This window comes from Wolffia australiana, chromosome 14 (genome assembly GCF_029677425.1).
Source record: "Wolffia australiana isolate 7733 chromosome 14, ASM2967742v1".
Lineage (NCBI taxonomy): Eukaryota > Viridiplantae > Streptophyta > Magnoliopsida > Alismatales > Araceae > Wolffia > Wolffia australiana.
Genome location: NC_135848.1, coordinates 7,469,493 through 7,541,358, shown reverse-complemented (window position 1 = coordinate 7,541,358; position 71,866 = coordinate 7,469,493). Strand labels below are relative to the sequence as shown.

At 41.4% G+C, this 71,866-nt stretch overlaps 4 protein-coding genes and 1 pseudogene across 7 annotated transcripts; 2 read left to right on the top strand and 3 right to left on the bottom strand.

Annotated features, from left to right (window-relative positions):
- Positions 1-31,577: 31,577 nt before the first annotated feature.
- Positions 31,578-35,835, bottom strand: LOC144712187 (Protein prenylyltransferase superfamily protein). Of its 3 annotated transcripts, none has more exons than XM_078586389.1 (10): positions 35,499-35,835; positions 35,141-35,205; positions 34,797-34,845; positions 33,520-33,614; positions 33,349-33,434; positions 33,214-33,273; positions 33,057-33,138; positions 32,843-32,956; positions 32,575-32,759; positions 31,578-31,708 (listed from the first exon to the last, which is right to left on the bottom strand). In XM_078586389.1, the coding sequence occupies exons 1-9, from the start codon at positions 35,683-35,685 to the stop codon at positions 32,589-32,591; spliced, it is 909 nt and encodes a 302-aa protein (XP_078442515.1). In that variant the 5' UTR covers positions 35,686-35,835; the 3' UTR covers positions 31,578-31,708; positions 32,575-32,588. The 3 variants fall into 3 exon arrangements, with proteins under 3 accessions (XP_078442515.1, XP_078442514.1, XP_078442513.1); XM_078586388.1 differs by lacking the exon at positions 31,578-31,708 and adding an exon at positions 32,047-32,317; XM_078586387.1 differs by lacking the exon at positions 31,578-31,708 and having other exon boundaries at positions 32,494-32,759.
- Positions 33,982-34,093, bottom strand: LOC144712528 (5S ribosomal RNA; annotated as a pseudogene).
- A 3,126-nt stretch (positions 35,836-38,961) lies between the features above and the next one.
- On the bottom strand, positions 38,962-44,597 carry LOC144711646 (ubiquinol oxidase 2, mitochondrial-like). 2 transcript variants are annotated; one of them, XM_078585641.1, is made up of 5 exons: positions 44,306-44,597; positions 44,085-44,213; positions 41,164-41,652; positions 39,815-39,910; positions 38,962-39,740 (listed from the first exon to the last, which is right to left on the bottom strand). In XM_078585641.1, exons 1-4 carry the CDS (start codon positions 44,588-44,590, stop codon positions 39,851-39,853), a joined length of 963 nt encoding a protein of 320 aa, XP_078441767.1. In that variant the 5' UTR covers positions 44,591-44,597; the 3' UTR covers positions 38,962-39,740; positions 39,815-39,850. The 2 variants fall into 2 exon arrangements, with proteins under 2 accessions (XP_078441767.1, XP_078441766.1); XM_078585640.1 differs by lacking the exon at positions 38,962-39,740 and having other exon boundaries at positions 39,751-39,910.
- LOC144711647 (uncharacterized) lies at positions 39,086-39,840 on the top strand. Its single transcript, XM_078585642.1, has 2 exons — positions 39,086-39,277; positions 39,349-39,840. Exons 1-2 carry the CDS (start codon positions 39,086-39,088, stop codon positions 39,751-39,753), a joined length of 597 nt encoding a protein of 198 aa, XP_078441768.1. The 3' UTR covers positions 39,754-39,840.
- Positions 44,598-58,378: 13,781 nt separating the features above from the next.
- Positions 58,379-60,250, top strand: LOC144712304 (Ankyrin repeat family protein). The gene is made up of 2 exons (XM_078586539.1): positions 58,379-58,619; positions 59,641-60,250. Exons 1-2 carry the CDS (start codon positions 58,459-58,461, stop codon positions 60,146-60,148), a joined length of 669 nt encoding a protein of 222 aa, XP_078442665.1. The 5' UTR covers positions 58,379-58,458; the 3' UTR covers positions 60,149-60,250.
- The last annotated feature ends 11,616 nt before the right edge of the window (positions 60,251-71,866 follow it).

Sequence of the window (71,866 nt, the reverse complement as noted above, 5' to 3'; positions counted from 1 at the left end):
TCTGTACAGTTTAATAAAGGATGTTTCAATGGCAAAATGACTATGCATGTAAATGAAAGAAATATCTTCAAAAGTCAAAACTATATTTCAATTAGTTTTTATATAACCCATGGACGTTATATTAAAGCAGATACATAACACAATGATTAAAATCTAAAATAAATTATCCTACATTTATTTAGTATCATTGCTGAAAAATCATTTTTTGAATTTTATAGGGTTCTCCAGTGAATACAATAAATACCTTCAAAAGTCAAATCTATATTTCAATTAGTTTTTATATATCCCATGGACGTTATATTAAAGCAGATACTTATCACAATGATTAAAATATAATATAAATTATCCTACATTTATTTAGTATCATTGCTGAAAAATCATTTTTTGAATTTTATAGGGTTCTCCAGTGAATACAATAAATACCTTCAAAAGTCAAATCTATATTTCAATTAGTTTTTATATATCCCATGGACGTTATATTAAAGCAGATACTTATCACAATGATTAAAATATAATATAAATTATCCTACATTTATTTAGTATCATTGCAGAAAAATCATTTCTTGAATTTTACAGGGTTTTCCTATGATTAACAGAAATAAAAATTGGTTGAAAGTGATAATAAAATTTTATTTGAAACTTCAATCAATTAAAATTAATAAAACTGATTTTAATATATTTATATTAAAACTTGGATACTCAAACATTCATCAATTACCCTTCCATAAATTGCTGGCCCTCAGTTAAGGATTGTCCAGCATAAATGGGTCTCCCAAACTTAACAAGGGGTCATTCAAATAAAAAAAAGGTTGTTCAGGAAATTAGTCTATAATAGAAAAATAGACTAATTTCCTGAACAGGACGGGGTGTAGTATTTCAACTTTGTATGTAATGATACATGCAACATATCGACCTAGCTGTCTCAAAATTCCTCTTGACTTACATGACTCATCTGTACATACTTGAAAATGTTATAAATTTATTCTTGTTCTATTATATGAGGAATTATTTGTGTTATGACCTGGAGTTTTGTTCTAATATTAATTTATTCCCACTATATTTTTGTAGAAGATATTCATCCTCTTTAGAACAAGAAATATTCTCTTGAGGGAGGTAAAAGTCCTAACCTTGTGTTTCATATGGATATCCCACAAAACTACATAGCTCAGTGCATGGTTCAAGCTTCCCTGATTCATGCCTCTTAACATGAGCCAAAAATCCCCATACTTTAACGGACATAAAGTTAGGTTTCCTTGCGTTCTATATCTCATATTTAAATATTTCCTAATTTTAACATCTAAAAAGTTCCAAAACAAAATCTCTAACTCCCATTTTTAATATTTCTAGTGGTTTTGGGTTTAAATTAAATTCCAACACATTCTAAAAATATTTATTTTCGATTTCTCTTGTTAAGAAAAATTAGGAAAATTAGTGTAAATATTTTTAGTGTTTTTCTTTGTATTTTTGCTTCAATTTAAATCATAGGAAATTATATAAACTAACTAAAAATCCGTAAAAATCCCAGAATTTGTAATTTCATTTTTAGAATCATTTTCTTCATTCCAAGCTTGAGAAAATTTCTGAATTGAATTTATGTCTCTCTATGGATCGACCCCTTACATACCCTATATTAATTATAGAGTATTATAGTGGAAATTTTCAAAAATATTGTTTGTTAAGCCTGAATCAAAAAAATTACATAAATGCCTGAATTTGGACTTATCAATGACCTTTTCAGCCCATTGGGATCTCAAAAGCCATATAAAGAAAGAAGCTAGATTACAAGGGGAAGCTCTCAACCCATGGAGAAAAAGAGACAAAATGGAAAGAAAATAGAATAGAAAATGCCCAAATGTGTATTTAGTAATTCTTCCTTTGTATAAATACTCTTTTTCCCTCATTTTGCTTCATTCTGAAGTGCTCTAGCAAGTGGCTGGCCAGTAGGACATGGCATTTCAGAATCCAGGTTGTTCAACCTACTTAATGTAAGTTTGTTGAAGTTTTCATTCGATCTCTTCTCTTATTTGCTTCGAAAAAATGCCAGATCCTGCCAAAATATTAGGATCTAGACTTGAGAGGAAGCATTGAGGCCTCACCAGACTTACATTGAGGTTTTAGGAACCTAGCTTTACATTTTCCCATCCATTTCCCCTTTAAAACCATCACTTTCTCACTCTAAACACTTGTAATTCCTACTTCCTCTCTCTATAATCAACTATTTATCTTCTTAGACCTTCCTCCAAATCCCTAGTTTATCCCCTAAGAATTTCATAAAAAATCTCCTTCATTTGCACCTTCAAATTCCCTCTCAAACACTTTCTACACCCCTTCTTCATTTCTCTCTCTCTATCTCATCATTTCAACATTTTCTCTCTCTAGATTATTTCTTTTATCTCTCTAAAATCCATTTATATCTCTCTCTAGATCCTCCATTCTTCATTTCAAATTCCAAAAAAATCGCATTTTAATTCCATCATTTAGCGCAAAAAAGGAAGGATTTTTGCTCATGTTGCCGCCATGCACTATCGCGCGCTGCCGTGCGGCGCATGGGTGGCAGGATCACTCTTTTGCCCACCGGTCTACACACGGGCAGTGCGCACACCCACCGGGCAAAAGAGTCCCTGTGCAGGACTTAGCCAAATCGGGCTCACCCATTAAGGCCAGCCTAAATGGGCCAAGACTAGGCCCGTCGACCCAAAAAGCCCAAACCGCTCCACCGCCGCTCCACCGCAGCCATCTCCGGCGATCACCGGAGAAGGTAATTATATGTATTTAAAAATTGTAAAAAAATTAGGAAATATCAGGAAAAATTAGGAAAATTTATTTTCTGCATATAAAAATTCTAAGCAAATCAGAAAAATCCCTTTCATATAATCAATTTCTAGTGATTTTAACATCTAAACAAATTTTTAAAAAATATCCAACTCTCGTTTTTAATAGTTCTAGTGGGTTTTGTGTAAATTAAATTCCATAAAATTCTAAAAGTATTTATTTTTTATTTATGGTGTTAATTAAAATTAGGAAAACCGACAATTGGATTCCTGTTAACACTGAAAAGAGGCTAAATGTCTTGGAAGGGTTCCTTCCAAGCAGAGCACTACAATGGACCCGACAGTACATAAGCTGAATATATTGCAGCACATGAATCCACCAAACAAGCAATCTGGTCAAAGAAATTGATTACTGAGCTTTGCATTGTTATTTCGATCTGATAACCTATTCCATTTCTATGGGACAACAATGGTGCAATAGCACAAGCGAAAGATCCACGATCTCATCAGAAGTTGAACCACTTATTTTTGGAATAGAGTTTATAAAACTTGAAAGAGGATGCATTTTATCCCATAAAAGTATATTACTTCAACTTTTCGCCATTCAAACATGAAAAATTATAACCTTCATCTACTCCATGTACTTTGTCCAAATCTATGATTAGGAACAATACTTTAATAGATTCTACATTGTACCAACAACTCGTTGGTTCTCTTTAATATCTCACACTAACTCAACTGGATACCACTTTTGCATTAAACAAGACATGAAGTGTGATGCGAGCTCAGCGCGCGGTCATTTTAACATGACACCGTGGCACACAATCAAAAATCACAAGGAGACACATTCCAGATGTGCTATTTATGACTCAAGACTATAAATCTAAACACGAGTATAGTAGGAGTACGGGTCAAATCCACAGGGAATTATGGTTGACTTTAGGTGGGTTGACTTTTCTGAGTTGACTCAGACAACTATCCTTAAATTTAAATTTTCTAGGGGGAACTCAAAGAGAGCTAATTTTTGTCAAAGTTTGGCTCAAGAAGTTGACCGGTCAAAGTCAAAATCATTGACTTTGACCTATAAACAGTGAAAAATCAATGCATGGTTGAGGGGTCAAATCTTGTCCAAATTTTACAAAATACCATTGGAAATCTCTTAAAAATCGAGAACAAGTGAGGTTTTACCATGAAAATATGACCAATCAAAGTCAAGGTTCTGAATTCACTTCGCATAGAAGGATGTCTTGATCTAGTGGTGATTTCAGGGGCTTACCATATCTATACATCCGGATCATCCCGGACGAGGACGCTGGACGGGACGGGATGATCTTCGTCCCGGCGAACGTCCAGCAATTCCCCCGGGAAGAAGGACGGGATGATATGTCGTCCGGAGCCGTCCCGTCCTACATATCGTGGACGAAATTTTGGCCCGTCCAAAGGTGCTGCTGGGACGAAATTTCGTCCCCTAGGGACGAAATTAAAGAGAGAAAGACGGCGCCAGCCCTAGTCCTTTGAAAGCGAATCGGCGGGAGCCGGGAGCCAGGGAGCACGATTCTTCCCTAGGAGAGTTGGAGTATCATCGGAACTTCGGAACGCTGGACTCTTGGTCTTCTTTCTTTCTTCCAAATCGGTGTCATCGTCTTCAACCTCGAGCGAGCTAGTGAGTCATGACAGAGAAGCGAAAGCGCGCCGCCGGCAAGGTACGTATCTGTCGATCTTTCGGGCGGATTTTTCTATCGATCTTTCTATCTAATGTTCTATCCATCTATGTATCTATCTGAAGATCTTTCTATATATCTGTCGATGTAGCCATCTATCGAACTTTCGATGTAGCTTTCTATCTACCTATCTATCTATCTATGTATCTATGTATCTATCGGTATTTCTATCGGATTTTCCATAGATCTTTCTATCTAATATTCGTTCAATCTATGTATCTATCTGTCGATCTTTCTTTCTATATATCTAGCTATGTATCTATCTAACAGTCGATCTTGGTAGCTATCTATCTATCTGATTTTCTATCTATCTATCTATCTACGTATGTACGTATCTCTCAATCTTTCTGGCAGATTATTTAGCGATCTTTCTATCTGATATCGTACCTATCTATGTACATATTTACCGGTCTTTCTATCGATCTATGTAGCTATCTATCTATGTAACAGTCGATCTATGTAGCTAGCTATCTATCTATCTATCTATCTATGTATGTATCTCTCAATCTTTCTGGCAGATTAAAATAGTAAATAGAGGATGTTTATGTTAATAGTAAAAATAGGATGTTGAATTATTTCAACGTCAGTCTAACAATTTAAAAAAAAAAAAACGTCGTCCAGGTCGGTCGTCCTCCGTCCGAACACTCCGGACGGACGAATTTTCCGTCCTACGGGACGAAAAATCGTCTCGTCCGGGATGCCCCGGACGAAACTTCGTCCGGGATTTCGTCCGGACCGTTGGACGGGACGAAAATTTTGTCCCGGGACGAAGTCCGCGTCCCGGATGTATGGTCCATATCAGAATCGAGTAAAATTGGTGGCAATGGAAATTTAACTTAAATATGCTTCTGATGATTACCTAAACCACAAGGATTAGAGCTAAAATCACAGAGAACGTGCATTCGCAACTTGACTCTGGCAAATAGCGACTCGCATGAGGATACGGTGGTCAAAGCAGGATTCTGGAGTCAAATGGAAACCAATTTAAGCGGTTAAGCGGTCCATGGATAGATATCAAAGAGGAGCATCTGTTGCCACAAGAATTATCTCGAATAATAAAGAAACGAGGGAGAAAACCATGCTGTAATCTACCATCCATAAATCGCGACTCGCATCAACATGGCGATGGTCAAAAGTCAATTTCCGGTGTAAAATCTTAGCCAATTCAAGTGAAAAAAAAATGTGGGAAAAAACGAAGTCAAGAGAGGTTGAATAAAACTGGAATCAATTGAAACCATTGATGTTTGAGTGAGAAATCTTTGAAGTACTTTCACTATGGAAATTGCGACCAAGAGAGGTAAGTTACGGTAAGTTTTCATCTAAATTTGCATCTAAATCTAAATCTTAAGTAAAATAAAAATCGAAACTAATGGGGTCAAAGGCGAGAGGAATCCCATGTTTCCTACCCAAATTCGTCGAAACGGAAGCCCTAATTCACGATTAAGGAATGATCTTTACACGGATTACAGTTTCTCGATATCTTGGCTTGAGGGAGACAGAGTTTGCTCATCCGTTGACCAATTTGTGAAATTTTGATGCCACAACAGACGTCACTCAGCTCTCAACACATCCAGCTCTAGATTTTTTATCAAAGAACATGACTTCAAGCTCATTTTTCAGAGGATTCAACGGTAATTTTTCCATTCGAGGAGAGAGAATATATGAGGGGCGAGATAAAAACTCAAAAGATCTCAGACATCCGATTAGTTTAAGTGAAATCGGATGGCTGAGAGAGGACTGAAACATGGTGGGTCCCACCACTCCTCCTTCAGATCTCCAACGTCCACTGTCGATCTAACGGTCCTTTGCCCGCCGTGTCGCGCTATGCCTCACCCGTTGGAGCCCACCGCAATGATGACTGTGATTTGTCGCCGCGGCAGCCGACGCCTAGGATCGTGCCATGTCGCCCCCTCCAGTTAAAAAACAGGACTTCAGTCCCACATCAGATATTTCTGGGATCCAGAGATGATTGTATTAAGCACTCCAGATTCAGGTTAGATTAATACTTCCTCTCTCTCCCAGGCGCCCGTTTGAGCCAGCTCTGTGCCATGGGAAAGAGAGAAAGTCTTAAACTAACTGGCCACATGGCAGCATGGCCAGGTTAGTGTGGTGCCTGGCCAGGTTAGTGTGGGCCCTTTTTTATCTTTTCCTGCATTTTTTAAGTAGCATTAATGCATTTAATCTTCAAAAAATTATAACAATTAAAATATAAATCTATTTTTGCTGAGATTTTCTCCATCGGATCCCAATTTAAATGCAACTAAAACTAAGATAAGGAAAATTTAATGTGTAAAATAACCATTTTGCCATTATGAAGAACTTGGTCAACCACAAGAGTTGATTCCAAATTCTTATTCTCATCTCCTTATCCTCTTCTTAGATTGCACCTCACTCAAATTCTGCATCATTTAACTGATGAAAAATAATTATTCTCACAAGGAGTTGACCGTAAGAAAGGTCAACTCTCATTAAATCACATAATTATCAAAAATTATGTAAAAATTCATAATTTGGTGGAATGACATTTCCATGGAGAAAATTACCTAAATCATTGATTACATGCATCATTTCATATGAATTTAAGCCTTAAAAGCATGAATACGATGTGTATATGCATGTACATCATGTGTATAGGCATCATCCTATGTGGTGTGTTCATTCATTAAGACTCTTGTCTAACCATTAATGCATTTATTGACAAAGATTGGGAAGAATATAGTACTGATTGAGCATCAAGAGGGGACTTGCTGGTGTATACTTTTTAAAATGTTGTCTCCTCCAGCTGTAAAAAGCAATCAACCATTGCTAGATCAAATGCAGAAGCAGAATACAAGGTGTCGGCCAACGGTGCTTCAGCACTTCTTTGGGTAGAATCTCTCTTCAAAAAAATTAATGTCAGCGCTGAGATTTTACCTATCATATGATTCGACAACATCAAAGCAACATAGCTTGTTGCAAATCCATTGTTTCATGGCAGGAAGAAACACGCTGAGGTAAACTTTCACTTTGTCAGGGAAAAAGGAGCGATTAAAAATATTCTGATGTGTGTAGTTAAGAAAAGCTAGGAGATTCACTAATGGAGCTGCTCTCCAAATTTTGCTTTAGTCCACTCAATGCAAGCTCAATGTCCTCGAGTCACCATTGTGCTTGATGGGGGATATTAAGGAGTCAGCAATTTGGACTATGTTCAGCAGTCAAATCAACAACTAAAAGTATAACCTGGACCCATAGTCTTATAAAAAATAAATATGAGAGAGTAAAATTGAACACATACCGCTATACATACATATTATGTGAATTAGTGATAATATTCAGTAAAAGTTTAAAGATAGCTTGGAAGAAAGATAGATGGTGAGGAGTAAAATAGGAAGGAATTAAATCACTTGGATTGCATCTTGATATTGCTGTTGTATTCAGTTACAATGGTTAGGATTAAGCATTAGAAACATTTCCAATACACAGACAACCATATAATAAAATGCATACAAAGAAATGTTATTAATAAATCTGTGAGAAATTACAAGTTCCTTCTAATCCTCTCTTCTTCTGTCTCTCTTTCTCTATCCATCTCCTATATCCTGTTTTTCTCCCTCCCTAACTATTGTTTTTCTAAATACACATTTATTTTCTCTCAAATTCACCCTCTTCTCTCTCTTTCTTCCTCTATAACTCATTCTTCTTTGAATTAAGATTTTTTCTAAATATGTAAATAAATTATGTATTCTGATTTGTTGAAAGAGAGAGATATGAGCAACATAATAGAGAAAAACATAAAGAGAAATAAACAACCCAAGAGGTATATAGAGTGAGACATTACCGATGAGAGAGAGTAAAATAGAAAAATATGAGTAATGAGAGAGTGTGAAAGAGAGAGATGAGCAATGAGAGAGAGTCAAAGAGAGAGAGAGAGAGAGAAAGTAAACAGAATAGATAAGAAATGAGAGAGAGTGAAAGAGAGATACACAACCTAAGAGGTCCAAAAGAGTGTGAGATGAAAAACAAGAGAGTGAAAGAGAGAGAGAGATGAGCAACAGAAGAGACCAAAAATAATAGATATGGATAAGAAAATTTGAGGAATGCAAGAGATAAACAGAATGAGAGAGATGAGAGATGAGAGTGAGGATGAGATAGATGAGCAATGAAGGAGAGAGAGATATGGAGGGAGAAAGAGAGGACATGGTCCGCATCATAAAGAGAAATATACAACAGAAATTTCAGTGGGCAGTCCACAATGATGCCTTGTGCCCTCTTGAAATGAAGCAATCAATCACGAAAATTACCCAACAATTATTGTGTTATGCGAAGAAGAAAAAGAAAAGTAATAAATTTTAATATTCTTTCCTCTTTATTATTACTAATCATTTAGTGAAAGTTTCAATTGGCTAAAGTAAAAACCGTTACACATATGAGGTAAAATTGTCATCGTTATTCTCATCACCTCAACTAGCCACCTTCCATATCATAATTATCATTACCATTATTTTCTTCATTTCAAATAATATGTACAAACGATGAGGACATTTGACGCTATAAAAGTAAGTAATCTAACCAGGGAAAATAACCTTCAAGCATAATGAAAACTCCTAACAATTCTGAGATGTCCCACAGACTATTATTGAGATTCAGCATCATTCAATGTGATAAAAAGGATGAGAAAGATGGAGAGGAGGAAGAGAATACATCGAGAAAACAGAGAGAGAGAGAGTACTTAGCAAATATTTTCCTATCTATGTTTAATGATATTCCTCTATCTGTGATCCTATATTTATTCCTAACCTTATATTCTCATTACGACTATATGATACATGTCAAATTATTACTAGTCTATTGTTATATTAAGTCCTATTGGTCAACAATGAGCCTGATGTATCCAGTGGTCTGAGTAAGACTCCTCAATAATTATGACACACCTGTTCTTTCACTCCCAAAGGTCTCAAGGCCGCCAAAATTATTTCACTCTATACAACCTGATTGATGGTATAAGTCAAAAACATACGGATCAATAGAATATTTAGAAGATATTCCTAAAGATCACCCACACTAATGATCATAGGATCAGCCATAATTATCTTATAACTAGGATCTGATAGTGCTATTCTTGCCAGATAATCCGAAGTCACTCGACTAAATTACAAATAGGAATATTTAGAATATGTGGTAAAGAAGTAGTGATCACTGTATTACGATCTCCTCATAATTGATTAGGCCATCTGATATACTCATGGACTTCATTATAAACATCGCCTGCGAATAATAATGAATAATCATTGCTTTGAATGAACTTTAATCAAGTTAAATTAAAATTTCCATAGGTTATTTTACAAATTTTGAATTAATTGGGTAATTAGGAAAACTGTTCTATAATCCTTATAGTATATTTTAAAAAAAAATCACTATATTTATTTTATTCAGTTAGATTTTAATTATGAACAATAAAAAAATTAGAAAGAATATAAATTAAAGTTAAAAATTTTATTTTTCAATACCTGCTCCTTGTGGATTAAACCCTTACTCGCTCTATTCACAAAAATAAAATTAGAAGTATTTTTGCATAAACTAGAAGCCTCAACTGACATAATTAACCCTCATTTCTGTTTGATCAATGCATACAAGCAGAATAAAAACAACATTATAAAGAAAGTAAAGTGAGAAACAGAAGTGGTGAGTCTTACATTTGGTGTACACAATGATAAGTCCAAATTTAAGGGTTACTACCAATATTTTCATTTAGACTTAAACAAAAATGTTCTATATAAAATTCCACTTGACTATTCTGTAATGTGTATAGGGAAAGCAAAGGGGTCAATCCACAAGGATGCAGCACTTCAAATTTCAGAATTTTATTGTCGTTTGAAATAAAATAAATTCATTCAGAGGTCAAGTAAACCCTTTTTGGATTTGTATAGACTTTTAAATTTAATTTATCACCAAAAATGACAAATATGGCCCTTAGATAATTTTATAGAATTTAATTAGATGTTGGAATGGCCATAATTAAGTAGTAATATATTTGTGATGTTTCTGATTTTTTAAAAATTCAAATCAATAAAACACCCTATTTTACATTTTTTGGTGATCACCGATGGTGGTAGACACAGTGGGCAGTGGTGGCCGGCAATGGGCAGTCAGACATGGGCCTTTGGGCTGGCTAGCCCGATCTAGGCCAATTCAAACCAATTAATACTGGTCTAGACCCAGTTCAGGGTGCACCACCGCTCGCCGCACATACTGGTGGGTAGCTGGGTGCGTCGGTGGCTGGTGATGTAACACGAAGGACACCAGGATCGAAGGGCTCGTGTTACACCACAAGGAGGGTGGGGGCAGTCATGTTAGGCAGTGGAGATGATAATGCGACAATGAAATCGATGATAAGTATAAACCCGGCATTGACAGATATCAATGACCACTAGGTTACGGTAAGTGTGACATGGGAATGCCACTGGCTCCCAAATGACCCAGACGGCGGTTTGAGGGCCAACAGTGCAGGCACGGCTACTGCCGCTTGTGCGTGCACCTTTGATGTGCCAAACAAGGTCATACCGATAGAAACCTATCCCAGTGTACGTTACTCCTATCTATCACCACTCTAACCCCGGCGGTGGAAAACATTTGGAGGCACTGAAAGAAATAATGTAACGCCGAAAGGGTAAATTATGAGTGTACATGTAGCAGCAAGGCGCAATCGATGCATGACTCGGTGGTAAGGGTAGGCGCGCAGCGCGAGTAGGTGTGATTGTGGTGCGAGTAGGCGCCGCGGCGTGGTTAGGCGCGGCGACGTGGGTTGGCGCAATGGCATGAGGAGATGAAGCAGCGTGGCTGCGGGCACAACGTCAAGCGCGGTGGGGGCTGTGGCAGCATACGTGGCTATGGACGCGATGTTAGGTGCGGCAACGGGTGCGGCGGCGAGTGCGACGGCACACACAACGGCGGGCACGGTGGCACGCATACGACGGGCACGGTGGCGTGCACGGCGTTGGGCACGGTAACAAACGTGGTGACGCACATGATGGTGGGCATGATGACGGGTGTGACAACGGGCCCGAGGGCAGGCGTAGGAGCGAGCACTGTGGCAGCATGCAGGCAGGCCCGACGGTGGCGTGGAGGCTGGCATGACGACGACGCGGTAGTGGCACGGCGGCAGCGCAATGGTGGCGCAAGTGGCGGCGCAGGTGGCCAGACCGCAGGCAAGGCGGTCATCAGTCGTGTGGGCAGCGAGGGCGGCAGCCGCCCACGGGGCTGCAACAGGCGATCGCGAGGGCAGCGGCCATGGGCGAGGCCACGGCTGGAAGTCGTGAGCGCGGTAGCCACGACGGGAGTGCAATAGGTGGTTGGGAAAGCGGCGGCCATGGGGAGGGGAAATGGTGGGCCGTGGCGAGGGCAGCGGCCATGGGTGAGGCTGTGGCTGGCAGCCGCAGGCGGCGTCACGGTGAGCGGCCGCGAGGGCGGCAGCAGTGAGTAGGAGCACTAATGGTGGCCGCGAGGGCAGCCACCATGGACGAGAGCGCCGGCAACGGTTGGTGACCGCAAGGGCAGCAGTTGCGGGCGGGGGTGCCGACAACGGTGGGCAGCCGAAGCTCCAGCGAAGGCGGTGGCGGCTACAAGGGCTCAAAGTTAGGGTTTTCAGATTTCAAATTCATGATGGCATTTTGTTAAACAAGTTTAAAAACCAGAAAATACTCAATATTCTTCTAAATCTTCAAGAAAATATGCCAAAAGGGGTCACATTATTCTCAAAATTCTTCTTCTCCTTCTGATGGGTACACCCCCCCCCCCCCTTATAGGGGGTACATATGGGCCTTCCCCCTTAGAAATAAAGGGGAGAATGCCCAAAGAAATGGTCCTAGGGGCCCCTAGTAGGAGAGAGGTCCACAAACATGCCCACACACGGGCTCACACACGCACAACATGTAGGTCCATACAGTGGCCCAAACACGTGAGAACAAAAACACACGAACACATACGCGGCCCACATACAAGGCCTACAAAGCAAGGAAAAATAAGCAAAAGATAACATCAAACCTCTAGGGCTTGTTGACTAGGCCAAGTACTTTGAAGGCCAGATCTTGCGTGTCAGCCCTCGCTCGACGAGCTGGTTGAAAACAGGTCTTCGAAGCTAGATGGTCCCCCATCAGCAGGCTTACTACAAGACAAGCCTAGAGGAGTGGCGGTAGGCAGAAAGTCCTAAATCATGATGACTAAATGGTGGGCAGATGGATTTATTGGACTTTAGATGTAGGAGGGTCTTTAAAGAGAATGGGATGGATTCTAGAGAGATAAGTTCATCAAATTGAAGAGATAGAGAGAGAAAGTGAAGGAATGGTGTGGGAGGTGTTGGGAATGGAGTTTGAAGTTGTAAAATGTTGAGATTTTTTGTGAAACTTTATAGAAACATGGATGAAAATTTATAAAGAGAAAGAGTCAATCTAGAGAGAGAAAGGATAACAGGTGCTTAGAGTGAGAAAATGGGAGAATGAAGGGGAAAATGGATAGGGAGTGGTATGAAAATAGAAATCTAAGTTTTACCAACCTCAATGGATGCCTCATGAGCCTCAATGCTTCCTCTCACATTTGGATCCTGAAATGTTTCCAGGATCAGGCATTTTACAATGCAAACAAGAGAAGAGATTGAATCAAAACTTTAAAAAACTTACATTAAGCGAGTTTAACAACCTGGACCCTAAAAAGAATGCCTTGCCCTGTTGGTTAGCCACTTGTTAAAGCACGTCCAGAATGAGTCAAATGAGTGAGAAAAAAGAGTATTTATACATTAGGGATAATTACTAAAATATCTCTCCATGAATTTATATTCTCTTTCCTTACCATTTTTTACATCATTTTTTGCATTGGTTGAATGCTTCTCCTTCTAATTTCATTTTTTCCTCTTTTAATCAGTGATATCAAGATAAATCAACAATTCCTTTGATTTTCCTTTGAAATCCCAAAACAATGTTTTACCTCTTTAGGCTTGTTTGCCCACTAAATTAGATCAATAATGATCCAGCCCAATAGTAATTATGTCATTTAGTCCCTGAACATTTATACTCACATGGAGCTAGAAACTAGCCATTAGTAACAAATTCCTTCACTTCAAATAAATCAAGAATAAATAGCTAAAAGTGTCCATAATGAAGGATTATGTGGTCGTCTAGCCAATCACACCACCATGTTTACTTAAGTTCATTGAATAAAATAGTATGTTCATTATTATTCCAGTGTGATGAAAATATTTAAGTCCATGAATACTCCTGCAATGACCTAGTGAATTATGATGAGATCATAATACAGTGATCACTAGTCTTTAAACATGTATTCTTAATATTCCTACTCGATGGATAGTTGAGATGGAAATCAAATAATCTGGATAGAATAGCACTAACTGATCCTTCTTATTCAATATGTATAGTTGATCTTGTGGCTATTAGTGGCCACACTAAGGATAGGTAGTGGGTGCTCTTTGGAGAAAGAGTTCACTGAATTGATCCGTATTAATCCCTGAATAATATTATACTAGACATGGTCCAAACCGTGCAAGCGAATCCCGCTCGTGCGGTTGGGCGCATGTGCGGTGCGTTTGTGCGGTAATTTGCACGAGATTTTTGCACACCGCACCGCACAGGGGCTGGTGCAGTGCGAAAATTCAACGTGGTGCAAATTTTCTAGCCCCCCCTCCACCTCCTGCCCCCTCTCCGCTGTTGCCACCCTCTCCGCTGCAGTCCGCCCCCTCCCCCTGGCCCGCCCCACGTCCAAGGTCGAGATGGTCCGCGTCGGCGCCCTCGATGGCGCCTGCCGCCTCCTCCCCGCCGCCGCCACCACCGAGCTCCTCTGCATCCTCACTAACAATGCCAGCATCGCCAAGTCCCCCGCGGCCGACGCCTTGGTCCGCCCCCTCCTCGCCGCGCTCTCCCGCCTAGACCAGACCCCGAACGGCCTCCGCAGTTCCCTCCAGGCCCTCGCCAACCTCCTCGAGCACCCCCCGGCCCGCACCGACCACGCTGCCCTCGAGCCCATCATCGCCCCCTTAACTCCCCCGCGCCGGTGGTCCAGCTGCTAGTCGCGCACCTCGCCGACGACGATGCCCTCCAGCGTGACCCCGCCATCGCCGACGCCATCCCACCCCTGGTCCGAGCCCTTGGCTCGAGCCTGCCTTCCACCCAGCACCGCGTCATCCGCGCCCTCGCCGGGCTCGCCCCGGCCTGGCCTAGCGCCATCGCCAAACAATGCGGCAACCACGAGCTCTGCAAGCTGATCCTCCAGGCTGACCCGCCGCTCCCGTAGACCTCTGGGAGGCCGCCTCGGCGGTCCTCTCCGTCGTGCTCCAGTTCAGCCCTGAGTTCTTCCTACAGGTCCCTGTGGCAGCTCTGGTCTGGCTGCTCTGGTCCAGTAATGAGGGGACGGTGGTGGGCACGTTGAATGCGTTGCTTGTGCTGGACAGCGATGACTCGACGAGCGCAGAGGCGATGGCGGAGAGCGGGGCAGTGGAGGCGCTGCAGGAGCTGCTGCGCGGGCATTTTTGCGAGGAGGGGGCGGGGAGGCTGTTGGAGGCGCTGCTGAACAACACGAGGATAAGGGACGGGAGGGCGGCACGGGGGGCGGTGGCACCGTTGGTGCTGTAATTGCTGGACCCGCAGACGCAGTCGGCGAAGGGGCGGCTGCTGGCGGCACTGGCACTGGGGGACTTGGTGCAGAACGAGGGGCTGGCGAGGGGGGCGGACGCAGTGGCGCCGTGCAGGGTGCTGGTGAACTTTCTGGAGTAAGGGGCGAGCGAGGAGATGAAGGTGGTGGCGATATACGTGCTGCAGAACTTGGTGATGGCGAGCAGGGGGAACAAGAGGACGGTGGCAGAGGCAGGGGGGAGGGGGGGTGGTGTCGACAATCCAGCTCAGGCAGCTCCCCAATCTCTCCTACACTGCAGCCAATGCCTCTCAGAGCTTGTTGCGTCAACGACTAACCAATTATGGAGCCAAAACCCCCGCCCCGCCGCCGCTCTCTCTCCGGCCCCCCGCCGCCTTCTCTCCACCCCTCCTCCGCCCGCGGCCCCCCTTCCACCTCCAGCGCCTGCGCCCCCTTCCCGCCGCTCCCCACACCCCCTCCCCCCTCCCCGCAGCTCTCCCCACCCCCTCCGGCGCCTGCGGCCCCTCCCCGCCGCTCCCCCCACCCCCTCCCCTCCGCCGCCCTCCTCTGCCCGCACCCCCTCCCCCCTTCCCACCGCCCTTCTCTGCCCGCGGCCCCTCCCCCCTCCCCTTCCCGCCGCCCTCCTCTGCCCGCGGCCCCTCCCCCCCCCCCTCCCCGCCGCCCTCCCCCTGCCCGCGCCCCCCCCCCTTCCGCCCCGCCGCCTGCTCCCCTCCCTTCCGCCCTCCACCCCCTCCCCTCCTCCCCCAGTACCAACTTCTCTGGCGCCGTCGCGTCACTGTAATTTTAATTATTAATTAATACATATATTAATAATTAAACATACTAATTTACCACTTATATTAAGAGTTAAATATACTTATTTATTTTCCAAATCACATTTCACAAAGTCTTAAAAATATTGAAAAATGTGTGAATTGATTGCGCTGTGCGGTGCTCTTTTTTGCACAAAAGCGCACCGCACATCGCACGGGCCATTTTGTGCGTGCAAAAATTCACACACTCGGTGCGAATTTTTGCACCGCACCGCACGACCATGTCTAATTATACCTAAACGTCAATCAGGTCGATTCATGTCACAGTTGTATAAGTGATCCACTGACATGAGACACCGAGGACATCTCGTGAATAGAAAACTAGATTTTGACTACGACTTACGAGCCTCTAATCATGGGATTCAAACAAGTCATAGCTTGGATGTAGTGAGAAGCTCAAGGAGATGATTAAGTAATCATGAGAGGACCATCCGCCCCGGTTGTAAGAGGAGATTGACTCAAGGAAGACAATACAGAAAATCCCTTGCCAGGGTAGTGAGTATATTAGAGAAGGCATTCTCCAGTGTTCCCCGTTACGCATATGTACTAATCGAATGATGGATTAGGGTTACACTGATCAACCAAACCCTAAGTCATTCGGGAGTCTTAGTGGATGGCAGATTATACATATACGATAACTGATGACGGTAAAGGTTCCATGAGAGAGTTAAAACACTACTCGATATCCTATAGAGCACAAGGTGTAGCTTGGCACCCCACGGGCTGGAAACTTAACCTATCGATTGGGTTAAATCAATCCTTAGTTAATTAATCTATATGTTGATATAATTAATTAATAAGGTTTGTCAATAATTATTATTGGGCCACTGAAGTTATTAACTAGAATGATATATGGGCCTAGAGCGTTACACGCATAAGATCATAGGGGTATTGGCGAATATATTTTACTTTATGGGTTTTTGAGAAAAAATTAAGTAAAATATAAATAGGGAAGGGGCACTCATTTCAAGCCCCCAGGCTAGCTAGATTTGAGAGCCCCCCTCTTTCCCCACTCTACTCTCTTCTCCATTCAACCAAGGAGAGTGTCTTCATGGTGAGAAGATCTTCAAGATTTTCAACGAGAATTGAAGAAGAAGAGGTGGAGATCCAAGTGCTAAGTGATCACGTGGATACTTCTAGAAGCCAAACACATGAACGGCTTCAGAACAATCTCAACGAGAGCAGGTCAAGGGTGGAACAAGTTCCCCAAAAGGTACATTTGATGTATGTTTTTAAAGATCGATTTTGAATCAATTAACACGCTTTCACATCATGGAATCATGTTTTCCATGGTTGAACCAAGGCACAGAACCCAACACAAAATGCACAGAAAACAAAAATTGAAAATGATGTATGAATATTCAATTAATTCAGGTAATAACCTGATAAACTGACAATGAATGAGTATATAATGATATAAAATGCACACAATTAACAATTCATTTATCGTGTTATCACACAACCTTCTTATTAATCAAGAATTGACCTGCATGAGCCACAATATTGTCTGGAATCTGCCTATGGGGAATTTTGGCTGCACCAACTCCTACTGAAGTCTGGAGTTTGCTTCACAGAGGAGCTTCGCCTGCTCTTGCATGGCATCCACGTTGGCACAATGGATATCACACTTTATCTACATGAGCTCCATATCCACTTCCATCAAAGCAAGTATACTTTCCTCATCGTCTTTCATAACTGATACTCCAATTGAAAAACATGCTGAAATTTAATGAATGTTTTGTGAATTCGAGAATCAATGGACACAAATATATAATTTGATATTTTCCAAAAGGTGTACTTTAACAGAGGAAAGTGAACATAAATTATTGATGAGTAGTACATACTTAAAATGCCTAGGAAAATGAAACATGTTGCCGCTCCAACAATCTTGTTGATTTGTTACACGTTATTTGTAGTTCTCAGATTCTGGATCTTTTCACCTCTTCTTCTTCTTCCTCCAACTCCATAGCCGCTAGTGACTCGAAGAGAGACAAAGAGAGAGGGAGTTAGATAGATAGAGAGAAAGAGAGATAGTGGCAGAGGAAAAGAACAAGTGATAGAGAGAAAAAGAATAAGAGGTAGAGAGAGGTATTGAACAACAAAAAGAGAAAAAGATAGAGATATAGAGGACAAAAAGAGAAATGAGAACAGAGAATGAAGATGTGGAAGAGTGAGGAAGAAAAATGAGAACCCATAGCAAGAGATTGAAAGAATGAGAGAGAGAAATCGAGCAAGACAAGAGAATGACCATCAAGGATGCGTACGACTACTACCCCAAAGACCATGCATGAAGATATTACAATCTTCAACGACGGGCACTGAGACCATGGACAATAGCAACGATGACTGCAACGACGGATGACGGTGATGATGACCGCTACCATGGATGATGCCGATGGGGATAGTTGATGATGTGGTTGATGATCATAGCTGACGTACACAATATTTTTTTCTCAATGACAAGGATGATGGTCACCAACAGCAACAAGTCAACCATGGATGGGGATGATCATCGTCATCCATAAGAATGGTAATTTTTCTTCACTTAGACCAGGACCTTCATCCTCATAGATGATGACACCCATGAACAAAAATGCCATTGGTTGTTGACCAAGATAGTGACTGTTACCAGTGTCGACATCTCTCCCTCTATATCTTTCTCTCTCTATGCCTCTCTCTATGTCTCTGTCTCTATCTCTATCTCTGTCCCTCTCTCTCTCTCAATCTCTATCTCTCTCTGTCTTTCTCTCAGTCTCTCTGTCTTTCTCTATCTCTGTCTCTGTCGGTGTCTTTATCTCTGTCTCTGTCTCTGTCTTTGTCTTTGTCTCTGACTCTGTCTCTGTCTCTGTCTCTGTCTTTGTCTTTGTCTCTGACTCTGTCTCTGTCTCTGTCTCTGTCTTTGTCTTTGTCTCTGTCTCTGTCTCCATCTCTCTCTGTGTCTGTCTCTATCTCTCTCTCTTTGACTCTGTCTCTCTGTGTCTCTCTCCGTCTCAATCTCTGTCTCTCTTTCTCCCTCTCTCTCTATCTATATATCTAATTATTTGTCTCGTCTGCTCGCTCTCTCCTTTTCCTCTCTCTGTTATAATTGCTAACTCTATCTCTGTCTGTCGTAAGCAGGAAATACATGAATTTAAATAGGGTAGGGGGAATTATGTTGTTCATACTTATTCATTACAAAATAAAACACAAATTAGCTTTGATCAGATGGATAACTTCATGATTGACATGAAATTTCTGCCAAAATAACATGAATTTGATCAACACATAGTAAATTATGCCCAATCAATGCTCAACTTGATTTTCTTATTATTACTGTATTTGATTAACACTGACTTTTAGACCCAAAAAAATCAGCTACGAAGCATCCTATTTCTAGTAAAAAATAACATGAAACGGGAGTGTCAAATGACTAGCATTCATAAATACTTTTAATATGCAAAATTCTAGCTCTTCCCTTCATTATTCTTATGGCCATCTTTTGTTGCAACTTCCATGACTAAGATGAAAACATTATAAATGCGGTGTAGCCTGCCTCACCATGGCACACAATTGCATCAACATCCAAATAAATTCTTATATTGGCAGCAGCCTCAGGAAGCTCAAGAGATATGGTTTCCCTTTTTGAGAAAAACATGGAGGGCCACCGTGGGGGCTATGTGAAGGAAGTGGCATGGCTTTACGTTTCTCGAAGTGATGGGTCCCACCTGAAAATTTTCTGATGATGGCTGGAGAAGAATGTGGCTCTCCGCAAATTCATGGACTTTATGGAAACCCTACGAGAAACCTCTCCTTGGGCAGCATCATAGAAGTAGTATTAGAAGAACAAAAACAATGAGAGGAAGAATAAGATTCCTGACTTAACTAAGAAATTATGTTCAACCCTAAGAAAAGGAGTCCTTCGTGGGTGCCCAAAACAAAACACAATCAATGATAAAGTGGAAGGATTTTCCACTTGCCTGCGATGGCCTTCTTCAATGGGACAGCTCTACTCACCATCATGGTAATGTTTGGTGATCGTTGGGATGCTTCAAAAGGATGGTGCTTCCTCCACAGATGTTGCAACTGCAGATGGGCATGTTTGCCCCCTGTAGTGTTGGGTTTTATGACCTTTACTTGGATGAAACAAAAATGATTCATGCAGCAAAAGAGTCCAAACAAAATCATAACAACATTCAAAATTTACTAATCAAATCACATGTGCACAGATCAGATCCCCGATTTCTCAATTCCTCGAGCGAGATTTGTTGAGGCACTCAAGTGTGCAGCCTCGAGATGCATCCATGTGATCTACGACATATTGAGTATCCTCCTTCATCTTGAGTGATGGCGCACACCATCAAGGATCACCAACGACATCGTCTGCGCCGCTGGCCATCATCATTGAAAGCCGAGTGAAAGATGGTCGATTATGGCATTTTGTTTTTCATCATTCTTTTTCTCTTTTTTTGTGTTTTTCCCATTCTCGTCGTTGTGTTTTTGTCGCGTTTGCGACGTGTCCCGTACGTCCGTCATTTTATCATCATGGGAAAGGGGCCTCCCTTTTCCCCCTTATGTTATCTTAAATTCCCCTCCCCTTCTGTGTGTAATGGGGGGCCCAATTTATAAGGGCCCCCTAATGGACCCTCTTTTGTTCTTTTGTTGACCCACTAGGGGGGAGGGCCCATTGACCTCTTCCCCGTTATAATGGAAGAGGGGGGCGCCCTAGCCCCCTTAGACCAGAAAGAATTTGAAGAGAAGGAATCGCGTTCTTTGTCTGGTCTCACCCCCTCCATCGAGAGAGATCCAAAGAGGGGGAGGAGGGAGGACGGTGAGACACCAGGGAGGAGGTAATTGGAGGGAACAAACCGGGAACTTCTGGCAATTTTACCCAACCCCCTCTCTTCTCCTCAAGCTCCAAGCAGCTCCGTCCACTGTGGGAGAAAGGGAACCCGAGAAGAACCATGCCGTCTACGGGAATTGGCCACAGAAGAAAGCCAAGAGGGGAACCACGCCGCAGCGCAATTCCACCATAACTCCCGATTCCATCTTCCCCTGCACCGAGCCGGTCAATGGCCATTTTTCTCTCGTCGGGTCTCCCCTAAGCAAGGCACTCGAGAAACTGTGAACCTGCGTGGTGCTGAAGGGTCGAATCCAAGTAAATTCCCTTGGGGTTGACGACCCCAATGGGACTTGAATCCTTCCCCCCCCCCCTCACCGCCGTCCGCCCAGGACATTGGTCGTTCAAAGAAACAAGACTGGCATCCAGCGCTGCTGCTTACGCCAAACTCCAACGGGAAGGGAGTCTTCCCCTCTGTGAATTCCTTGACAATCAAATCTGCTCACCCGGGATCTAGGCCTGACGCTGGGAAGGTCTCGCCGTCGCCAATATCTCCAGGCCTGCTCGTGGGAAGCCCTTGAATGTCATCTAGCCCTTTGAGACCTACGGGAACTCCTTCGTCCGTGGCTGGCTTTCTCTGAGTGGCAATTAGGGTTAACCGTCGCCACCACGCCACCTCAGACTGGGGATTGTGGTCCCTTGCTGACGGTCAGCAGACGCGTAACGCGGTGATCATTGATTGGAACCTAACTTGGACGTGGCGGCGGAATCCTTGGGCGTCCGAACTTTCGCCACTGCTCGCACTTGCTGAATGACCGCTCAGGCCGCCTACCGCAAGATTAACCCAACGGATCTGGCATAGTCGCTCGAGCCCATGACGCTGCCATTAGTCACCCACCATCCTCTCTCCTCCGGCCTTTATCAGTAGGTCCGACACCTACATCGCTCATTGAGCCACCGTCTGCTCTCTGGCACCTCTCCGCCCCACCCACTTTGATCGCCACTGACTGTCGACGAATTCTGCACTACCAGCCACGCCGACGAGGTATGTTGTCCTCTCTCGTTGCTCATTTGATTATCACTTACAGTATTCTTTTGTCTCGACTCCACCGCGCTCGGGCTAGGTATTTGAGAGAGGTATTGAGAGAAACTACAACATTTGAGTGTCTTACCGGTACGAACAAGACTGTTTGTTATGTGCGAGCCCTACAGACTAAGTCCGTTCGGCCATAGACGCCTACGTCGCTCCGACGAGGTTCAAGAGGTCACCGTCGCCGTCCCCGGTGACCCCATCTAAGCTCCGAGTTTGGCGCCTCCCTCAAGTCAGATCCTGCACGTACAACATGTAGGACACTCACCTTGCATCATAGTTACATCGACCTGTTAGGGTTTATCTGTTTGACGATGACACCGTCGATGTTCGATACCACTACCTCTTATCGATACCGAGCCATCACACTCGGTGCCGAGCGAACAACATCCCCGATGACATCCAACAACGTCCGACATCATTGAGAAGCCTCATTACCAACCCACCACCATCATTACACCATCCAATCGCATCGGAAGTTGAGAGCAACTACGAAGAGAAAGGAGAATAAGGGCAACTTGAATCTCCTCCTTTGCCTTAACGAGCTCTGTTCATCCTCTGTCAGCATCATTACATCGTCCCAAGCACAATAGGAATGGTGATGTGCTAAGGGGAGAAGGGAGAAGAAGGAGAGGAGCCCTGAACAATTCTCACCTGGGTGAATTTTGTTCATAAACTTCCTCTATTTATCCTAAGTGGGTATTTTTTTATCAAAACCCCCAAACTTTAAGTATATCTTTGATGGAGGACAATCCTGGAGACGGCTCGCCAGGACGACAACAGCCACGTCGAGCAGCCCGCGCCGATGCTCTCCACCCGGGGTTCAAGTACCCCGTAAGAACTCCTATCTTTACTTATGTTCATTTCATGTTTGTTTGTATTTTCGGATTAGTGGACTGGGCCAATGTTGCTGGGCCTCGTCCTCGTCATTTCCTTTTACTTTTATATTTGTATTTTTGAATTTGTAAGGAGAGGCCGAACCACATCTTGCGATGGTTCGTCCTCTCCCACGTTCTCTTGGCACCCATCCTCCCTATATAAGGGGATGGCATGCCCAAGGAACACTTGGAGTCATTGTTGAAAAGTTTATTCACAATTCGTCTCCCCCCTATCATAGAGAGTAGTGTAGGGGGTTTGGCTAGCCCCACCCCACGTCGAGATCACTTCATGGGTAGAGCCCACGTCCCTCCCGTGGAGATCACTCCGAGGGAGATGTGTTAAAGCGCGTCGTTGAGGTCACTCCAGTGCGAGGAAAGAGTTTCAAGAAGCCGCCGCCATCAAGAATCGAAAGAGGCCTTCGTCGAGATTACTCCGGGGGTCTTGGGAGATTCAAGAAGCGTCGCCGACACACCATCAACCGGGGGAAATCTGCTCCGCCGAGGGAGCACACCCCAGATCCATCAAGAACTCCTCTTTCTTGGAGGATTCTTGGTTGTTACAGTTCAAGAAAGCCATTTCTTGGTACCTTTTCCCACCCTTCCACCATTCCTGATCCATACCCCCCCTTCTCTTCGTTCTTGATCCATCCCTTCACGTTCTTGAACCCCCCCATCTCGTTCTTGATCCTTCCCATCTCGTTCTTGACCCTTCCCATCTCGTTCTTGATCCTTCCCATCTCGTTCCTGATCCGTCCCATCTCGTTCTTGGTCCCTTCCCCATCACGTTCTTGACCCTTCCCCATACCATTCTTGAACCCTCAATTCTCCCACACTTCTTTCCTCTCGATTCTTGGCCCCTCGCCCTCGCCTCCCGCTCGACCACCCTTCCACCGTTCATTGCCCGACGCCCGCGCGAGAGGGTACCCCTCCCGCGCGCCTCTCTGCCCGCCACTGCAGGCGTCCGCGCGCCCTCGCTTGCGACCACCGTGCGGTGCGTCCGCTCGCCAGTGCGAGCGTCGTGCTCCTCGCGCCGGCCCGTGCGCGCGCGCACCAAACACCTCCGCGCATGCCCCTCTGCTGCCACATCCTTTGCCGTGATCCCAAGGTCGGTTGACTTGATCACCTCCTGCACTCATCGGTCCGACGTCCGAGCGATCTCGCCAGGGTCGTCGACCGACACGTCACCATCTACACCACATCACCTGCCAGAACGAGATTTGACGCCATGGATTAGCGGGACTTAAGGTTAGTCTCGTCTCCCCTCCGTTTACCAGCATTATTATCTTTTCCAGTCTCCTCTTCCGCTATCGCGTCCTCTGCCATTATTTTCATTACACTTCACGGATAGGATAGCCACCGTCGTCGAGTGTAGGAATTCTTGAGGCTGACGGATATTCTTTGGCCTATACGCCGAACACTCCAGGGCCGTCATACGCCCCTCATTGTCTAGACGTCTAGTTGATTTTGCGGGTCATTGGGAGTTCGATCTAGGGATCATTCTTCTCTCGTCGACCAACACGACCGACACCGTTATCCGCCGATTCCCTCTACTGCTCATCCGCTATTTTCCCGTGCATTGAATTACATCTCACGTCATCGCATCATAATTCCTGTAACGTAATACGAGCCGATCGATCCCGGCCGACGTCGTATTACATCAATTTTCCATCATCTAAAAGACCACGTAGGTGTGACCCTCGAGACTCCTATCAGTCTAGTTAACGACTCTAGTGGCCCAATAACCTTTATTGGCCTTTTAAATTAATTAATTATATCATCATATAGATTAATTAATGTTGAATCGATTTAACCCAATTGATACATCGAGTTTCCAGACCATGGGATGCTACACCTCGTGCGCTAGAATATACAAAGGAGTGTGTAATGACGCACTCATGGAACCTGTCCATCATCAGTTACCTTGTGTGTATAGTCCCTCATCCACTTGACACTCCGAGGACAACTAAGGGTATGGTCAACTATCAAACACTAATCAGTTATCCGAGCTAGTACTGATGTGCTTGTAAATCATCGGAGAACCCTTCTCTTATATTTCACTCCCTTGGCAAAGGACTTCATCGCATCATCTTCCTTGAGCAGTCTCCTCTTATACGGAGGACAAACAGTCCCATCTTGACCACTCAATCATCTTTGTAAACTTCTTGATCCACCCAAACTAAAATTGTTTAGAATCCCATGATTAGGAACTCGTAGGTCATAGTCAAAGTACAAATGTCCATCCACAAGACCACTTACCACTCAGGGATTCATACAGTTCTATACAGTAAACCCTTTCCACTAAATAGCACCCACTATGTATCCTTAGTGTCTCCAAACTAGTGACTATGGGACCGGCCATACTCATTTTATGAGTGAGGCTAGATAGTGTTATTCTATCCGAGTATTTCAATATCCTTCTCGAGTATCCTTTGAACATGAATATTTAGAACACATGCTTAAAGACTAATGATCTCTATATTACGATCTCATCATTATTCACCAAGTCCAGCCATGTATTCATGGACTTCATTATAAACATCACATGTCCACTATAATGATTACATTGCATTATGAACATGGAACAAGATATGGAATGTTGGATTGGCTTGCCACCAAAAATATTTTTTTTCATCACTTTATCATATCATCTTCCTTTAGTTGTCTCTTCTTACATCGAAGGCAAACGATCCCATCTCAACAACTCAATCATCTTTTTCAACTTCTTGCTACACACGAACTAAGACTGTTAGAAATTCCATGATTCCTAAACTCTTTTGCGTCTCCGGTGTAAGGATCACTTACACAATCGTGAAGTGAATCAACCATATTGACATTTGGTATAATGTCGTTCACTGATTCAGAAGGATCAAGTTAGTGAACCTTTTTCCGCTACAGATCACCCACTATCTATCATTAGTGTCTCCATACTAATGGCTAAATAATTGGATATACTCATCATATGCGTGGGACTAGATAGTATTATTTTATCCAAATATGTCAATGTTCTACTCAATTAGGCTTTGAATATGAATATTTAGAACCCATGCTTCAAGAATAGTGATTTATGTATTATGATCTCATCCTAATTCATTGAACCAGTTCATGTATTCATGGACTTCATCATGAGCATTATATGTACATTATTATGAATAGATTGTATGAAATGAACAATGAATGAGATGTGGAATGTGATGTAACATGACAGACGCCGGGATTGAAAAACTCGTGTTACACCACAGGAAGGGTGGGGATAGTCATGTTAGGCCATGGAGAGGATAATGCGGGTGAAAGCCAAATGATTATACAACGATGAAATCAATGAGAAGTATAAATCCAACGTCGACACACACCAATGACCACTAGGCTATGGTAAGTGTGACTTGGGAATGCCACTAGGCTCCCAATGACCCGGACGACAAGTTGAGGGCCGACGGTGCGAGTATAGCTATTGCCACTAGTGCATGCACCTTCGACATGCCAACCAAGGACATACCAATAGAAACCTATCCCACTCTACGTTATTCATATCTATCACTAACCTAACCCCGGCGGTGAAGACATGCACGGGAGGTACTAAAAGAAATAATTGAACACGTAAAAGGGAAGAAGTGTGTGCGTATCAGATTCGATACAAGCTTAACATCTATAACAGCGATAACAGGGCTGGGGGGCGACCAGGCATGTGACCGGGCGATGACGATTGGCGGCAGCGGGTGCTAAAGAGCGGCGGCAGCAGGCAATGACGAGTGGTGGCAGTGAGCGGCGGGGGGCGGGTGCGGCAGCGGCAGTGGGCACGGCGATAGCGGACGCGGTAGCAAGGCACGGTGGAAGACGTGGCAGTGGGAACGGCGGTAGGCGCGACGGTGCAGCCGTGAGGTCGGTTGCGGCTCGCGAAGGGCCAAAGGGCCAGGGGAGCTGCGGCCGGCTTACGGTCGGCGGCTGCGGCCACAATTGGCAGCTGGGCCGACTGGCGACTGCGGCCGCGGTTGGGGCTACGAATGCGGCTGGCGGCTGAGTGGCTTGCAACCGCAGCTAGCGATCGGGTGGGCTGGTGGCCAAGCGACGGCGACGACGGTGTCAACCAGATTTGGGTTTCACATTTTTTTTCAAAATATAAGTGGCATTCTCATAAATACTTAGAAAACCTAAAAATAACTAGGAAACACCTAAGTTAAAGGGAAAAAAACCATCAAAGTTCACATTTTTTTCATCAATTTTTCTTCTCTCTGTTCCAATGGGTGCCCCCTCTTATAGGGGGGTAAATATGGGCCTTCCCCCTTAGAAATAAAGGGGAAAAGGCCCAAATAAAGGGTCCTAGGGGCTCCCTAATAGGAGAGAGGCTCGCAAACATGCCCAAACATGGGCTCACACACGCACAAACAAGTAGGTCTGTACAGCCGCCCAAGTACGTGCGAACGAACAAACACAAACACATACGCAGCCCGTGTACAAGGCCTACAAAGCAATGAAAATAAGCGAAAGATAATGTCAAACCTCCAGGGCCCGTTAACGAGGCCAAGTACTTTGAAGGCCGGATCTCGCGCATCAGCCCTCGCTCAATGAACTGGTTGAGACCGGGCCTTCAAAGCTAGATGGTCCCCCATCAGAATGAGTGATTGGCTTTCTGGCCATATATATTTCCATTACAAAGATGAACCCATATTTTTAAATAATTTTGCCTTCTTTGGACTTAGTTGACTGATTTTGGGATCGTCCATATCTAATTGTTCATCTTCTTCACATGAGCATAATGCATGCCAAGGTTAATGTGTTCACATTTTTGTTCAGCATCTCTCATGGTGCATGCTAGTGGTTTAACTCTAGGGGATCTACTTTGCTCTAAATGCCAAATTAAGGAATTCAATATGCATACATATATACTAGAAAAATGTTTGCCTACGCTTGATATACCATGTTGAGCTGACTTCATTTCTTCTCTTCTGCACTATAGCCCATCAAGAAAAGATGCATCTGATACTCCATCGCACTTATATCTCATAAGGTCCATCTGATGCAACTTTCTCTATAGATCTTGACATTATATTTTCCTTGGCCCTGATCTAATAATGATCATTGGCTTCTGATTTTCTGGTTAGAGATAGATTACATGATGCAGATGGTACCACTTTCAACAATTTGTCTTCTCCTCTATAGTAAACCAAAACCTAGCATGCATTCCTCATTGTTCTTGTTTATATTAGTTCACCCTACTACATACTATGTTAACTAGTAACACGTCGCTATTCGTTTCACTTTCATCCATTGTCTTCTTTAATAATTTTAGCCTACTTTACATGCAATTCCATTCTTTGTGATCATCCATCTTGGGATGATGCATTAAGCTATCTTTCTTCTGCATCCCTACATAGTGAACGCTGAGTCCAAGTTCCCAGGGTACACACTTCACTCAAAAAGCTGAGTTAAGGAGTTATTAAAGGTGTACCTCTATGCTTAAATAACTTTGTCTACTCTAGATTTAGTGCATACATTATTCTATTTTCCGATATTGGATTCATGTTTTAGTTTTTTGTTAGCATCACTCATAATGCACGCCAACGGTTCTATTGCAGGAGATATACGTGATTCCAAAGGTTGAGGTTATATTCTTGGCTGTTTTTCTTGTTCAACCTTACATAATGAATGCCAAGGCTTATTTTCCAAGGGATACACACCTCTCCAAATGCTGATTTAAGGAGCTATAATAAGTTTTTTTATATTTTTAAATGATTTTAATCTAAATATAAATCTTTGATGCATGCCAAAGGTTTGATTCCAATGGCTATTTGATGTGCCAGGCTCCGTAGCACCTTAACATTGTCTTTGGCTTCTGCCTGACACGCAAATAATATATTGGCTTCTGATTTTCTCTTTAGATTTTTATCACAGCTTGCGGATTGTACCGTTATAAATATCATTAGTCATCTCCACTGCAATCATCTGAAAACCATCTATGTCTCACTCGTTGATCTTATTGAGTTTTTATGCACTGCTTCATTCACTGCTAACTAGGGACAGCTCGGTATTAGTGTCACTGTTAGTACATTGCCTTGTGCGTTGCAAGAGATCATCAACAAATTCGAAAGAAACCACATATCAAGTGTGGTTTCTTTGGAAATTTAAGAGGTGTACCTTTGTTCTCTATTAGTTTCATTCCGTTTCATGGTTATGTGATTGTCAATCTCTGGCATGCACAACAACTTCCTGAGTTAAGGAATGTTATAAAGTGCATCTATATTCTTCAACAAGGTTAGTATCCTCTACATTAATGTGTTTTTTGTTGTTTTGGTTCACCACCCCTGAGAGTTCATGCCAGATGTCCAATTCCATAGGCTCTACTTCACTCCGAGTGCTAATAAATGAACTCAAAAAGGTGTCTCTATATTTGTCAATATCTTTTCTTTTTTTGCATTCAGTTTTATGATTCTGTGGTCATCCATCATGTGTTGATGCATTTAATTAATTTTCTTCCCCACCCTGCATAGCTCATGCCAAAAGATCAATTTTAGTTGAAATATTGCACACTAGGAGTGGCAAACACCGTCTGTCATGTCATTTGTCACAGTGACAGAGGCGTGACAGCTGAGGTTTTAGAAGGCCATGAGAGAGAACGATAGATCAAGAGAGAAAGAGATTGAGAGAGAGAGAAAGAGAGACCAAGAGAGAGTGACCGAGAGAGAGAGAGAGAGAAAGAAAGAGAGACCAAGATAGAAAGAGAGAGAAAGAGAGACCAAGAGAGAGTGACCGAGAGAGAGAGAGAGAGAGAAAGAAAGAGAGACCAAGATAGAGAGAGAGAGAGAAAGAGAGACCAAGAGAGAGTGACCGAGAGGGAAAGAGAGAGAGAGAGAGAGAGAGAGAGAGAAAGAGAGACCAAGAAAGAGTGACCGAGAGGGAAAGAGAGAGAGAGAGAGAGAGAGAGAGAGAGAGAGAGAGAGAGAGAGAGAGAGAGAGAGAGAGAGAGAGAGAGAGAGAGAGAGAGAGAGGGAGAGAGAAAGAGAGACCAAGAGAGAGTGACCGAGAGAGAAAGAGATCGAGAGAGAGAGGGAGAGAGAAAGAGAGACCAAGAGAGAGTGACCGAGAGAGAGAGAGAGAGGGAGAGATTGAGAGAGAGTGACCGAGAGAGAAAGAGAGCAAGAGAGAGAGAGAGAGAGTGACCGAGAGAGAAAGAGATCGAGAGAGAGAGAGAGAGAGAGAGAGAGAGACCAAGGGAGAGTGACTGAGAGAGAAAGAGATCAAGAGAGAGATAGAGAGAGAGACCAAGAGAGAGTGACCGAGAGAGAAAGAGATCAAGAGAGAGATAGAGAGAGAGACCAGGAGAGAGTGACCGAGAGAGAAAGAGATCAAGAGAGAGATAGAGAGAAAGAAAGAAAGAGAGACCAAGAGAGAGTGACCGGGAGAGAAAGAGATCGCGAGAGAGAGAGAGAGAGAGAGAGAGAAAGAGAGACCAAGAGAGAGTGACCGAGAGAGAAAGAGATCGTGAGAGAGAGAGAGAAAGAGAAACCCAGAGAGAGTGACCTAGAGAGAAAGAGATTCAGAGAGAGAGAGAGACGATAAGAGAGAGAGACCGAAAGAGAAAGAGACACAGAGAGAAACTGAGAGAGACCAAGAGAGAGTGACCGAAAGAGAAAGAGAGCTAGAGAGAGAAATAGAGCTTAAGAAAGAGAGAATCAGAGAGACACTAAAAAGAGTGAGAGTCACCTGTAAAAAGATAAAAAGAAAATTTGGTGTGCACTTGCGCCCCCCATGATGGGGATGCTGTTCTGTGACGGGATGAAGGTACATGAGGGCCCAAGTCACATGACTTCTAATTGTAATGGATTTTCTCAAAACCCAGGGATATATGATGGGAAGGGAGATTGGACAAGCTATATGTCACAGTTTTGTCTGCCACGAATTGTCATCCATCCCATCATGTCCCAAACCTCCCATCCAGGTCGTGCTGTGCCCTAGTGCACACCAAATTTTGAACTTAAAAACTCGAAAATATGTACCCATATTCTTTAATAACTTTAGCCTAGTCTGTCACGAATTGTCATCCATCCCATCATGTCCCATACCTCCCATACAGGTCGTGCTGTGCCCTAGTGTGCACCAAATTTTGAACTTAAGAACTATAAAATATGTACCCATATTCTTTACCAACTTTAGCCTAGTCTGTCATGAATTGTTATCCATCCCATCATGTCCCATACCTCCCATCAGGGTCGTGCTGTGCCCTAGTGCACACCAAACTTTGAACTTAAGAACTATAAAATATGTACCCATATTCGTTACAACTTTAGCCTAGTCTGTCACGAATTGTCATCCATCCCATCATGTCCCATACCTCCCATCAGGGTCGTGCTGTGCCCTAGTGCACACCAAATTTTGAACTTAAGAACTCTAAAATATGTACCCATATTCTTTAATAACTATAGCCTACTCTGCAGTTAGTTCCATGCATTATATTATTGACAAATTTTGAGGACTACTGGAGGTAGAACAAAAAAAAGCAAGCACACCATTCTACTTCACTCCAAAAGCTGGTCAAGGAGCTCCAAAAGGTTTACCGATGCTATTAAATAATTTAAGTTTACTCCACATTGAGTTCCAGGCTTCTGTGATCGTTTGACTTGGGTTAATGTGTCTAACCCTTTTTTTTCGCTGCCCTCATAATTCTTATGTGATACCAAGGAAAATATAAGCTGCAAAGAAGCTTATGAATGATCTCGCATGCTTTCAGTTGATGAGGAATGAGAGGGTGGAGAGGCGATGAGGATGAATAATTGTGGTATGAGAGAAGTAAAATACATGTTAGAGAGAGGGATATCACTGAGCTGGAGAAGAGAGAGCCAATGGAGAAAGGATGGGAGAAATGCTAGGGAGAAAAATAAAGATAAACTTTCAGAATATAGTTTTTCCTTCCATGTGTTTTAACACACTGTGGAATGGGTTCGGACATAAATGAGATAGAGTGGGAGTCAGTATGATGATGGCTACGATGAAATAGTCCTAAAACCAAAAAAACGAATAATCAGCTCACAGGAGATAAGCTTCAAGCTCCCAAGAACATTTAGCATAAAACTAGTCAAAATATGATAATAAAAAAGTTTTCAATGCTCTCGAACCGAGTGAAAACCCATTTTTGTGAATAAAACATTGATTAATAATTATTTTATATATAATAAGATTGACCATAAAATAATCAACGCTCAGGAAATAAACTTCATGCTCCGAAGAAAATTTGAAACGAAACTCGTTTAAATATGTGAATAAAAACGCTCATGAAGAGAGTAAAATCCCTCATGTTGTGAATAAGTTATTTATTGACGAAAATTTCAAGCACTAGCTTTGGAAACCCTTCCCCAACTACTTATTTATCCTGAGAAAAATTGTCCATAAAATAGTCAAAACCAAAAAAAAATTTGACCACATAATCAACGTCTCCGGAGATAAGCTTCATGCTCCTCAGAAAATTTGACACAAAAATCGTTTAAATATGAGAATAAGTTGTCAAGGCTCATGAACTAAGTAAAAGCCCTCATGTTGTGAAAAAGTTATTTATTGACGATGATTTTATGCTATAGCTCTGTAAAACCCTTCCCAACCAGCTTATTTATCCTGAGAAAAATTGGCCATAAAATAGTCAAAAACAAAACAAAAAATTACCGAATAATTATCACTCAGGAGATTAGTTAAAATTTGAGAATAAAAAAGTTGCCAAGGCTCATGAACAGAGTAAAAGCCCTTATGTTGTGAGCAAGTTATTTATTGCCGATGATTTTATGCTCTAGCTCTGTAAAACCCTGTCCCAATCAGCTTATTTATCCTGAGAAAATTTGACCATAAAATAGTCTAAAAACAAAACAAAAAATTACCGAATAATCATCGCTCAGGAGATGAGCTTCATGCTCCTGAGCGTGGCTGTAAGAAGAGCCACCTTGCCCGGAGCCCTCAACTTGTAATCCTTGAGAAGAGTTTCTGCTGCCAGGGACTGCAAGTTAACGCTCTCCTGCTCCTTCCCGCTCCTCCCCTTGACTAATTGGCTAATGGCAAATGCGCACTGCACACAAAACTCTCCCGAAATATCATACTTTGAGCGTTGACCGTTGACCTGATTATTGACAAGAGTATGTGGGGGCCCACCATGCAGACACCAAAAAGGGCTCGCGTATTCTTGCCTCCAGTCAGTTCGATGGCAGACGCGTAGTATTTCTTCGCCGTCTGGAGATTCTCAAGGCCTCCCATAGTGTAGAGCACCTTCTCGGTTAAAAATCATAATTATGTACCTTTTTCGTCTTTTTTTGATACCCATAATTCTCTTAAAGTGGCAAAAGGCAGGAGGGATTGTTTAACTCACATCGGCATAAGCCAAGTGATAGAGAGGAGCAGCCGGTTGGGATAAGATCAGTTCCTCGTAGCAGAAGGCAGCTTGCTTGTACCTGATTGATTCGTTCATGTTAGACATAAAACCTGCGAGATAAAATAAGAAAACAGCAGGGATTTAGTTTTCTTACATTTGCTGTGAGACATAAATCTCTGCGAGTTCTCTCCAGGCATCATAATCTGCCATGAATCTGGAAAACGATAACAAAATGATCAGAATAATTAAAAATGAGTAGAAGTGGTCAAAAAATAATTCAGTTTTCTACGTCTCCAAGTATTTGTTGAGGCATTCCACTGCAGCTGAGATGTTTCCTTGAGCCTTGGCCATGGCCGCCTTCCTCTTTAGAATTGCCTGCAACTTGTGTGTTAGCTCACTTTTTTCCACTGATAGTAAAAGAGATGCGAAAATGATTAAAATGGTATTTTTCAAACAGTACTTGATCGATTGGGTTTTTCTCGAGGAGCAATGCATAGGCTCTCTCTGCTCCGGTCCAGCTCCCTTGGGCCTCTAATAGCATTGCATCCAACCGCGCTGCACATTGGCTTGGACACATTAGGATGCAAGCAGTATCTGACTGAATTTATACCAAAAAATCACGGGTTTGCTAATTTAAGATCTGCATTATGATTTCTCCCTTGGGCACATCATGATGATCTCTGAGAATATGACATAGGAATATTATTTTTTTGAAATTTTGAGCTATGATCACATTGGCTTGGACACATTAGGATGCAAGCAGTATCTGACTGAATTAATACCAAAAAATCACGGGTTTGCTAATTTAAGATCTGCATTATGATTTCTCCTTTGGGCACATCATGATTATCTCTGAGAATATGACATAGGGATTTTTTTTTTTTTTGAAATTTTGAGCTATGATCACATGCCCATGCTGTGGTCACCAACGAGGACTTCCCAGGTGGTCACCCATCCTGGTACTGATCTCGCCCAAGCACGCTTAACTTCGGAGTTCTAATGGGATCCGGTACTCTAGTGTGCTGATACTAGTGTAGGAATATAGGGAGACTGAAAATTATTAGATGTCATAAGACGACAAATTTGTCATCATCACCTTGCCATCTGAGAGAATTGAGATTATAGAGATCAGGTAAAATTTAGAGGGAAATAAAGCATTTAAACTATATTTTTCATCCAATCATCATTGTAGTAGTCCCCGTTATTCGTCAGCATCTGGATGGCGATAGCAATAATAAGTGTTAATCAACATCCATACATGGGTACGAATGATGATGATGATGATGGCAACTGGATGATGACGAGGACAATGGCAACTCATCATCATCTGCTTGCCATCTCAGAGAGTTGTGATAGAGGGAGAGGCATTTAGAGGGAAAATATATCCTTCACCCCAATCATCATTCGTCTGTATGGCAAGTATTTACCATCATCAATAACTAGGTTACAATGATGACGATAATGACAATCTCATCATTGACAACGTCATCCTATTTAGAACAATGACAGCATATCATTGGGATGATGATGGCTTGTCATCGTTCTCCTGTCCTGATCATCTGTTTCGGCTACCCCTACTCATGATGTTTTGCGATTGAATATTGTATTATTTGGTTGCTGTTATCAGTTGAAATTTGCTTATTCAATGGATGATTAGTCCCAGATGAATCAATTACTGGTGGACGGGAGAAGATGGACAAATGAAAGATATACAGCACGGGGTGGGAGTCCACTTACCAACGCGAGTGCTCTCCCGAAATCTTTTTGAAAGTTTTGATATACAGTCCTGAAATACAGTCCCTTTTAATTCTAGCATTCAAATAAGAGAACATTGAATTTCTATCTTAGGAACACTAGTAAACTATTATATACTCATGATTTCAGGAGACAGCTTTTTGAAAAGTAATCTTAACAGAAATTGGAAAAATATTGCCCAAAGAGATTAGAAAAGAATGAAAAAATAACTCAACATTAGATTAATCTTACTACGATCACGGTGGGTAAACCAAATACAACGAAGATGCCAAAAATAGGAACCAATTTAATCCTATGATTAAATTAAATCAAGATAGCGAGAAAACCTTTGCAATGTCCAGCCGCTGACAGTCCATCGCAGCGACAGACACCTGCTCATATAGTGTCCATTCTAGAACACCGGAAAAATGTTAAATGAAGCTATAAAACGTGCACTGAGGTTCCGATAAAAAAAGTAGAAATAGAGCCAAAAAAATCTCCAATCAAAACGAAAATGGAAATATGAGTAGAGTGGAATAAAGAACCCATTTCCCCTTCGGATTACACAATCCATGAAAGAATTGAGATATTTCCTCTCTGTATCACCTAATTTAAGGCAAAAGAGCCTCTCCGTAGCCTCCTTCTCAAAAAAGAAACGGAATTTGGATCACGAAACCAAAACATTTGAAATTCGATGAGAAATACCTTCGTCCCCGAGTTTAGATCGGGCCCTGGAATCATTCAAGATCGTCAAACCGAACTTCAAAACCTTATCAGAACGCCGGACCTTGAGCTTTCTCGTTAGACAGAGATACTCCCACGCCCCTCCGCCGCCGTTGTCCACTTGAATCTCCAAACGGTTCAGCTGGATCTCGTCCACCGCAGCCACCATGATCGCAGCTACTCAAATTTGGTAGAGCAGTCTCGAAATCTGACCGGAAATACTCTTCCTCTCGTGCCGGCGCTCCGATCTCAGCTCTTCGAGCAGGAGAAGTTTGGGGCCGAGCAGGTGTGAACAACTCTTTCTTCGGAGGGCCTTATGAATGACATTTTTGATAAGTCATATCTATATATATATATAGCTTAAAAGTTTAGAGTATGACTATTGCCCCTTTTGCCATTCCATCCATGTAGCTCTCTGTTCATCTCAACTTATGTTATACATTATAGCTTTTACACTCTAAATGAAACTCTCTATTCCTTTGCTGCCAGATGATTATGATGATGATGATGATGATGAATTCATATTAACATCATCGTTTGAACTAAAATAGGATGATGATCGATAGGACGATATGTATGATGATGGATTAGGGATGGCAGACGATGAAAAATTCATCATCATCCCACCTTCTGTTGCTAGGATATGTATGATGATATAGTCATCTTTGTCATACTCGTCATCACCTTAGCTTAGTACAAAATCATCATCGGCATCATCATCCTGAATGAAACACATAGAGAATTGTATTTGGAGGGTTCATACTATAATCTGTGGCGTAAACTTGTCCTGTGATCATCATCACCTTCCTTCAAAAAACATAGTAGTTTAGACATGTGATAAGATAATAAGATGGCAATAAGAATATATGGGGATGTAATTTTTTATTAGGAAATTGACAAGAATGAGTTATTAAATAAATATTATTAGCTGATTAGTATGATAGTAGGGATGTATAAAGAGAGAGAGATAAAAACCTATATTACTGCCTATAATACTTCACATGTGGTCTACCTCATACTTATATAACTACATATGTGATCAGACCACCATCACCCAATCTATATGACGGAGAGGGGGAAAATGCACGGCTCTAGCATTTGCAACCTCTCCCTCTTTTCCCCTCACTCAAGGCACAACATAATCACTCGCATGTAGTTAAACAAATGGAATGAAAACAAGCCTGAAGTAAGCCTATTAAATCTTGTTCGTGTGTTGGTAGTTGTTATTTTCCACTTTAGAATTCTCACATCTAAAAGCCTATGGATGTTACATGGTCATCAAGCTAAACGTACTACTTAGTTGTGATTATGTTCATTATCATAAATATCTTTTCACTGTGATTCTTGTGTGATGTTTACAATGAAGTCTTTAAATGCATGCAAAGGCTTAGTGAATCAAGCTGAGTTCATAATACATTAATTACCGGTATTTTATACATGTATTCCAATACTCCCATTCAAAGGATACTCCAAATAATAATCAAAACTGTATAGAAGGAAAATCACTAACCGATCATATGTGTATTATAAGAATGGATGATTGTCTAGCCATTATTATATAGACAATAAGGGCATATGATGGGTTCTCTTACGGGAAATATTTCACTAATTTGATCAATATGAATCTATGAATGGTATTCGATCTAAATGTTGATCAAGTTGATTCATATCACAAGCGTATAAGGACTCCAAAGACTTGAGACACTGAATACATCTCATGTGCAGATTGCTATATTTTGGCAATGACCGATGAGTCCCTAATCATAGAATTCAAATTAGTCATATCTCATAAGAAGCAAGAAGTACATGAAGATGACATAATGGTCAAGATGATATCCTCTACCACCGAATAAGAGGATATTTGACTCAAGGAAGATAATGCATTAAATTAATTGGCTGAGGTAGATGAGATGAAGGAGAAGATGTTCTTCAATGATCTCCATTATGATGGATATTATTTGGTCATCAAACCAATCACACTTCTATTGTTTATTTTAGTTGATTGAAATAAATATTTATCCCTTATTACTCATGTGATGTTTATGATAGAGTCCCCAAATATATGCAGGACTTAGTGAATTATGATGATATCATAATACAGTTATCGTTGCATATTCAAGATGAATACCGAGTTATATGGATATAAATCACTATATGATCCTACTTTTATGATAATTATGGTTGTTCATGTGGCTATAAGTATTGAGACACTAAGGACAGATGGTGGGTGCTATTTAGAGAAAGAGTTGACTGAAGTGATCTAAATTAATCCCTTAATGCTATTTTACCTCATACATAGGAGTCCCTAAAAATGGGATTCAAGCTTGTCTTGGCTCAGACATAAGAACAAATACATTGGTGATTATATGATCAAGATAGGTTCATTCACCTTCGTATAAGATGCAATTGACTCGAGGAAGAAGAAGCATCAAATACATGCCTAGGGTAGTAGGGATATTGGAGACAATGTTCTCCAATGATCCATTAATCGTCAGTATTAATGGAATGACATATCAGGGTTTGATGGACAATTGTAATCTAAGTCATTTGGAGTCTCACACGAAAGAAAAATTATAAATATAAGAAAATTGATGACGGTTAAGTTTCCACGCAAGAGATCAAATACTACTTTGTATCTTCTATAACGTGAGCTGCAGCTTGGCAACCCCTGGAAAATTAACATATTGATTGGATTTAATCCATCTATCATGAATTAAAAATATATATTGATATGTTCATGAGCCTTTAAAATTATTAACAAGAGTGATATATGGTACTAGAGGGTCACCTACATAAGACGACGGATGATGAAATTTATTAATAATGACTTATATGAAAAGTTCCAAATAAGTATAACTTGTGGGATACCCATTTTAGGTGCAGAGCCAACTAGATCCAGGCACCCCTTGATCTTATTTCTCTCTTTCTCCATTCATTCGATAAGGATGCCTTGATGGTGATTAGACATGGTCATTCTGTACTTTTTGTGTGAATTTTGTGAATTGTTCGTTCTGTTAGGTTTTCCGAACAGAACAAAAACAAATTCGAACAGAACATTGCACATACCCATGTGAGGTTCTTTTGTTCGTTTTGTGCGAATTTTGTTCTAGTTTTGTGCGAATGTGCGAATTTTGTTCATTTTTTTGAAGAAAAAGAACAGAACGAAGAACAAGGCCATGTGATGTTTTTTTGTGCGAATTTTTCGTTCGTTTAAAACGCACAGAACAGAACAAACCATGTCTAATGGTGATGCATGGTTTGTGTAGGCACTGCTTCATCCTGAACATCAAACAAAACAAAATTGTCTTTCGGGATGATTTTCTAACGGAACAAAAATATTTGGGACAGGACAAACTCTGGAGGGAATCATCAGGGCAAGCCTCTAAAAAATTGGGCCCTAGGATAGGAGTTTTTAAAAAAAATAAAAAACCGTGCACTAGATGTATACCCCAAAAAAAATCCATTAAGAAGTTTTTAAAAATAAAAATAATCGAGAGACCCGAAACCAAACTCAAGAAGGTCAATCCTCCCCCCTCTCTCTCTCTACGCGCTCTCTGATCTCGACGAGGATGTCAACGGCGGCGGCATCGGCGGCGGCGACGGCGAACCCACACCGACGGCAGACCCCTCTCTTTAGCGGCGCGAAGACCCTTCCCACCAGCCTCGCCCTTCTCTCCCCGCCCCGGCGCGCCGCCACCGCCGCCGTCCCCCGCCGGCGCCGCCGCTCCCCCGCGCGCGCCACCGCCGACGCCACCCCGCCGGTACGCCCACACCCGCCCCCCTTCATCCTCTCTCTCACTCTTAATTAATTAAACCCACTCTCCCCCGCCAGGGCGACGGCGCCCAAGACCAGGAGGAGGGAATACGCGCCAAGCTAGCCAAGCTGGGGCTGGCCGCGGTGCTGGCCTACGGCATATTCGACGGAGTGACCTACACGAGCTTCTTCACGCTCGCCTTCCTGGGCTACGAGAAGAGCACGGGCCGCAACCCCGCCGCCAACCTCCGCGCGCTGCTCGGCATCGTCGTGCTCATGTGGACCGGCAACAACGTCACCCGCCCGTTCCGCGTGGCGGGGGCGGCGGCGCTCGCGCCCGCCGTCGACGAGCTCTTGAAGAGATTCCAGCGGCGGCTCAAGCTCCGCCGCCAGATCCAGGCCTTCGCTCTCGCCGCCGCCGCCGTCGCCGGGGCCTGTCTCTCCGTCGTCGCCCTTCTCATCCTCTCCCGCTGGGGCAAGTAAGCTCAATCGATTATCATCATCATCATATCATATCATGTCATGAGTGATTTGTAATTGTTACATGAGAGGATTTTGATCTGGTCGAAACCATGGCCGGCTAGTGGTACCCGATCGGCGCCGGGGCCTCCTTGAGCTCGCGGCCCTGGCAGTGGATATCCTGCCAAAGCCCCCCGCTATATTAGTAATCATAATAATAACAAAAGAGAAGGAACATAGAAATTTGAGAAATAATGTCGAAAACTGGATAATAGTCTAGTAAAAGAAGAACAAAGACGAGAGAATAATGTAGAACATCAAGAAGACCCTTGTAGAAGAATCGAGAAGATTCTAGAGTCTATATCTGGTAGAAGTGAACAAGAAACGAGAAAGAATGTAGAGATACTAGAAGAAGCTATAAATCAGAGAAATATTGTAGAAGACTCCATAAGAGTTTAGATTTCCATGGAATCTGGTAAAAGAAGAACAAGAAGCTGAAGACTCGAGAAAGAACGTATAAAGTGAAGAAGACTCTTGTTGAAGAACAGGTAGAAAGAAGAAGAATCCGGACGACGACGAAGAAAAAGAGAGGATAAGGAAGAACAAGAAGAACAAGACGCGACAAACAATCTAGAAAATCTAAACGAAGAAGAAGCTTTAAATTTGAGAAATAATGTAGACGACTCGATAGGCGTTTAGATTCCACAGAATCTGGTAAAAGAAGAAGAAGCTATAAGTTTGAGAAATAATGTAGAAGACTCGAAGATACTCTAGATTTCTAAAGAATCCGGTAAAAGAAGAACAAGATGAAGACTGGAGAAGAATGTAGAAAATCAGGAAAACTCTTGTAGAAGAACAGGAAGAAGAAGAAGAAGAAAGAAAGAAAGAAGAATCCGGCCGAACGCGAAGTAAAAGAGCTAGACGAATCGAAAAGAAACTAAAAAATCTAGGCGAAGAAGAAGAAGAAGCTATAAATTTGAGATATAATGTAGAGGAATCGAAAAAAGTATAGATTTCCAAAGACTCCGGTAAAATAAGAAGAAGCCGAAGCCGAAGCTCGAGAAAGAGTGAAGAAAATCAGGAAAACTCGAACAGGAAGAAGAAGAAGAAAGAAGAATCCGGACGAACACGAAGAAAAAGAGCTAAAAGAATCCAAAACAACAGGGTCTAGGCAAGAACAAGAACAAGACGCGACAACGAATCTACGAAATCTAGGCGAAGAAGAAGAAGAAGCTATAAATTTGAGAAATAATGTTAGAAGACTCGAAAAAAGTATAGATCTCCAAAGAATCCGGTAAACTAAAATAAGAAGAAGCTGAAGCTGAAGCTCGAGAAAGAGGAAAACTCTCGTAGAAGAACAGGAAGAAGAAGAAGAGCTAGAAGAATGGAGAAGAAGATAGAGGGAGAGGGAGAAGAAGAAGAAGATTGGCGTACCGAGGCAAAGTGGTTGACGTCGCGATGGTGGGCTTCGTCGGCGCGGACGACGACGACGACGTCGCGGAGCGTGGAGCCCGGCGGGAGGCGCCAGTAGTCGAGCGCGATGGCGGGGGCGGGGACGTTGGCGATGGTGCCGCGGTCGATCTCCTTGAGAAACTCGGTGTAGGAGTGGATGGCCTCCTCCTCTAAATAACCGACGACCCGGTGCGCGAATTTGGGGGAGACGATGTAGCCGAGGAAGTAGGCGTTGAAGAAGACGCCCTGCACGGCCAGCACGAGCGCGCGCTCGTACCAGCGCGGCTGCGCCACCTCCATGAACGTCATCAGATGCATTCTCTCGTTCTCGGCCTCCTCCAGCAGCGCCTTTATCCATCCCCCGCTCTGCTCGAACCGCCTCAGCGACTTCAAATGCAGCAGCAGCCCCCCCACCATCCCCGGCACCGCCGCCACCGTCTCCAGCATCATCGCCCGGCATCCGTACCTCCTCTGCAATGATTATCATGATTTCGATCATTATGATGCCTATGATGATAACAGAGTCGACGATCGTTAGATGATGATGATGATGATTTTGATGAGAAAAAAAGTATATTGATAGGATAATCGTGAGGCTAAAGATACGACACAGATGATGATTATGATGGTACGATACAGATGGGTTCTTTCAAAACAATAGTACGATACAGATGATGCGCACATCGTGATGTTCAGGATTCTCATGATTATCATGATTTCGATGATTATGATGCCTATGGTGATAACTTGTTAACGAGGCAGACGGAGTTGACGATAAATAGATGATGATGATGACGATTTTGATGAGAAAAAAGTATATTGATAAGAAAATATGATCATAATCGTGAGGCTAAAGATACGATACAAATGATGATTATGATGATACGATACAGATGGGTTCCTTCAAAAAAATGGTACGATACATATGATGTGCGCATCGTGATGGTCAGGATTCTCATGATTATCATGATTTCGATGATGATGATGCCTATGATGATAACTTGTTAACGACGCAGCTGGAGTTGACGATAGAGAGATGATGATGATGATTTTGATGAGAAAAAAAGTATATTGATAAGAAAATATGATCATAATCGTGAGGCTAAAGATACGATACAGATGATGATTATGATGATACGATACAGATGACGCGCGCATCTTGCTGGTCAGGATTCTCATGATTATCATGATTTCGATGACTATGATACCTATGGTGATAAATTGTTAACGACGCAGACGGAGTTGACGATAGACAGATGATGATGATGATTTCGATGAGAAAATATGATAGTCGTAAGGATAAGTGATAACGATGATGCGGTACGGATGGAGATAAAGGTAGATGATGCTGATGATGAGAAAAAAAGGAAGATGATGACGACGACGATGATGAGAAATAAATTATATTAATGAGAAAATAGGGTGATAATCCTGAGGATAAATGATAACGATGATACGATACACATGGAGATAAAGATAGATGATGATAATGATGTTTATGATGAGAAAGAAATTATATTGATAAGAAAATATTTTGTTTTCTTAATAATAAAATATGGTGATAATCGTGAGGGTAAAGATACGAAACAGATGATGATTATGATGATACGATACATATGGAGATAAAGATAGCTAATGATGATGATGATGATGGTGATCATTAAGATGAGAAAAATATATATATTGAGAATAAAATATGATTATAATCGTGAGGATACATGATGACAATGATACGATATACATGGAGATAAAGATAGATATTGCTGATGATGGTTATGACGAGAAAAAATATATATTGACAATAAAATATGATGCTAATCGAGAGGATACATGATAACAATGATGCGAGACACATGGAGATAAAGATAGATGATGCTGATGATGGTTACGATGAGAAAAAAATGTATTTACAATAAAATACGATGATAATCGTGAGGATACATGATAAAAATGATACGATACATTCCTTCAAAAAAGAAAAAAAAAACAATGATACGATACAAATGGAGATAAAGATAGATGATGCTGATGATGGTTATGATGAGAAAAAATATATATTGACAATAAAATATGATGATAATCGAGAGGATACATGATAACAATGATGCGATACCCATGGAGATAAAGATAGATGGTGCTGATAATGGTTACGATGAGAAAAAAAATATATTGACAGTAAAATACGTTGATAATCGTGAGGATACATGATAGCAATGATACGATACACATGGAGATAAAGATAGATGATGCTGATGATGAGAAAAAAAATTTATTGATAATAATTTATGATGATAATCGTGAGGATACATGATAACGATGATACGACACACATGGAGATAAAGATAGATGATGATAATGATGACGACGATGATTATGATTATGATGAGAAAAAAATATATTGATAATAAAATATGATGATAATCATGAGGATAAATGATAATAATGATACGATATAAATGGAGATAATGATAGATGATGATGATGATGATTCTGATGAGAAAAAAATTGGACTGATAAATAATAAAATCTGATGATAATCGTGAGGATAAATGTTAATTATGATATAACAAGAGGAGATGAAGATAGATGATGATGATGATGGTGAGAAAAAAGGATAGATGATGACGTTGAGCAAAAATAATGATCATGGTCGTGTTGATGACGGTGTTGAGAAAAAAATAAGGTGATGTTGGGGGAAAAAACATATCGATGAGAAAAATATGAAGGTAATAATGAGAACGAATGAAAATGATGATGATGATGACGATGAACAAATTGTAATAATAATGTTTTAAAAAAAGAAATTGAGGAGAATAATATCATGATAATACTAAGCATGAATGATAAGAAAAATTATGGAGAGAAAGAAGAGGAAGACGATGAAGAAGATTCAAGATTTAGACCTGGAAGAAGAGATCGGTCGGCCACCGCATCGCCTTCACGGTCCAGTACGCTGTTTTGTCAAGGATCGATTTCGGAGTGTGGTGCTTCGTCAGATCAATCGACAGATCCGGCTCGTAGGTCTCCCACGGCTGCCAAAAACAACCACCAAAGATCAAATCAAAATCAAAAGCCTAAGAACACGATAATCCGCGGATCAAAGAGCGCGGAGAGGGCGACGAACGCGAAAACAGGCCCAGCGCCAGGAGGTGCCGTCCTCCTTGGTGAACTTGGACGGAGGAACGCCCCAATAACTCGCCACCGCCTTCTGCTCCTGCGTCTCCTCCATCTTCTTCGTCTCCTCCCCTTCGCCCCCGGCGACCGCCGCCGAGCTCGACAGCGTGCTCGCCGCCTGAAACCGCAGCAATCGAACGGCCGCCATGGCCGCCGCTTGCTCCTGACCTCCTCTGGCGATCACCGCCACGCCGAAGCGCCTGGCCAGCGCTGCCATTATTCTTCTCTCTACCATCTCTGCCCGCCTCTCTCTGCGTTTTTATAACGAACTCGGGAGGGAGCCGTTGGCTTCTATTGTACCCGCGGATCAGTTTAAGCGCCGCTTCATTGCGCCTGCAACTGGTGGGACCCACCATGGATAGTTCCTCCGTCGGGGGTGTTCCGCGGGAGTAGTAGACGCGGCTTTTTTCTTGGGCCACAAGTCTGGCTTCTCCTCCACCGCTCAAAGAGGGGCGGCTCTTCGTTGAGAACGTACGACTGCCGGCCCGATGGGGTCGTACGTAGAGTGGTACGATGGGGAAAACCCAGATTATACTTTTTTGATAGCTAATGATTATTGACATGACAAAATAGATGTCTACATAATCATTCATCTATAGGGAGAAGCTGAGATCTGATCACGGGTGAATTTCTGAACCTTGGGTGGTGAGTGTGGCAGTTCTATAGAGGAACGCATCGTACAATGCAGAAAACCGTATTTATCCACATTAAATTTATAAGTTTAAAGTCCAAAATGTGCTTTTTGGATGGCACAATTACTCTGTAATTACTTTTTAAGATCTTGGTATTAATTAATATTTAAATGAGTTTGATGAATTTACTAGAAATTCCAAAATTGATTCTAATATTAAAAATATTGAGGACGACAGTTCTATAATTGTTTAAACATTGTGGAGTTGAATACATTTACCTTGTGATTAAAACTTTAGGACATTAAAATGTCATAGATTTTTTAAAAAAATTAAATAAGTAAAAATTGAATAGCATATATATAGTTAATGAATTTTAATGAATGAAATAGATTCAATATATTTTGCAAAACTGGTGTGCTTAAAAAGTATGATATGATGTATGATGAGTTGAAGCGGTTGTTATAACTTCTATAAAGAATCAAAAGATAGTGGAAAGAAAGCGCTCTAATTTAGGTGAAAATGGCATATATACATTCACTAGTTTATAGATATTGAATAGAGATTATATTTAAAAATAGATTCAATAAATGTAGTTTTCATACTTTAGTTTAGTACATTAATGCCTTTAAAAGTCATTAGATGTGAATGCCCTTAACTCCTTGCATGCATTCGAGCGCTGTTTGTGCCAAAGTCATTCAACTTAATGTTCTGACACATTTGTACATATTTGGTATGTGGGATAGATCACCTTAAAATAATACCTATCGCTTTTTAAAAAAATCACTACTTAAAATAATTCATGGATCTTATGTGGTCGTCAAGCCAATCACACTTCAATGTTATATTTAAGTTGGCTGAAATCACAAATTTTCACTATAATTCCCTTACGACATTTACAATGAAATCCATGAATTCATGTAAGGACTTGTATTAATATGAAATGAAAATACAATTATCATTATATTCATATTTGATTGAATTTCAAAACAAACATTGGACTATTTGAAAATAATAACATTATACGATGTTACTTATACAATAAATATGGCAGGTTCTGTGAGACAAAAGGCGGGTCAAATTTAGAAAAAAGATTTTTATCAATTGATTCATGTCAATCAGGTTGATTTATGTAAGAATCTTGCATATGGTCCTATGACTTAAGACACGAAGGAGATCTTGTGCAAGATAACTATGCTTTGACCTGATCACAAGATTCAAATTAGTCTTATTTAGGATATAGAAATAAGAACACAAAGGTGATTGAGTGATCAAGATGGGGATTTCTCCCCTCAATATAGGAGTTGATTGACTCGAGGAAGAAGATGCATTATTCCATCTTGAAGGTTGGGGAGATGCTAGAGAAGATTTTCTCCAATGATCGTCGTAGGGACTTAGACCAATTAAACAATGAATTAGTTTTTTTATGGTTGATATACCCCCAAGTCATCCATGTGTCTCACACGAACAAAGGGTTATATGTATACAAAAACCAATTATGGATATTATGTGGCTGTCAAATCAATCACACCACTATGTTGATGGAAATATATGTACGTGGCATTCCAATCATACATTCTGTATATCTTTCCATCTTCATTAATAGAACATTCATTATAGTGCACGTGTGATGCTAATAATGAAGTCCATAATTACATGATCAAACGTAGAGAATTATGATGGGATTTCAATACTAAGATTACTAGTCTTCAAGCATGCGTTCTAAATATATCAATTCAAAGGATTCTCAAGATGGGTATCGTGGTATCTAGATAGAATATCGCTATCTAGCCTTACTCATATGATGAGTATGGCCAGTCACGTAGCCATTAATATGGAGACTCTAAGGATAGATAATGGGTGCTCTTTAGTGGATAAAGTTGACAGAATTGATTCGTAAAAATCATTGGATGATATTATATCAAACTGCCAATTAGGTCCATAGGCCTGAGACACCAAAGACCTCTTATGGACGAACAATCGTACTTTGATTATGACGTATGATGGGATTCTAAATATTCTTAGTTCGGGTTCACCAAGAAGTTCACAAAAGAATTGAGTGGTCAAGATGGGATTGTACAGCCTCGATTAAAGAGGTGACATCTCAAGGAAGACAATGTGATGAAGTCCTTGGCCAAGGCAGTGAAATATCGGAGAAGGATTCTCTGATGACTTCTAAGCACATCAGTACTAACTAGGATAACCTATCAGGGTTTGACAGTTGACCACACCCTAAGTCGTCCTTGAAGCGTCATGTGGATACAGGACTATAAATACACAGTTACTGATGACGAACAGGTTCTATGAGCGAGTTGATACACACTCATTTGTATCTTCAAGAGTACGAGGTATAGCTTGGCAACCCACAAGATAGAGATTCAACCTACCGTTTGGTTCACATTGATTTGTCATTAAGTAATCCATATGACGATACAATTAATTAATTTTGAATTCCAAAAAAAATTATTGGGCTTAGAGGGCTACACACAAATATTCTTTGGATTTTAGAAGATATACTTAAAATTTGGAGGTTTTTATAAAAAATACCCACTTAGTATAATTAGGGGAAGACTCTAAACAAAATTTATTCATGCTAGAATTGTGATGGGGCCTTCCCCTTCTTCTCCCTTTTGACTACATCTCCACTCCACTCTTGATGTGATTGGGGTGACGTAACGACCATGACAAAGAGTGAATGGAGCTTGTCAATGCAAAGGAGGAGACTCGACGTGTCATACCATGAGGATACCTCTAGAGGCTGCACACATGAGCATCTCCACATGACTCATTCGAGGATCGAAGGAAATACGGTTGGGATTTGTGCCCAGGTAATTTGATTCATATTTTATTGATGTCGTTGTGATTTCATTTACATCTTTTGTTGCGAATCATTTTGAATTCTTCATCCAAATCAAGGCCTCTAGAACTATACACATGTCTTATTTTAAGTTCATTGCTTGAAACATTCATTCATTATTATTATGTGTGATGTTGATAATGAAGTCCATGATTACCTGTAATGACCTAGTGAAGTATGATGATATCATAATGTATTAATCGCTAATATTTAAACATGTATTCCGAATATTCTAATTTGATGGATAGTCCAGGTGGACATTGAGTTATTTGGATATAATAGCACTATTAGATCCTACTTATATGTTTAGTGTAAGTGATCATGTCGTCATTAGTGGGGAGACACGAAGACTGGATGATGGGTTCTATTTGTAGAAAGATTTCATTGAATTGCCTCGGTATAGGAGGATATTTACTGCAGGAAGATGATGGAGATATATCCCTAGCAAGGGTAGTGAGGAGATTGGAGAATGCATTCTCCAATGATCCTCGGTACACATCAGTACTAACTGAATGACAGGTTAGTGTTTGATTATTAATCATACATAAGTCATTAATAAGGTTGGTCAATAAAATGTGATTGGACCTTAAAGTTATTAAGTATAACAATATATGGGCCTAGGGGGTCACATGCATAAGGCTAAAAGGATGCTGGAAGATATACTTCAATGATATTTATGAAAAATTGAAGTAAAGTATACATAAAGGAGGGGCACCCATTTTGGGCACCCAGGCCAACCAGAGCGGGGTGAACCCCTTTCTTCTATATCATTTTACATTCAACAAATAAGAGTGTCTTCATGGTGAGAAGCTCTACATGAGCTTAGTGAAGACTTGGAGAAGAAGTGGAGATCTAATAGACCTTGATCATGTTGATGCTTCTTGGGTGAAATATGTAAACGACTTCATAATTATCTCCAAAAAATCAGTCAAAGATGGAGTTCCCCACAAGGTACACACAATATGTGTCATGTTTTAGAGATCAATTTGGAATTGATTTTAGGTTTTGTTTCATTGAAAATACTTTTATATACTTCAATCAAAGAAAAGAAATCCAACAATACAATTTGTTCACTGATTTACTTCGTATGAATCCCTAAATCATGTTATACCAAACTACAAATCAAGTTGATTCATGTTACACTTGTGTAATTAATCCTTAGAATTGAGATACCAAAGACGTCTTGTAAATTGACAATTGTACTTTGACAATGAAGTATGAGTTTCTAGTCATGTAATTGAAAATAGTTTTGGTTGGATATAGCAAAAAATTCACAAAGATGATTGAATAGTCAAGATGGGATTGTTTGCCCTCAATATAAGAGGAGACAGATATAGGAAGATGATGCAATAAAGTCCATGACTTGGTAGTAAAATATAGAAGATGGGTTCTCTGATAATTTTCAAATGCAGTGATACTAACACTGATGACTGATTAAGGTTTGAAAGGCAACCATATGTCAAGTCATCCTAGATGCGCCAAGGGAATGAGGGACTATATGTACACAATAACTGATGATAGAAGTGTTCCATGAGGGAATAGATACACACTACTTTGTATCTTCTAGAGCACATGGTGTATCTTGGCACCCCATGAGCTAGAAATTCAACGTATCACCTGGGTTTAATTGATCATTGATTAAGTAATGTAAATGGTGATATATTTAAATAATTTGGTAGGGAAACAAATATTATAAGACATTTTGACTCACTGAGTAGACTAATACGTGGCCCTAGAGGGTCACAAGCAAACAGTCTTTTTCATCTAAAAAAAATACCTTAAGTTTAGGGGTTTTTTGAAAAAATTATCACTTAGTATAAATAGGGGAAAACCATGAATGAAATTCAAACAGAAATAATTCCTCTCGGCCCAACCTTTCTTTCCCTTCTCATGTGATCAGGACAATGTAATGATGATACTAGAACATGAATGTGGCTTCTGAAGATGAAATAGGATATTTGACGCATTAGGGATGTCATTCATTCATGATGATATATATTGAAATTAGGGTTTAACCAATAAATTTACGTAATATTGATACTCGTGCAGGTATATTTAGCTAGTAGGTGATGTGTGCAGGACATCTCCATAAGGACATGAGATTAGGGATTGAACACTACTTTAATGATGATGCAAGTAGGGTAAGAGGGAATACATATAAAATATGGGACACTAGTTTGAGGGAATGATGAGTTGATAGGATGATAATAAGTATTTAATAAGAATGAGATGAATATTACTTTGAGTGGTGTATAATGGGGGGGGGGTGAACAATGCAAGTGAGAGAGTAAGATGAAGTAAGGCGTCAAGAAGTGATGAGGTGAAAAGAAAATGAATAAGATAATAAAGTGAAGCAATGTGTAAATTAAGGATTAATATTTAGAGAAGGTGAGATGGCAATGTGAGATGGAGACTGAGATGATGATGATGGCCTGATAGGATGAGGCATTGTGATGATGGTGAAATTAAATGGGAAAAAGAAGCATAATTGGTCTAACTTAAGATGTGTTGGAGATGAAACAATGCAAGGCAAGAATACTTACCATAGTTCCTTATGTTATGCCAAGACCATGGTGACTTTCCGATGCAAACAAGCCTCTCTTCTTCACTATTGATCTTATCCAAGCACCAAGGATATTAAGGAACACTTGATGGATCTTCAAAACCTCACTCTCTTTGAATCATCCTCTTAACAAAGGAAGCAAGTTCAAAGGATTTTTACACAGAATAAGGGTTCTTCTCATAGATCCAACCGTACAATTTCAGCTCAACCGGCCTGTTGGTACTTAGATATCATGTCTTCAAGTTGAACAGTTCTTGGCCCATGATTTAATCTATTTCTCTCTCCTCATCCTTACAATTGCCATCACATTGCGGCTAGTGCATTTCCTCCTTGATCAACGGCTCTGAAATTTCCTCCTTGATCAACGGCTCATAGCGTGCCATGTCGCATTGGAAAAAAAGAACAAATCAAATCATTGATTAATAAGATCATCTGATGTGGCACCGCATTAGTCCATGTCACCATATGCACATGTTCATCCATTCTGCCAATTAAATGTCAACACAAGGTGCCACTTACAAACACATGCGTCACATGTATACTAGATTTGCCAATGTGTTGACAAGTGGTTCAGTGCTGTCATTGTTGACCAGTCAATAGATTAAAAATAATAATGAACCTGAAATGTGGTATGCAATTATACACATTTTAAACTCATTTTGGGATCATTTAAGTGTATTGCCTTCATATTTACATGAATTTTCATCTTATGAACTAAATGGAGCAATTTATAAGACAATGCATTTTAATATAACTTCACATATTTTACAAGTCAAAGCTTTTCTTAGTAAAAAACGTGTTAAAAACAATGTTAATTTTGATAAGATTAATGCTCCCTCTACTTTGTCAATTCATGCTTTTGTAGGGAAGAAGTCAAAGTTGAAGAAACAAATAAAATAAGGTAAATAGAGGAATATATATATATATATATATATATATATATATATATATATATATATATATATATATATATATATATAAATGTGTGTGTGCGTGTGTGTGGGCAGAGAGGACTGAGCCAAGGTGCAGCAGCGCCCAAGCGATAAACCCAAAATATGGCACACAATCTTACAGATTTTAAATTCATATTTGGGTAATTTTATGTGTATTATCTTCAACTTTACATAAATATTCCTCTCATGCACTAAATAGAGAAAGTGACAAAAAAATGCATTTTAATGTATTTTTTACATATTTTACAAGTGCAAGTATTTCTTAGTAAAATATGTTTAAAACATTATAATTTACTAATGAGATTAATGCTCCCTATAGTATGCCAATGTATGCTTTTGTAAGGAAGAAGTCAAAATTGAAGAAAGAAATAAAGGAGAAAAATATATAACAAAAAATAATATATCTGTATAATAATAAGAAGAAAATAAAGAAATAAATTTTTTTGATTTTGTGCGGCCAGCTAGGGTGGAGCTAGAGCGTAGCAGCGCCCACAAACGCCCATTGAGGCCCACCGCGTTCAGTTTGCAATACAAGGAAGTTTTTTATTTTCACTCTATACTATCAGTCAAGATTTTTATAGTGTTTATTATGGAAATATATGTGGCCGGCAAGCCAATCACACATTTCACACCTCGTTCCATATTCATTAATAGAACATATTCATTATAGTGCACGTGTGATGCGTATAATGAAGTCCATGAATACATGATCAGACTTAGTGAATTATGATGAGATCGTAATACAGAGATCACTAGTCTTTAAGCATGTGTTCTAAACATTCTTGTTCGAAGGATACGCGAGAAGGACATCGAAGTATCTGGATAGAATAACATTATCTAGCCTCACTCATATGATGAGTATGGCCCGTCCCGTAGCCGTAAGTGTGGCGACACTAATGATAGATAGTGGGTGCTCTTTAGTGGAAAAAGTTCACTGAATTGATCCGTACGAATCCATGAATGGTATTATACCGAAATGTCAATCAGGTTGACTCACGTCACGGTTGTGTAAGTGGTCCTTAGACTTGAGACACCAAAGACGTCTTGCAGACGGTTGTACTTTGGCTATGGCCAACGAGTCTCTAATCATGGGATTCTAAACGGTCTTAGTTCGGGTGCATCAAGAAGTACACGGAGGCGATTGAGTGGTCAAGATGGGATCGTCCACCCTCGGCATATAAGGTGTGACAGCTCAAGGAAGACGATGCAACGAAGTCCTTGGCCAAGGCAGTGAAATATCGGAGAAGAGTTCTCCGATGATTTCCGAATGCATCAGTACTAACTCGGATGACCGATTAGGGTTTGACAGTTGACCATACCCTAAGTCGTCCAAGGAGTGTCAAGTGGATGAGGGACTATATATACACGATAATCGATGACGAACATGTTCCATGAAGTGAGTCGATACACACTCCTTTGTATCTTCTAGGACACGAGGTGTAGCTTGGCACCCGACGTGTCGGAGTCTCGACCTATTGATTGGGTTAAATCAATCCGACGTTAATTAATCTATATGATGATATACTTAATTAATTTGGAAGGCTAATAAAGGTTATTGGGCCACTGGAGTCATTAACTAGATTGATACATGGGCCTAGAGGGTCACAAGTAAATGGTCTTTTGGACGTTGGAAGATATACTCAAGGTTTGGGGGTTTTTATGAAAAATACCCACTTAGTATAAATAGGGGAAGGCCCTAAACGAAATTCACCCAGGCCAGAATTGTTCAGGGGCCTTCAACTTCTTTTCCCCTCCCCCAACACCCCTCTCCATGCCCGATGCAATCAGAACAGCATAACGATGATGGTGGAGGTAGAACGGGGCTTGTTGAAGAGAAGGAGAAGATTCGATGTGCCGAGGATCGCGTGGATATGTCTAGAGGCTGCACACTTGAGCAACTCAAATCGTCTCACTCTGGGATCCAAGAAATCACAGATGCGATCCGTGGGAAGGCATTTGTTCCATGGTTTTATCGATGTCGTTCAATTCTGTTCAAGTCTTTTGCTGCAGAATGTTTTGATTTTTTCATCCATGTCAAGGCCTGTAGAACCCAACAACACTGAACTTACACAGCTCCATAGTGTGATTTAATCGTAGCCGTTGGACCCTCGATGATGGGGATCAAACGACCAAGTGCAGTTCCTTCCATCCTTGACCCCAGCCATCAGCGCCGTCACCAGACGGCGGTTTTCTGCTTGGATGGGAGGGACTACCAAGGCCATTTGACGCCCAGGGAGGACCTCCAGGGTCGTCCACCTCCATCAATGGCCCTAGGAGGTCCTTCCCAAACTTTTAAAAGGGCCCAAAAGCCTCTAATTCCACATCTCCTGATGAAAAAGCATAGGGGTTGTGGGAGGCCCATTCGGTAGCGAGATGAGCTCGGGGAGTATTGTGGCACCTCCCTGAATACCCCAATTTCCCAAGATGGCACCTAAGGCGTGCTGGAAGCCCTTGGATTCACACCAGCACAGAGGCTGGCGGGAGGAGAAGCATGCCCAGCTCAGGGGGCAGCGATCAGCGCCCCCAATCTTTGACCACCTCAATCAGGGAAAATCAGGTGAGTTATTAAACATTCTTGGGTAGTCTTGAGTCCCTATTCATGTTTTTTTTTCATACCTTCGGTTTAAATCAAATGTTTAGATTGGTTTCATCATATGTTCTAGCATTGTGGCTTTATTTTGGCATTTCATCGAACACTTGGTGATTATTCGAGAAATACTCATCGATTCATATAAGTTCCTTTCAATTTACCTTATAAAAACTTTACAATATATGTATATTTCTAAATATAAATTACACCTCTGGTTTTGATCTCTGTGGGGCATTTCGTCGAACACAACTGGAGTGTTTGTTAGAACTACCCCATAACTCTCGGTTTTTTACTTAAAAAAATATACAAAAACAAAGAAAAAATATAAATACATGTATATAGCCATATAGTAACTAAAATATCTGCATAAATGATATTCTACTATTATAGGTTGACCTAATAATCATATACATACTCCTTAATTACCATTACTAGCCCTTTATTCTCTCTTAACCTCTCTCTCTCTCTCTCTCTAGCTAGTTAATTAATTATAGCATAAATTTACCGAACTCTCTCTTAAAGTTTAAACTCTTAGGATAAATAATTATATACGTATTTCTGTATTCCCCTAATTTGCGTCATAATAAATATATAATTCCTTATTTCGCCTATCTTTATTATAACACTTATTTTCTCTCTTATTGCTACTTCATACCTTTTACTAAAACAAATAACCTCCTATCTTTTATCAATAGTAAATTACTACCTTATATATGTTATTAATGTTCTCTAGTTCTTCTACTACCACTGACAGGGTAGCCAATGTGGCAAGGAGGGGTGCATTGTAAACTCTAAGGGGTCCACCTCTACAATTTAATCGCAACCATTAACCTCCTAAACCCAAATCCAATAGCCAGGGGCAGATGCATCCATCTCTGCCCCTAGCTGTTGTCCTCCTCGAGCGGGATGGTGGTTTTTGACCGAGGGGGACCACCACAGGTGATCCAAAGGCCTGGGTGGACCTCCATATCCGAAACATACCATCCATTATGGTTGAAGGTTGCCCATGATCCTTAATAGGAGATTTAGGACCCCTAATTCTTTATCTTTTGACCGAGATGCACATCAGCATCACAATACCCTTCCAATGGCAGAGCGAGCAATAGGAGGAGCGTGATAATTATTTGACGGCTCTAACCACCTGGGACGGTGCTACAGAGAGTCCATAGAGACCAAGATTTGTGTCACCATGGAGGAGAAGAGCTAGGGAAAGCGAACACCCACCCTTTGTTCTTCGAATCAGAGCCAATAGGGTATGATAACTTAATTTGATAGAAAACTAGTTTATGAGCATCATTGATTGCATTAACTTTGATTTGAGTTGAAGAGAAGCTTGATTTCATCAGATTTCAATGTATCGGCCTCTCTGATGCATTCCGTCAAACACGTTTTGTGCATTGGGTATTTTACACAAAATTTCCAGATTTGCCTCAATAAAAAATAAGTTAATATATATATATATATTATAGAAACCATGATATGTTATTATAAATCATATTATCTTGCTATATTAATAGGTACCATTAATTCCATAACTCTCTTACTATTATTATGATATTATTTCTCTCCCCTCATTATTTTCCCCTCTACATAAGTTCTTCTAAAATCAAACAAAAATCTATTATCTCAAACTTTCTAAAGTTGAAAATTTTAACATATATTACACACACATATCTCTATTTCATTTGTCTATATCTAATTAATAATCCTTTCCTTACTGTTATTAATATTCTTATCCCCTTTCTCGTCTTACATCTTATTAAAATAAATACTCCTATTAATTAACTACTTAAAACTTATTCAGATAAAATCTTATTCAATGTCTAATTAAATATTACTATTCACTATTATTATATCTATCTCCTATCTATTAGACAACTTACTATTAATTACATAAATAAGCATCCTATTTCTATTAATGGTATTTTACTATTCTATCTATCTCACTAATATTCTATACTTTTTCCACTACCTACATTAACACCACCCACAATTATTATTCCATTAATTCATTTCAAATATCTTACTTCTTTATTATCTCTGGTATCTATAAAAAAGTATAAATAATATCTTATATTCTCTTTCTTTCTCTAGTTCTCTCTCACACCATTTGATATTCATTACTATAAGTATTATCTTAATTCCATCATCCATTAGATATTACCTTCCAACTACTAATTACTTATCTCCTACTATTCCACTATGTTCACTACTGTTATTACTTCTATTACTCCACTATAACTAATTTCTTTAACTGCCAATATTATCATACTAAATCCTCCATCACCCTAACTCAATTACTAAATTCACTTCTAAAGGCAAGTCCAAGTGGAGATGACCTCCCTCCTATTATACATGTGAGTGAGTTTTCTATTTTATCAAATTTATTTGGTTTAGGCAAATTAAAATTACAGTGACAATTCAATTAACATACATAATTTTCCTCCATTAGATACCTTTAAAAGATTGGCACATGAACAACTTAGCTTGTCTTGTTTGAAGAACTAAGAAATCACAGATCTAATCCTTGCGAAATTAATTTGATCATCATTTTGTAAGTGCTTCTATTTTGGTTACTCGTATTACATTGCCCTAGAACCCAACACCTCAAGGACCATATATAACTCTAGTTAACGACACCTCATTATTGGCATTATAAACAAATTAACTATATCCTCATTTTGTAAGTGCCGCTATTTTGGTTACTTGTATTACATTGCATGAATCCATCAAGTTTTATCCCAATCAAGATCCTAGAACCCAACATCTCTAGGACCATGTATTACTCTAGTTATCGATACCATTGGCCGAATAAGCACTATTGGCCTTATAATAAATTAACTATATCCTCATTTTGTAAGAGCCGCTATTTTGGTTAGTCGTATTACATTACGCGAATCCATCCAATTCCATCTCAATCAAGGCCCTAGAACCCGACACCTCTAGGATCATGTATTACTATAGTTAACGACAACATTGGCCGAATAAACATTATTGACCTTATAAATAAATTAACTATATCCTCATTTTGTAAGAGCCATTATTTTGGTTACTCGTATTACATTGCGCGAATCCATCAAGTTTCATCCCAATCAAGGCCCTAGAACCCAACACCTCTAGGACCATGCATTGCTCTAGTTAACGACACCATTGGCTAAATAAACATTATGGGCCTTATAAATAAATTAGCTATATCCTCATTTTGTTAGTGCCCCTATTTCGGTTACTCGTATTACATTGCGTGAATCCATCAAGTTTCATCCCAATCAAGGCCCTAGAACCCAACACCTCTAGGACCATGTATTACTCTAGTTAACAATACCATTGGCCGAATAAATATTATTGGCCATATAAACAAATTAACTATATCCTCATATAGATTAATTAATCACAAATCAATCTAACCAGTGCAAAGACTGAGTTTCCAGTCCGTGGAGTGCCAAATTACAAAAAAATACATTGAACTACTCGTGGAACCTTTATGTGTGTGTGTGTGTGTGTGTGTGTGTGTGTGTGTGTGTGTGTGAGAGAGAGAGAGAGAGAGAGAGAGAGAGAGAGAGAGAGAGAGAGAGAGAGAGAGAGAGAGAGAGAGAGAGAGAGAGAGAGAAATATAAATAAAAAGGGTTAATAGCACGAAATGTCCCAAACTTTTTCAAAAATCTGAGATATATCCCAAACTATTTTTTTGGCACGGTATATCCCAAACTCTCTAAGTAGACTCCGACATATCCCGGTTATGAGGTGGAATCCATCGTGGCTGCCAAGTGGATTTGTGGCCAGATTTTGACCTGGGCGGAATCCACTTGGCAGGCACGATGGATTCCACGTCATAACCGGGATTAACCCTTTTCTCTCTCTATCCTCGATCAAACCTAGTTGAGAGAGAGAGAGAGAGAGAGCGAGAGAGCAAGAGAGAGAGAGGAGTTCTAGCGAGAGAGGCATTCTAGAGAGAGAGGCATTCTAGAGAGAGAGGCATTCAATATCGACATCTCTCTCTCTCTCTTATCGAAAAATAAATATCGACATTGAACGCCTCTCTCTCTCTAGAATGCCTCTCTCTCTAGAACGCCTCTCTCTCTTGCTCTCTCGCTCTCTCTCTCTCTCTCTCAACTAGGTTTGATCGAGGATAGAGAGAGAAAAGGGTTAATCCCGGTTATGACGTGGAATCCATCGTGCCTGCCAGGTGGATTCCGCCCAGGTCAAAATCTGGCCACAAATCCACTTGGCAGCCACGATGGATTCCACCTCATAACCGGGATATGTCGGAGTCTACTTAGAGAGTTTGGGATATACCGTGCCAAAAAAATAGTTTGGGATATATCTCAGTTTTTTTAAAAAGTTTGGGATATTTCGTGCTATTAACCCAAATAAAAATGAAGATGAAAAGAGTATTGTATTAAATTTTTAGTATAATTTTGAAGAGAATAGTTTCTCCAAAATCGAGCTGAATACGAACTCGTTGAGAAGGAGAGAGAGAGAAGCAGCGCGGGAGAGAGCGAGCGTGATCGACAATGGGGGGCGAGCGGAGGAAGCCGACGGGAGGCCGAGGCAAAGGGGAAGAAGATCCACCTCTTCACGTCGCCGCCAGGGCAGGCGACATGGTTACTGTCCGAGCCCTATGCAGCTCCAATCCGCTCACTGTTAATGCCCGCGACAGGCACTCTCGTACGCCGTAACCTTCGCCACCCTCTTGCTCGTTTACTTCCCTTTTTCCTTTGATCTGGGTTTCCCTGATTTTTCCGTCATTTCCCCTGATCTGTGAACTAATTTATCTTCTAGTGCGTGCTCAGGGATTAGTTCTGTTTGCTTGTATCTGATGGTCTGTTTGTAGCTGCAGGAGATATTGGTTGTTTTTATTTCTTGGGTGATCTTAGTGCTCACTTCATAAATTTCCTGCGGATACCTTATTTCAGATTTTATTTGGCTTTGGCTATCGCCCTTGCTTTAGGGTTCCTTTTGATTTTTGACTAAATAAAACCCTCTGTGATGCGTAATTTTACACTGATGATACCCCGTTGTTGAAGAAAGTTATTCCCTGCGTGGTTTTAGCCCATTAAAACCGTCGGTTCATATCCTTTCTCATGTTTCAACCTTTAAAAACTCCGCCCAAGTGGAGAAATGAAAGAATAAACTTAGCCTTGGTGGTTTAAATCAGCAGAAGATTTGACTTCCCTTTTTCCTACCGTTGCCGACATTGCCGAAATTGGTGGTTTTTTGTGTTTTAAATCGGTTGGAGTTATTTTATTATCGCAAATAGCTTGATTTCTGCTCTTTTGCAAGTTCAGCACCGGAAAAATTCTATCAAAATAGAAAGAAAGAAACGTTGGGTTTTTATTGAATTTAGAAATCTAAACTGTTTTCCCTCTAAAACCCGTGATTGATACTCTTTCGCATGTTTCAACCTGGAAAAAACTCCGCCCAAGTAGACAAAATGAAAGAAATAAGCATAGTCTTGGTGGTTTAAATCGGCAGAAGATTGTTGACCATCTCAAATGACTACCGTAGAAAAAATTCTGTCTGAAATGAAAAAAATTATGGTCTTTGGCGATTTATATCGGCCGGAGTACCTTTTTATCGGAATGAGCTTAGTTTCTGCAATTTTTGCAGGTTGAGCTCTGAAAAAAATTCTACCAAATAGCAATAAATTATGCATTTTTATTGACGTCAGAAATCTAACTTAACTGGGGGGGCAGGCTTCATCTGGCAGCCTGGGCAGGACAAGAGGAGGTGGTGAGGTACCTGTGCAGCCAAAAGGCAGATGTGGGTGCGGCGGCCATGGACGACATGGCTGCCATCCACTTCGCCTCGCAGAAGGGGCACGTCTCGGTGGCACGGGAGCTCCTCTCAGCTGGGGCCTCAGTTCGAGCCACCAACCGTAAGGGCTGGACACCCCTGCACTTGGCTGTGAAGGGCTCCTACCTCGACCTCGCCAAGTTCCTCATCCGCAAGGGTGCCGACCTCGCTGCCAAGACCAATTCTGGCGAGACTCCGCTTGACCTCGCCAACCAGCAGCTCTCCACTGCCCTCTATGAGTACGAGGCCGAGATCAAGAGAGAGAGAGAGAGCAAGACGGTGGTGCCCAAGCCGCCTGAGGACAAGAAGGATGGTGAGCAGCCTCTTTCAAGGCCTGCCAAGAGGCCGAGGGTTGTCCTCTCGCATCTCACCGCTGATGATGAGGGACAAGCAGAAGATGATGAGTAATGTGCATGGTGTAATCAGGATATTGATTACAAACACAGAATTTTTTTAAGCTTAAACATGACAGTCTCACTTCTTAACTGTTAAAAGGCGACAGTTATTCAATTTCCTTGCGAGTATGTTATAGGATTCAGGTGGGTTGTATCGGCAAAGAGAAAAAAATTAGAACTGTTTTGATGTAATCAGGTGACTGATTCCAAACAGATATATGTTTGATGCTTAAAAGACTCATTTCTTTACTGGCTATAAGTTTGATTCAATACTCTTGGTTGTATGTGATATCATTCCAAAATCCGAATGTTAGTTTTCAAGAAGAAATCTCATGTTTGATTTGCTGATTTAGATCTCCACCTGGAATGATAATCCTCCAACTCTTCCCGATCACCCAGAATCCTCCTTGAGACTCCACTCGGGGAGCTCCCTCCGAGTGCAGCGGAGCCCCCTTGTGTCTCCTCTCAAAGCTAGAACAATCCCCCCCTTCTTCATTCACCTTCCCCCTTTTATTTACACTTCCCCTCTGGGGGGGAAGTTAATTAAGGATTCTTTAATTGTCGTGTGCTACTGCACGTAATGCTCTCCCCCACTCCCCCCATATTTTCCTTCTGTAGCTTCTTCCTTCTTCTTATCTTCATCAATTCTTACGCCTTATCCCATCCAGTGTGTAAATCATTTTCCACACTTCATCTCCACCCCTCTCACATTACACATCAACATCTTCTCGTGCCAATCAAATCTCACACTCCCATTTTATCCGCTTCCTAATCCTTCTCTCTTTATTCACATCTGCTCATCGAGCTAAAGATCAACGTCAATCAATGACATTCGACATCAGAACAATCAAGCTATTGGCTCGCGTCTCTGAGGTACCTTGTGACACCTTAACTTTGAGATAATGGTTGGTTCATGATAATTGTTAATTTGCTCTGAGTGGTTGTTTACTTTAGAATTCCGTGTGTTAAACTTTGGCCGATCATTTCCAATCTCCAACTTCCATTAAGTTAAGAATATCACAAGTATACCAAAGTGTCATTGTTAATCCCTGCTCCATCGACTTAGGCGGGAGATGGAGAGAGGGTGAGAACAAGATGGAGAGCGGGCAAGAGAGAGAGAGAAAACGAGATGGAGAGAGGGCGAGAGAGAGGGAGAGAATGAGATGGAGGGGGGCAGAGAATAAGATGGAGAGAGGGAGAGAATGAGATGGAGAGAGGGTGAGAGAGAGGGAGAGAACGAGATGGAGTGAGGATGAGAAATACAGAGAGAATGAGATGGAGAGAGGGAGAAAGATAGGGAGTGAATGGGATGGAGAGAGGGAGAGAACGAGATGGAGAGAGGGAGGGAGTGAGAGCGGGATAGAGGGTCAACGAGAGAAGGAGAGAGGGAGAGAGTGAGAGCGGGAGAGGGTAAGAGAGGAAGAACAAGAGTGAGAGAGGGAGATAGGAAAAAGGGAGAGCAGGATAGAGGGTGAGAGAGAGAGGGATTGAGAGGAGGAGAGGGAGAGAGAGTGAGAGAGTGAGCTGGAGAGAGGGAGAGAGAGATGGGAAAAGAGGAAAAGGGGGAGAGAGGGAAAGAGGAAGAGTGGGAGAGGGCGAGAGAGAGAGAGGGAGAGAGAGCGAGTGGGAGAGAAGAAGAGAGAGACGGGGAAAGGGGAAGAGTGGGAGAGAGGGAGAGAGGGAGAGAGAGAGGGGGAGAGAGGAAGAGAGAGATGGGGAAAGGGGGAGAGAGGGAGAGAGGGAGAGAGAGAGTGAAAGAAGAAGAGCGGGAGAGAGGGCAAGAGAGAGAGAGAGAGAGAGAGAGAGAGAGAGAGAGAGAGAGAGAGAGAGAGAGAGACAGAAAGAGGAAGAGCGGGACAGAGGGCAAGAGAGAGAGAGAGAAAGAGGAAGAGTGGGAGAGAGGGCAAGAGAGAGAGAGAAAGAGGAAGAGCGGGAGAGAGGGCACGAGAGAGAGAGAGAAAGAGGAAGAGTGGGACAGAGGGCAAGAGAGAGAGAGAGAGAGAAAGAGGAAGAGTGGGAGAGAGGGCAAGAGAGAGAGAGAGAAAGAGGAAGAGCGGGAGAGAGGGCATGAGAGAGAGAGAGAGAGAGAGAGAGAGAGAGAGAGAGAGAGAGAGAGAGAGAGAGAGAGAGAGAGAGAGAGAGGGAAAGATGAAGAGTGGGAGAGAGGGAGAAAGAGAGAGGGAGAGAGGGTAAGCGAGAGAGGGAGAGAACGATAATGTGAGTGGGTGAGAGGTTGAGGGGGGGAGGGAGAGGGTGCGGTCTTCGGTCCAGTTTGATGTGCAAACTGGAACTGGGCCTGAACGTTCCATCAGCCTTAACAAGGATGACCGATAGTCTGTCAGACCGGTGTGACTGGTGTGACCAAATTTCTGTTGGACCATGTCCTTCCTTCCCTACATGTGGACATGTCCCCCATGTCCGCCAACTAAAAGGTTTGCATGGGTCGACCACTCCCCTTTGTGGACAATGGTGTAATGGCTGGGTCTACTAACTTATTTTTTCTATATGTTTATGAACTAACAATGATAATTTTATCATATTAATACTCATCCGTTAAAATATATCGATATATATTTCTAAGATCTCCCAGAAATCAGAATATATATTCAATCATGATTAACAAATTAATTAAAAAAGTTTAATAAAATTTAAAAAAATGCAGTACATCATAAAAATTGAGATTTATATGCCATAATAGCTTATCCTTACTATGCAAAAAAGTTTCATCTCTGCAGTAAAATCCGTTAGTTATTCAGCCACAAAGGATTCTCTTGATATTTCCACTCAAAATAATTCAGGCTTGGATCCCTTTGAGATATTCCTTGACAATGTTCTCCTCTCAGCCCCCAAGTCGTCTATAGATTATTTATTTTGAAAAGAATTGATCAAGTATAACACCCTTATAGATTATTTCCAGCTTGGTTTTCCTTCAAGTTACTAAAAATAATAAGAGTAAAAATCATGAACACGACTTTGTTAAAAAAATTTGGTTTTGTCCTAAATAGGCATTAGGTTTAAGTTTTTTATTCCAACATACACCTCTTCTATATGAAATGTGTTATTTATATAACAAAGGAAGATATTGAATGAATCAGCTGTTCTGTAAAACATTGTTATGAATCCAATTGTAATAGATAGTAATTATCTTTATAATAAATAGATATGATAAAACAACATGAAGATATATATAGAGGGAAGACAAAAGATAAGAGAGGAAAAATACAAGTGACAAGAGACCTGAGAGTGATAGAGACAGTAAATTTTAAGGAGCATGTCACTAAAGTGCAATGGTTAAACTAACACAGTTTAATGTTACATCATATTCAATAAATGCAACAATTTGTCAAGCTCTAGTATATTATAAATAATTGCTGATAGTTGCTTCACAGTTTGATGTAATACGATCGGCCGGGATCGATCGGCTCGTATCACGCCACAAGAATTCAATGATTAAGTTTGTGAAGTATACGGAAATGTATGCCGACGAGTAAAACGCAGAATGAGCAATAACTGGGTCGGTGGATAAAGAAGTAAGTCCACGACGGCCAATGACGGGTTTGATCCTAGGATCAGACTCCCAATGACCCTGAAGACCCACTAGACGCCTAAGAAGATGAGGGGCATTTGACGGCCCAGAGGAGTTCGGCGTCTAAGTTATGGACTAAACCTTTACCACAAGAAGGTCCCTACCTCTCGACAGGCTGGCTATCCTATTAGAGATTATAGAAAGAAATCCAGGCAGCGGACGAGATAGTGGAAGACGACACTGAAAGCGGTAATAATACTGGAAAATAGGGAGGAGAGACGGATAGATACCTGGTTGGTCGATAGTCCACGGCGTAAGCAACTTTCCTGAGTTGGTGACGGGGCTTGGAGCAGCGACGTTGGTGGAGACAGCTCGGACGGGGACAGGATCAGTGGACGTCGAGTGCACCAGGCGTGCAGGGGCTCACAGTGGGCGCACAGGGCTAACGGCAGGCGGGCGCAAGGGTACACGGCGCTGGCAGACGAGCAAACGCGCAGGCGCACGACCCTAGGCGCGACGCAAGCGTGCGGCATTGGCAGACGAGCAAGCGCGCAGGCGCGCGGCCCTGGGCGTGGCGTGGGCGCGCGGCACGTGCAGGCCGGCGGGTGCGCGGGCGCACGGTTGCGGGCGGGTACGTGAGCGGCGCGGGCGCGGCGGGCGCCTGCCGCGAGTGCACGGTTGGGGCAGGGCGCGGACGCGCAGCGCTGGCAGCTGGGCGGGTACACGGGCGCGCGGCGTCGGGCGAGGTGCTGACGCGCGGCGTATGTGGGCGAACAGGAGCGCGGGGCCGCGGCACTCGGGCAGAGGAGGCTGACGCGCGGCGCAGGTGGGCGAACAAGAGCGCGGGGGCGCGGCTCTCGGGCAGAGGAGGCCGGCGCGTGGTGCAGATGGGTGAACATGAGCGCGGGGGGCGCGGCTCTCGGGCAGAGGAGGCCCCTCCCCCCTGGCAGGCGGGAAGGGGACGGCCGTGTGGCGTGCGGCGGTGGGGGCTGCGCGACAAGCAGTGGCGGCGGATCCCGCAGCGGCAGAAGGCCGAACGGCGCGTGGGTAGGCAGACGTTGGTGGAGAGGGCGAGCGGCGCTGGCAGAGACGCTGTCGGCAATTCTTGGGGGAGGGTGAGCGTTCTTGATGGCGTTTGGCAGCGAATGGGTCCCAAGAAGAAGATCTTCTTGGTATTCTTGGTCAACAACTGCTCCAAGAAGTCGTCAAGAACGCCGATTTCTGGATGATCCTTGACGGCCTTGGTGGGATATTGATGATCCCGTGGAAGGCGAGCATCGGCGTCAAGTCTTCGGCTTCGGGCTCCCTCGAAGTGGTCTGGACGAGGAGGTCTTCAGCTCCAGGCGCGAGCGACTTTCTTGAACTTCTTTACTCGTACCGGAGTAATCTCGACGGCACGCTTGATCACGTTCCCCACGGAGTGATCTCGACGTGGGAAATCGCGGGCTCTACACCATGGAGTGATCTCGAAGTGGGCGGGACTAGCCAATCTCATTCTACTCTCTAACTACGATAAGGGGAGACAAATGTTGGCAAATTTTCCTTTCACAAATGACTCCAAATGTTCCTTGGGCATGCTATCCCCTTATATAGTGAGGATAGGTGCCAAGTGAACGTGGGGGAGGACGAACCGTCGCAAGACGTGGTTCGGCCTCTCCTTACAATTTGAAAAGAAAATGAAAAGTTAAAAGGGAAAAGACAAAAACGAGGCCCAACAGTGGCCCAGTCCATGAAATCCAAAAACAGAAACAAAACATAAACCAAGGCAAGTAAGATAGAGATGCTTACGCGGGGTACATGAACCCCGGGTGGCGAGCATGGGCGCGAGCTGCTCGGTGAGGTTGGTGTCGACCGGGCGTGACATCTTCAGGATGGTCCTCCATCACAGTTTAAAAGGAAATTCTTCTTATTTCTTTACGTATTCAGCTGAATATTCCATATTTCCATTCTCATTCAATGAAATGGTATTAGAACCATTCATAGATGCTGATAACACCCTAAATAAGGTACTTATTTCATGCTATTAGCACAATTTTATGCAGTTAAAGAGCTTAAAATAGGTTTTTTACCATTGATTTACATGAAAATACTGTTCTCAAGTGATTTCTGATTTTTCCTAATTTTCTGCTAATTCTATGAATTTTAAGGGACTTATTTGAGCTTGAAATAATAATTTTTGAATGAAAACGACAAGTTTAATATTTAATTTTGAGATTTATCAGTACAGGGATGAATCAGGAAATTTTCTAGAATTTTCTACAATTTTTTAGGATTTTTCTGAGATTTATTTGAAGAAGAAATACATTTTTTTAAGAAAAAAGATATATTTATAAGAAAAAAAGAGTATTAACATTACTTTCAAACTTTGAAGGGCCTTTTTGTAAAGTTTTGTTGCAATGATACCCTCAAAACAGCTCTCGGTCGTGGTTGCATGCGTAAAGATATGATTTAAAATGTTATGGGGTTTTATTGCAATTATTTATTATATATTTTTTTGATGTTTTTAGGGGAAACCAGAGGAGAGAGAGTGCGCAAGGGGCATATACACAATTACTTTTTGGGCGGCGTCCAGCAGAAATTCAGGCTTTTTAAGGACTTTTCTGCAAAAATGAGAATTCAAAATGCACCAGCCAATGAGAGAGCGACACATCATGGCGTGTTAAAAAAAGAAATGAATAAATAAATGAATTTAAATCCAATGGATTAAATTGGTTTAAAACTGATTTATTAATAACTTTTCATCCTGAAGTCCGATTGAGATGATTTTCTTATGGATTTGCTCGTCTTGATCCCCTCTTTCTATCTGTATGTTGGATTACTCAGATCTAGCCTACATTGATAGATAAACATTAATTACTAAACAGGAGTAAAATGGTGATTTTGACCATGTAACCTAAGTATAAAAGCTAAATTTTGAGAGGGGAAGCTCATTCTTGATGGTGCTCTATCACAGCTACAAGACAGAGAGGAGCCCCAGCTTGGATCAGCATATTTGGTATTTTTTCTTCTTTGTATTTGAACTTTTGGTGTATTTTGGATGTTGTTAGTTGCATTTCTTAATCGTTCTTCTTGATCCCTGTTTGAACTTCTAATCGCTTGGCTTGAGCAGAATGTACAAGCCCTGACTAGGATTGAGAGGAGAAATTGAGAGATTTCCTAGCTATTCCAAATGCATATGAAAGAAAACTATAAAAAAAACTTATAAAAATGGTTAACATTCTTGGAGATTAAATTTTCCTTTTTATTATCTAATAGTGTAGTTACTTCTGAATTATCAAACCTACAAAACCAACCAAAACAATTCAAAATTTCCCTCTCAACCTCTCTGATCGACCCCTTTGACCCTTCTCTTTGGATCAATTGAAGCCAATTTAGAGCTCCCTATTTATTCAATTCATCCCATTCTTCTACCCCCCTTTCTAAATTTCTCATCTAATTAGTGTGATTTGATCTTCATTGAAGATCAAATTAACTCTAATTAAGGTTGAATTACCAAGAAAACTATCAAATTGAATTCCTTACTAGCTTCCCTTGGACTATACCTTTACTTATCACTATACATCTTAAGTTAGGGTTTTATAAATTTTATTGTATAAGCTCAAATTGACAACGACAAGGGTTTAAAATTGCATACAATTTACCCCTATTTTTGGCTTATCAATTGAAAGGAATTCAACTGACCTTTATGTATAAAAGAAAATTTGGCAAGTGTTGATTGAATTTCTGATAAGTATCTTTGTTGTCAGTTTTAAATTGAAAGGTGATTTGGTGGCTAAAGACTAACGGGTGTTTGTGTTGAATTAGTGGTTTTGTATGAAGCTTAGGTCTGGATTTGAATCGGAGAGTGGTGATAGAGATTCCCCAGTAGTAGACTCCCCCACACCCAAATCACCCTTTACTGAACCTACATTCATAGAAGAGACGTCAATTAGAACCCCACCAATGGATCCTATAGGAAATGGAGTAGTAAACCCTGAAGTAGTTAATGATGGACGAAGGAGGATTAGAGAATATTCAACACCAGCTGAAACTCCCATCTTAACCAGGATATCTGCCCCTATTGGAGATGATGTGATGTTTAGAATTGACCCACACCAATTTCAGTTACTACCATCCTTTTTAGGGAAGGCGAATGAAGAGCCGTATGAGTTTTAAGAAAAATTTTATGAAGCCTGTGATAGTTGTACCTACCCCAGAATTTCAAAGGAAGCAGTGAGAATGAAATTGTTCCCTCATGTCCTTAAGGATAGAGCCAAAGATTGGTTTAGAACGTTGGGGACAAACTTCGAATCCTGGAATGAGATGGAGAAAAGTTTTTTAAAGAGATATTATACAGTGGCGAGGATGAACTCCTTCATAAGAGAAATTAGGAATTATCAGCAGGGAAACGATACCTTTAGTGAAGCTTGGGAAAGATTGATGGGACTCATAAGAAAACGCCCCCACCATGGCATTCTCAAATGGGAGTTAGTTCAAATATTTTATGAAGGATTGAATGATGTTGAAAAGAGAAGAGTTTATATTTCAAGTGGAGGAGCAATAGCAGAAATGTATGAAGATGAAGCCATGGCCCTCCTACAAAAGATGTCATACAATCTAGCCTACCACCAAGATGCTTCCGATCATGTAAGGGTCACCCCTCGAAAAGGTGGATTATTGGATGTTGGGGGGGTTGAACCTCAGATCACTATGGATCGAATTGTAAAACAGATCGGTGTCATGATGGGCAAAGCCATGGAGAAGATGAATGAAAAAATGATTTCATTATGGCAAGGGCAGAGTAGTGGAGGAGCACACAACCAAATAAGTCGATGTGAGATGTGCTCAAGCGATAGCCATACGGGAGAAGAGTGCCCTATGATTTCAGAGGTGAATGCTATAGGCAGGCAGGAGGTGAACAATGGTCAATGGGCCCCTAGGGGAAACTTAGGAGGACAAGGATGGAACAATAATAATCGGCCATCTCAACAACAATTTCAACCGAAGGCAAACCCTGCACATCAGTAACAACATTATCATCCGTACCGGAATTTTTCAGATCCCACGAATGCAACACTCAACAAGGTAATTGAAGAGCTTCAAGAGGACAAGAAGAGGATGATCAAGCTTTTTGAAGAAATGGAGGAGCGGCATAGGTGGGAGATGGACAAGCTCAAGGCGGAGGTGGGACTTCACATCGGTCAATAATTTGTGCACGGTGGAGCGCCACAAGGTACTTGTGAAGACCCCACAAAGATGGACCCAAAACCAGGTAAGATCCCTACCCAAGCCTGCATTAATCCTAGTAATTTTATTTATGTTGATGATATGGGTAGCATAGCTAGTGAGCATACCCATAATATGCACGCCATGATCGAAAATAAGTAAGAAGGAGAGTTAAATGCTGTGTCGAAACTTAGAAGTGGGAGAGAACTATCGAATCCATTTGCAGCTGTAGGAAAAGAGAAGGTGGCTGAGGAAATATTAGATGAACAAGAAAAAGATGAGGAAATTGTAGGAAATGAACATCAGGAAAAGGAACCCGATCCTAAAGCCTACTGTCCACCTATCCCTTTCCCTAGTGCTCTACAATCAAAGAAAGAAAAATCAAAAGAGAGCCCACTTCTTGAGTATTTAAAGGAAGCCACTGTTGAAATTCCTATTTTAGATGCAATAAAATACATCCCTGATTACTCAAAATTTGTGAAAAATCTCTGCACACCTCCTAGGAAGCAAAAGAGGATTCAACTTTCAGAGAATATTAGCTCAATTCTTTTTGCACGAATTACCTCAAAAGCGCAAAGATCCAGGAGCACCAGTAATCAAATGTGAAATTAGGGGTGAAATCTTTACCAAAGCCTTACTTGATTCGGGAGCAAGCGTGAATATTATGCCTAAGGCTTTATTTGAAAATTTTAAATTTAGAGAGTTGCAACCAGTGAATTTAGAATTGCAATTAGCGGACGGATCAATTAGAAAACCATGTGGTCAGCTGGTTGATGTAGTTATGAAAGTGGAAAAGTGTTCATTTCCCGTGGATTTTATAGTAGTAGATGTGAAGATTTCAGGAAAAATTAGTCATGCACCCATTATTTTAGGACGCCCATTTTTAGCGACCGCAAGAGTAAACACTAATTGGAATGAAAGGAAGATTATATTGAGAATGGGAAAAGAGGAGATTGAATTACCAATTTCTCAATTGATGAGATTTCCCAATAGTAGTCAAGAAGATATTTATACGTGCTCCTTAGATGAGGAAGAAGATGAATGCAATGCTATGGAGAAAATGACGTACGATGTGTGGGTAGTGAATGGGAGTGTTTATGAAGGGGAGGAGGATGACGGAGAAGAAATGAAGTGTGAGAGCATGCATAAGCACTATCTATGCCTATTGATGAATTAGAGTTGAAACCTCTTCCTTCTCATCTTAAATATGCTTTCCTAGGTCCAGGAAAAATGTACCCAGTGATTATCTCCTCTACACTCACCGTGGAGCAGGAAACTAATCTCTTGAATCTATTACTAAAACATAAAAGTTGCATTGGATGGACCATAGAAGACATCAAGGGAATCAGCCCGGATATCTGCCGGCATAGAATTTTTATCGAAGAGGGGTCTAAGCCATCGGTACAACATCAACGTCACCTAAACCCGTATCTATATGATGTAGTGTCCAAAGAGATTACCAAGTGGCTAAAAGTGGGTTTCATTTATCCTATTTCAGATAGTAAGTGGGTGAGTCCAATTCATGTAGTACCCAAAAAAACAAGAATTATTGTTCAAACAAATCAGGATGGAGAAGAGATCCAAACTAAGGTAGCGTCAAGTTGGATGGTGTGCATAGATTATACGAAGTTAAATTTAGCAACCAAAAAAGACCATTACCCCTTGCCCTTTATTAATCAAATCCTTGAAAAATTAGCGGGCCAAAGTTTTTATTGTTTCTTTGATGGTCATTCAGGATACAATCAGATTGGAATTCATGAAAGTGATCAAGATAAGACTACATTCACGTGCCCTTTAGGCACATTTGCCTTTAGAAAAATGCCATTTGGACTTTGTAATGCGCCAGCAACTTTTCAAAGGTGTATGAGTGCTATGTTTTTTGATCTTATTGGTACATGCTTAGGGATTTTCATGGATGACTTTTCTATGTTTGGCAAATCTTTTGAGTGTTGCTTGTCTAACTTGGATAAGGTGTTACAGATTTGCGAGGAAAACAAGTTAGTGCTCAGTTGGGAGAAATCCCATTTTATGGTGGACAGGGGGGTTCTAGGCCACCATATCAGCAAGGAGGGGCTGGCGGTGGACAAGGCAAAGATCGAAATCATCAAGGAGCTTCCACTGCCCTCGACACTAAAGCAGCTTAGAGGCTTTTTGGGCCATGTTGGGTTTTATCGTCATTTTATTAAAGATTTTGCCAAAGTGGCTAAACCCCTAACTTTGCTTCTTTCTAAAGCCAAAGAACTCATTTTGAATGAAGAATGCAAGTTGGCTTTTGATTTGATCAAAGATGCATTAGTGACAGGTCCCATCTTACAAGCTCCAAATTGGAGTGTTCCTTTTGAAATTTTTTGTGATTCCTCAGATTATGTAGTGGGAGCAGTTTTGGGACAACGCAAAGACAAGAAGCCTACGGCTCTTTATTATGCAAGTAAGACCCTCGACGCCAAACAGGTAAACTACTCTACCACGGAAAAGGAGTTACTTGCCATTGTTTTTGCTTTAGATAAATTTAGATCTTATCTTATAGGCAGTAATATTATAATCTTTTCAGATCATGCTGCCCTTAAACATTTGCTAAGCAAGAAGGAAATCAAACCTAGATTAATGCGATGGATTCTATTGATGCAAGAGTTTGACATTGAAGTTCGAGATAGACGGGGAGTGGATAACGGGGCAGCCGATCACCTCTCCCGCTTATCGATGCCCTCTCCAATTCCCATAGTAGATTCCTTTCCTGATGAGCAGATCTTAGAAATTTCTACTAGAAAATTACCTTGGTATGCTCATATAGTAAATTAGTTGGTCACTGGTCAATTACCGCATAGTTGGGATTATGATGATCGGAAAAAGTTTTTCAAGGATATTAAGTATTATTATTGGGATGAGCCTGAATTATTCAGATGGGGAGTTGACCAAATTTTTAGACGGTGTATACCAGAAGAAGAACAATGGAGAGTTTTGGAGTCATGTCACTCGTCTTTGTGTGGTGCACATTACTCC

What these genes read in the sequence shown, in the direction of transcription:
- LOC144711646 (XM_078585641.1), bottom strand. Translation starts at nt 44,590, where the DNA reads ATGGTAGAGAGAAGAATAATGGCAGCGCTGGCCAGGCGCTTCGGCGTG. An exon ending in CGACCGATCTCTTCTTCCAG is followed by an intron (nt 41,653 to 44,084) that starts GTCTAAATCTTG and finishes TAATCATTGCAG; the next exon opens with AGGAGGTACGGATGCCGGGC. An exon ending in ACGTCAACCACTTTGCCTCG is followed by an intron (nt 39,911 to 41,163) that starts GTACGCCAATCT and finishes GGGCTTTGGCAG; the next exon opens with GATATCCACTGCCAGGGCCG.
- LOC144711647 (XM_078585642.1), top strand. Translation starts at nt 39,086, where the DNA reads ATGTCAACGGCGGCGGCATCGGCGGCGGCGACGGCGAACCCACACCGA. An exon ending in CCGCCGACGCCACCCCGCCG is followed by an intron (nt 39,278 to 39,348) that starts GTACGCCCACAC and finishes CTCCCCCGCCAG; the next exon opens with GGCGACGGCGCCCAAGACCA.
- LOC144712187 (XM_078586389.1), bottom strand. Translation starts at nt 35,685, where the DNA reads ATGGTGGCTGCGGTGGACGAGATCCAGCTGAACCGTTTGGAGATTCAA. An exon ending in ATTTATGTCTCACAGCAAAT is followed by an intron (nt 33,139 to 33,213) that starts GTAAGAAAACTA and finishes CGAATCAATCAG; the next exon opens with GTACAAGCAAGCTGCCTTCT. An exon ending in CCCTTTTTGGTGTCTGCATG is followed by an intron (nt 32,760 to 32,842) that starts GTGGGCCCCCAC and finishes TTTTGTGTGCAG; the next exon opens with TGCGCATTTGCCATTAGCCA.
- LOC144712304 (XM_078586539.1), top strand. Translation starts at nt 58,459, where the DNA reads ATGGGGGGCGAGCGGAGGAAGCCGACGGGAGGCCGAGGCAAAGGGGAA. An exon ending in GACAGGCACTCTCGTACGCC is followed by an intron (nt 58,620 to 59,640) that starts GTAACCTTCGCC and finishes CTGGGGGGGCAG; the next exon opens with GCTTCATCTGGCAGCCTGGG.